Source organism: Ranitomeya variabilis, chromosome 2 (assembly GCF_051348905.1).
Source record: "Ranitomeya variabilis isolate aRanVar5 chromosome 2, aRanVar5.hap1, whole genome shotgun sequence".
NCBI lineage: Eukaryota > Metazoa > Chordata > Amphibia > Anura > Dendrobatidae > Ranitomeya > Ranitomeya variabilis.
Genome location: NC_135233.1, coordinates 1,065,069,484 through 1,065,141,572, shown reverse-complemented (window position 1 = coordinate 1,065,141,572; position 72,089 = coordinate 1,065,069,484).

The following is a 72,089-nucleotide window of genomic DNA, read 5'->3' as shown; positions in this document are numbered from 1 at the left end:
ATTGGACCCTAAAAGTTGTTGTCCAATTTGTCCTGAGTACGCTGATACCCCCTATGTGGGGGGGAACCACTGTTTGGGCGCATGACAGAGCTCGGAAGGGAAGGAGCGCCATTTGGAATGCAGACTTAAATGGATTGGTCTGCAGGCGTCACGTTGCATTTGCAGAGCCCCTGATGTACCCAAACAGTACAAACCCCCCGCAAGTGACCCCATATTGGAAACTAGACCCCCAAAGGAACTTATCTAGAGGTGTTGTGAGAACTTTGAACCCCCAAGTGTTTCACTACAGTTTATAACGCAGAGCCGTGAAAATATATATATTTTTTTTTCACAAAAATGAAATTTAGCCCCCAGTTTTGTATTTTCACAAGGGTATCAGGATAAATTGGACCCTAAAAGTTGTTGTCCAATTTGTCCTGAGTACGCTGATACCCCCTATGTGGGGGGGAACCACTGTTTGGGCGCATGACAGAGCTCGGAAGGGAAGGAGCGCCATTTGGAATGCAGACTTAAATGGATTGGTCTGCAGGCGTCACGTTGCATTTGCAGAGCCCCTGATGTACCCAAACAGTACAAACCCCCCACAAGTGACCCCATATTGGAAACTAGACCTCCCAAGGAACTTATCTAGATGTGTTGTGAGAACTTTGAACCCCCAAGTGTTTCACTACAGTTTACAACGCAGAGCCGTGAAAATAAAACATATTTTTTTTCCCACAAAAATGATTTTTAGCCCCCCAAATTTTTATTTTCCCAAGGATAACAAGAGAGCTTGGACCCCAGAAGTTGTTGTTCAATTTGTCCCTAGTACGCTGATACCCCATATGTTGGGGTAAACCCCTTTTTGGATGCACGGGAGAGCTCGGAAGGGAAGGAGCACTGTTTTACTTTTTCAACGCAGAATTGGCTGGAATTCAGATTGGACGCCATGTCGCGTTTGGAGAGCCCCTGATGTGCCTGAACAGTGGAAACTCCCCAATTCTACCTGAAACCCTACCCCTAACCTCACCCCTAACCGTTTACTGAACATTTTCTGACAGTCATAAGTGCCACGTATTTCAGTGCCACGTATTTCAGTGCCACGTATTTCAGTGCCACGTATTTCAGTGCCACGTATTTCAGTGCCACGTATTTCAGTGCCACGTATTTCAGTGCCACGTATTTCAGTGCCACGAATTTCAGTGCCACGTATTTCAGTGCCACGTATTTCAGTGCCACGTATTTCAGGCACTGAAAAATACGTGGCACGTAAATACGTGGCACGTAAATACGTGGCACGTAAATACGTGGCACTGAAATACGTGGCACTGAAATACGTGGCACTGAAATACGTGGCACTGAAATACGTGGCACTGAAATGCGTGGCACTGAAATGCGTGGCACTTAAATACGTGGCACTTAAATACGTGGCACTTAAATACGTGGCACTTAAATACGTGGCACTTATATACGTGGCCACTGAAATATCGTGGCACTTATATACGTATATACGCCACGTATTTCAGTGCCACGTATTTCAGGTTAGAGGTAGGGTTAGGGGTAGGGTTAGGGTTTTTTGTTTTTTTCTTGTTTTCTTGTGTTTTTCTATAAAAACGCATGCGTTTTACCGCGTTTACTTGCATTTTTTCACACATGCGGTTTTTTTAAAAAACGCATGCAGATAAAAACGCAAGTGTGAAACCAGACTAAAAGACGCTTTTTATAGCAAAAAAGTTTTTGCGTCTCCACATTTTGAGACCTATAATTTTTCCACATTTTGGTCCACAGAGTCATGTGAGGTCTTGTTTTTTGCGGGACGAGTTGACGTTTTTATTGGTAACATTTTCGGACACGTGACCATTTTTTATCACTTTTTATTCCGATTTTTGTGAGGCAGAATAACCAAAAACCAGCTGTTCATGAATTTCTTTTGGGAGAGGCGTTTATACCGTTCTGCGCTTGGTAAAATTGATAAAGCAGTTTTATTCGTCGGGTCAGTACGATTACAGCGATACCTCATTTATATCATTTTTTTATGTTTTGACGCTTTTATACGATAAAAACTATTTTATAGAAAAAATAATTATTTTGGCATCGCTTTATTCTGAGGACTATAACTTTTTTATTTTTTTGCTGATGATGCTGTATGGCGGCTCGTTTTTTGCGGGACAAGATGACGTTTTCAGCGGTAACATGGTTATTTATATCCGTCTTTTTGATCGCGTGTTATTCCACTTTTTGTTCGGCGGTATGATAATAAAGCGTTGTTTTTTGCCTCGTTTTTTTTTTTTTTCCTTACGGTGTTTACTGAAGGGGTTAACTAGTGGGCCAGTTTTATAGGTTGGGTCGTTACGGACGCGGCGATACTAAATATGTGTACTTTTATTGTTTTTGTTTGTTTTTTTTAGATAAAGAAATGTATTTATGGGAATAATATTTTTTTTTATTATTTATTTAGGAATTTTATTTTTTTTTTTACACATGTGGAAATTTTTTTTTTTACTTTTTTACTTTGTCCCAGGGGGGGACATCACAGATCGCAGATCTGATAGAGTGCTGTGCACACTATCAGATCCGCGATCATACTTTCATCGGAGCAGGCTGCAGCTTTCATCTGCAGCCTGCTCCGACCCGGAAGAGCTCCCTGCAGGACCCGGATACAGCCCCTCGGCCATTTTGGATCCGGGGCCTGCAGGGAGAAGACGTTCGGTACGAGGTGAGTACATCACCTTGTACCGATCGTCTCAGGGAAGCCCGCAGGGAGCCCCCTCCCTGCGCGATGCTTCCCTGTACCGCCGGTACACGGCGATCATGTTTGATCGCGGTGTGCCGGGGGTTAATGTGCCGGGGGCGGTCCGTGACCGCTCCTGGCACATAGTGCCGGATGTCAGCTGCGATATGCAGCCGACACCCGGCCGCGATCGGCCGCGCTCCCCCCGTGAGCGCGGCCGATCGCGTATGACGTACTATACCGTCACCGGGAATTAAGGCCCACCCCACCTCGACGGTATAGTACGTCAGATGGGATTAAGGGGTTAAAGTTTCTACAGGTCCCTGCCAGATCAAGAATATGTTGTCGATGTACCGCGTCCAAAAGAGGACGCGGCCCATCGATGGCACATGATCTGACAGGAACAGGTCCCTCTCCCACAGCCCCAGGAACAGACCAGCATAGGCGGGTGCAAAAGAAGCACCCATGGCTGTTCCTTGGAGCTGTAGGTAGAAGGACCCTTTGAAGAGAAAAAGTTATGGGATAAAGCAAAAGATAGTAATTGTTCCACAAATGATCCCATATGATTGGATGTGGAAGATGATTACAGAAAGAATTTGACAGCTCGTATACCATCTACGTGGCGTATGTTTGTATATAATGATTCCACATCGCACGTCACTAAGAGTATCCGTGCTGACGTATAGGCCGTCTACTTTTTTTAGGAAATCATTTGTATCCTTGATAAAGGATGGTAATGTCTCCACAAGAGGTTGTAATTCAGAGTCCAAAAATCTATTTACATTCTCAAGATAATTTCCACAACCAGAGATTATTGGCCTTCCAGGAGGTGTAGTTTGCTGCCTAAAGGTACCTTCACACCAAACTATATCGCTAGCGATCCGTGATGTTGCAGCGTCCTGGCTAGCGATATCATTGAGTGTGACAGGCAACAGCGATCAGGATCCTGCTGTGATGTCGCTGGTCGTTGAATAAAGTTCAGAACTTTATTTGGTCGTCAGACCGGCGTGTATCGTCGTGTTTGACACCAAAAGCAACGATACCAGCGATGTTTTACACTGGTAACCAGGGTAAACATCGGGTTACTAAGCGCAGGGCCGCGCTTAGTAACCCGATGTTTACCCTGGTTACCAGTGTAAAATGTAAAAAAACAAACACTACATACTCACCTGCGCGTCCCCCGGCGTCCGCTTCCCACACTGACTGAGCGCCGTAAAGTGAAAGTACAGCACAACGGTGACGTCACCGCTCTGCTGTTAGGGCCGGCGCTCACACAGTGCAGGAAGCGGACGCCGGGGGACGCGAAGGTGAGTATGTACTGTTTGGTTTTTTTTACATTTTATGCTGGTAACCAGGGTAAACATCGGGTTACTAAGCGCAGTCCTGCGCTTAGCAACCCGATGTTTACCTTGGTTACCCGGGGACCTCGGCATCGTTGGTCGCTGGAGAGCGGTCTGTGTGACAGCTCCCCAGCGACCACACAGCGACGCAGCGATCAGCATCGTTGTCGCTATCGCTGCAGCATCGCTTAATGTGAAGGTACCTTAAAATTCATAAAAATCAGATATAGGGTGGGAATAGATGGTTCACTGATTTGTAGTGCAGTGAACAAGTCACTACTAATCGTTTCTGTGTCTCTGGCTCCTTGTAGTAGAGACAATAATTCAGTCTGGAATTTGATTAAAGGATTATAAGTTAGTTTTTTATAGCACATACCATCATTTAATTGGCGAAACACCTCTGCTTCATACATAGGTTTGGGCCAAATCACTATATTCCCACCCTTATCTGCTGCCTTGAAAACGACATCCTGTAGTTTTTGCAGTCTCCTAAGGGCCATGTTTTCTTCATTAGATAAATTGTTTGAGCTAGGATACTTGGGTATTTTTTCAAACTCCTGACTCACTGTTTTTACAAAAACATCAATAGTAGGGCAAGAAGAGTGGGGGGGGGGGAATTTTTGGACCGAGGTTTAATTGAGGGTGGGATCTTACCTCCTGGGGGAGTATCGTGTTCAATTCTTAGTTCCTCCAGAATTGCTAGCGCCTCCTGTTCCGTCTCTGTAGGGAATAATTTCAATAGGGATTCATCATGGAAGTGTCGCTTAAATAACAATTTTCTAGCAAGCAAATGCAGATCCTTGACAGCATTAAATCTATCAAATTGTGCGGTTGGACAAAACATAAGGCCCTTATTAAGTAGGTCAATTTCAACCCCTGAAAGTACATGTTGACTCAGATTAATTACCTTAGGGCCGCTCCTGTAATTTCCAGGAGAGAATCTGAATGACCGCTTGAGAGGTGGATAGCGTAGATCCCATTTGCGTTTCGGAGTGGAATCAGTGTGATTTAAAATGGAGACGGAAGAGGTGGCGCCAGATACATCACTTGCTGATAGATTGGAGGAAACAGAAGGGTTTCTAGTAGATGTCTGAGCCTTTACTTCATTACGTTGTTTATGCCATCTGTATATTCTCCCTTGGTTATGATCTTCTTGATCCCTGATGAGTTTTTTAGACTGATTTGTATATCCTTCACCCATTGATTAATTTATCTAACTGGATATCAATGGATTTAAGTTGTTCAGCACTCAGGCATGTCTTAGCCTCAGTATATGCAATGTCCAGAGACTTATCAATTTCCGCTGTAGAATTTAAGTGGAACTTAATTAAAAGCTCCATTAATTTCTTAGAAGTGTCATTACAGGTAATTTCCCAGTCTTTAATAAAAGCCTCATCGTTAATTGGGAATGCTGGAGTAACCTGAACTCTCAAACCCCTTGGGATAAGTTGTTTCTGTATATAATTGTCCAGAAATGCTTGGCTCCACCAAGCCCGAGTCCTTCTATATGTTAGGTTCTTAATTGTTTTAAAAAAGTATCAAATTGTGAACTATTTATTTAAGGTGCGCTAGTGCCGATGTTGCCATACACTTCAAATCTAGGGAAATTTCCTGGAAAGGCCAAATAATTGAAGTCCATTTTCAAGCCTCTGAAGAAAACCTGTGCGTAACACAGTAAAAGTTATAAAGAACGTAATAGCAACTATTTATCAATGATAAAGATAACAATATCCAATACAGAACTAAATATTGTGGATAATACACTTGTTGCTAAAAGAGGAGGAGGAGTGGAGATTGAGCCAAGTGAATGCTGACAGATGGGACACATGATCACAGAAAATAATTACATTTGTTTACCTAGTCATCTTGTGAATTCTAACTCCATATTTGAAAGCACAATCCTCTGATTCTAATGATGCTTGATTCACATGTGGGGATGCGGCACTACTGTGGCACTGGTACATGGCCCTTCAGTGCCAGAACAATGGCAGATCTTAAGGATAGCTGCCCACTGGGCATTAGTGCTAATTTTCTATACACTACAGCGTTCATGCAGCTGAAAAATGCAGCATAAACACAGTACAAAAAACAAGGAGCCTAAGGGGATATGGGGATACAAGAGGGAGGGCAGTGATGGCACAATGGGGGTGTGCTGTGTGGGTCTGGGAGCAGGCTTTTGTGGCAGTGACGTCCTTTATATTTACTGGGATTATGTATTATATCCTCTAAACATTCTATAATCTCTCCTGGTGTGGTCATTCTGCCCCGTGAATGTGCATTGTGCGTTTCACTTTGGAATACATATGGGGGGAAATTGTCCCTTGTATATACATTCCACAGTGGAGCACAAATGGGTGCAGGTATTATAGGCCCCAGTAAGGGGTGGGCTCATGCACAGGGCTCCAAAGCAACTGCAGAGAATTCAAATGATGACCCAGACGACAGCACTAGCTTGCTGCCGGCATATTTGCACAACCTTCACTTAGGTGTTCCAACATGGTGGCCGCTTTGTTAGTTTTTCAGGTGGTGATCGGGGACATCTAGACACATCCAGTTGGCCAAGTCAAATATGTAAGTAGTGTTAAAGAAATAGTTAATCTTCTTCCTTTTTAAATATCAGAAAAATTACAGAAAAACAAAGTATTGTGCAAGATGTACTCGCTGAGGCATGTATAATGGCAGAACACTTACTGATAGTGCTACGCATTTGGCATTTACCATGATTGCGGTCCCATGTGGAAGAGCAGACAGTTTATTGGTTCTTCTGGTAAACCCGTTAAAAATGTAGACTTGGTGGCTCAACTTCAAGTTGCTATAGTCAAGGTGCAAGCTCACACTAAAGAGTGCACTAGAGAAGCTGAAGGTAAGAACAGAGCTGACATTGCTGCAAAAGCTGCTGCTTTGCTTCCTCTCCCAGCAGAGATATACATTGTGCAGGTGTCCGGGGGGAATGGACCCACAACTACCTCAGAGCCTGCAAGATCAGTCCTCTGCACCAAAAAAGGATGGCAAAGGCACTCATGTGCGAAGGAAGATGGACTGAGGAGAGCGGACAGTAAGTACAGCCTTCCTAGGGCACTGTCCCCTATGATGTACGCTCTCTCTCATGGACTGGCGCATCAGTCCAAAGACGCAATGATAAGTTAGGTAAAAGCTAATTGGGTGACCCCAGAATTCCATTGTGCTGCTATTAGATTCGTAGTCTGTGTATGCCTAAATATGGGAAAAGTGCACCACCTGACCATTGTACCTGCTCCAGCTACCTCAAATTAATTTTATACTGACATATTCATAGATGTCAACCTCTAGAAGCTGTATGTATAGACTAGGTGACATTTTTGATAGTATAATTGATTATTTATTTGATGCTCTAAATGTTGAATCAGTCAAAATGAAAAAGCTTATAGTTATTATTAATCATCATTCTATAGTACATAATTATCTCACAGCCTCTCAAGGAATTTGTCAGGTGGTAGGACCTGCCTGTTGTCGCTATATAGATCCTTCCATACTAATGAGAGTTACTCATGATATAGAATAGCTTTTCGCACCCCTTCCCTTTATCATTTCAAGTTAATTCACTGGATGGTTTACCCCTCCCTGACTGGCTCTTATGGTTAAACTCTGTGAATCTGTTCAAAGGAATAGGTGGATGGATATCGGGTGTAATTCATGTCCTATTTCAAGCAGCTTTAGTGATACTAATCATTGCAGTGATGATAAAGTTATTTGTTATTTACAATTAGAACTGAAAATTTTCTTGCATGTTTTCCAGGTAAACGTAAAGAAAAATCAATGCTGACTTTGAGATAAAGTAAACCCAAGTGATGACTACCTCAATAACTGCACTCCAACCTGAATGCATATTCTGCAACAAGAAAACTTCTGAAATACAATCCGCCAAGTCTACTGAAGACCAAAGGTCTGATAAAAGACAAAGAGCCCACAGAGAACTTACAAAGACTCATTGACAATATGGACTCTATGAATTATACGAACAAACAAAAACTATATTATATTTTCTAACGTATATTTTAATATATTAATATAAATGTCTGTATTTCTATGTAATAAAAATGTATCTATATTATCCCTTTATAATAATCCCTCGATAGAAATAGGGTTAGAAGGAACAGAAGGTCTGACCCACAAGTATAATTTGAATGGATGCACAGCATGTCTGTATCCCATGATATACACTGGATAAGCCGTGTATTTCGTGAAGTAGGGTTATCTTGCAGACCTGAGTAACAGGAAGGGATCAGCTAGGGCAAGGTAGATCAGATGATAGAGGGGAATTGTTAAAGAAATGGTTAATCTTCATCCATTTTAAATATCAGAAAAACAAGTATTGTGCAAGATGTTATCATTTGGGTCTCCTTGTGGACGATTTCCCGGACTTTCCACATAGCAGTGGTCAATAATTCCCAGAAATTGCCAAGGACATCTTGTTGTTTTTGTCTAGATTCTGTTTGTCCGAATCCACCCAAAAATCTTGAATGTTCAGCCAGAATCTCATAAAACCGCAGACATGTGCAAAGCCTCCCCGCATTCCTTCACCTAATCTATCTTGTATCCCAGGATGTATATGCCAATTATGTAACTATATTTCCTTTTGATCTTGGGGCTTTAAAACCCCAGCCCTGAAAATAAAGAGCATGAGACTACTTGGACAAACGAGTGTGTCTCTCTGATTATTGCTTCGGTACCTAAAAGACAGAACACCTGAGTAGGTTGGAAATCCCTTCTCTAACAGTAGATATATAATATAATGTATACCAGAGGTGTCAAACTGCATTCCTCGAGGGCCGCCAACAGGTCATGTTTTCAGGATTTCCTTAGCATTCCACAAGGTGCTGGAATCATTCTGTGCAGGTGATTAAATTATCACCTGTGCAATACAAGGAAATCCTGAAAACATGACCTGTTGGCGGCCCTCGAGGAATGCAGTTTGACACCTCTTGTTATAAACTTAGTGCTAAGTGCAGTGGAGATCAGTATCATGGGTCAGAAAAGAGGCCGAGAGACAACAGGTTAAGGCTAGGTTCAGATTGCGTTAGTGCAATAAGTTTAGCGCGAGCGCTAGCGGATTGCGCTAACGCAATGTCTTTTTCGGGGCCGCGTTCAGGGGTCGCGTTAACGTCCCCGCTCTCGCAGATCCCCGATCTGCGAGAGCGGGGAACGGACCTCTGGCGCCCCGCGGACGCTGCAAGCAGCGTCCGAGGCGCGCTACAAAAGACCGGCACATCGCTAGCGCGTGCCGAAAATGACACACTCTAGCAATGCGCTCTAACATTGCCGGCAATGGGAGCGCTAACGGACGCGGTGCACGGCGTTAATTTCGCCGTGCAACGCTGTCCGTTAGCGCTATCCCATTAACGCAATGGGAACCTAGCCTAAGAGTTCAAGAATATTTATGATGGTATGCAGGCAAACGGCTATGACACAGCAGGTTAGTAGCAGACAGAGCTGGATAAGCAGTAAGCATGTGTACAGACCGTGGAAGTCCAAGTATGTCAGGTCCGGAGACCAAGCCAGGCCTCCTAGCAGGGAACAGTCCAGCAGCAGAGACGAGTGCAGAGCAGATCCAGGGAAACAAGTATTACGATGAAGAGACATAGATCCGGAGACAGATGGGGTATCCCAAGGTAACAAAGAAACCAGCAAGATAGCAGTTCTTCCAGCTTGATCACAAGTCCAGGAACAAGATACTCAAGCAATGAGTAATATACAGAGCTCCCTTATATACACCACAGACAGGAACAGGAAAAGTCTGACAGGAAGCAAGATGGCCCCCGTGAGGCCAGTGACTCCATCTTAGGTTAGGGCAAAAGTAACCGAACTGAGGGCAACAGCAGACAGGAACAGATGTACAGTCCAAATCCTTACACCTCTGATGTATACAGTAAGGTAATGTCTCCTATGGGTTTTGGAATCAGAAGCTTGCAAACCAGTGTACTACTGACCTGTGGTATCTCATGCAGGTCAAGAACAGTCTCCTTAATCACGCTGACTGAGAGAGAGAAGAAATCTTATTAAAAGGCATCCTGCCTGAAAAATAAAACTTTAATAACAGACATTGAGTGACTCAGTGGGTTTTCATAGTGATTAAGGGCGTTGGACTGGGGAGCTATGAAAATAGTCATATATGAAGTTAGATGTCTGAGAGTTGGGTAGTCCAGTCACTGTATCCCTGTGTGTGTGTATACTGAGATACTGGCTGACAAGAAGACTGTGGGTGTCATCAAGGATTGTTCTGTTAAAAGCAATTTCCCACTTGAGTATGACAAACACTGCTAGAATTAATAGGAATAAGAATACAGATAATTAAAAAAAAAAACAATTTCCTTTTATATTTTTTTCCAATTGGGTAACCAAGTGTTGTATTGACTTAACCGACTCCTTGGGGCATGGACTACGTGCTTCCCTAATGGGTGATGTGACTATGGAGAGACGCTGCTCTCCGGCCTCCAGGATAACGCGGCATGGCTTACCCAAATCAACGATGTAAAAATACATGTATGTACAGTCTAAGGACATGGGGGATGCAAGAGCTTAGTCTATGGGGAGATGATCTCTAATAATCCATAATAAAAAATAATTCTGTTCCTGTCTTCAGATCTTTCTTGGCGGCAAAGAGAATTGTTGAGGGTCTCTCCATCTCCACATATCTGAACTTTTGACTTGAGATTTCCCATCTTACACGAATGCCACCCAGACATGCTGTCCACATTTGGAAGGATGATAAATCCATTACAAGGCACATTAGTGGTATTAATGCATTTTTCAGAAATCTGTGCATATTTTCTGCTTTTTTTTTATGGTCCATAGGTTTTCCGTGATGATCACAGACCAACTCCCCCTTTTTAAAAAGCATGGATGGTCTCCACGTTATGCCCAACTTTAGTCCTGTCCTCCATTATTAGTCCTTTCAATTATTTTTCATCTCGGGAGTCTGCAATTCCTTTTGCCTAGAATAGAGGTAGGAGTCCTAAAGAACATTAAGTTGTGATTGTAAATACTTTATAACATTTTGATATATCTGGCTTTTAGCTGCTTCAGTTAACGAAAGACCAGGAAATCGGCAACAAATGGAGAAGGAAATGGAGGATGATCTTTCTTGCTGGTAATGTCCTGCCCACATATCTGTCCACATTCCTATTTCTCTTTCATACACTTAATCACACCTCATTCGGTAGGTCAGAGGCCGCAAGCAGCATGAATTATTGAAACAAATCAGGGATATCCTGGAATCACATGCCAAAGAGAAGATGAAATGAAGCTCAAAACTACAGTGTGAGAACAATTTTACATGGAATAATCTGTCGCATTTTCACCCACCTGACGAATCATCCCATGCAGTTGGTGGTATATTGTGGCTGTGAAATTTTATTATTGCCGCTGTGTAGATTAAATTAGGGGGGGGGACCTCTGTTGTTCCCTCCCAGTTTCCAGGACATGAATGGAAATCATGGTGCCTTACAGCAGAGATTTAGAGATACTACCCCCTTCCCAAAGAAAAATAGAAATTAATATACGGCTTGGTGACGTAGATATACATCTCGCAACATTGCTGCCCTTGCAAAGTAATTTTCCTCCTATTGAGCCCCTAGATTCCTCTTTCATTGAACGCATGAAGCCAACAAAACTGACCCACACACTATGATCCTCCATAATTAATTCCTCCATGTGTGACCCCACTGTACCCCCCTCAACTACTATGGCACTGTATGGTGATCCCAATACAGTATGATCCCACCTGTGACACACAGCCCTTCATGCAGTATAATGGCCCCCCATACCACTTTGCACAGTAAAAACGCCCTCAACACAGCCCTCAAATAGCCTTCCATAAAGTATAAAGGAATCTTCAAAGCCCTCCAAACATTATCATGCCTGCTACGTAGCCTTCCATATAGTAGAAATGGCTCAACATAGTCCTCTATATATTGTAATGCACCCCAATAGTCCTCCATATATTGTACTGCACTCAATGGTCCTCCTTAGTTCTCCACACAATATATTGCACAGCCCATATTTTCCTTAGATTGAAATGTACACTGATTTAAAAAATTATACTCCTCCTTGGTCCCCCTGTTTAGGTCTCTTCAGCGTGTCTCAATATAATAAATATTAACTTGTATAGCGCAATTAATTCCTTAGCGCTTTACATACGTCAAGAACACTGTCTCCCTTGGGGCTCACAATCTAAGGTCCCCATTAGTATATCTTTATAGTATATAAACACATAATACATAGACTACATGTGCACTATTACACTGGTGCTTTCACCCCTCCGTATTATACACACTATCTATGCATTGGTATTTCGAGTGTATATTATGTAATCACCTTTCTGTACTATATACCCAAACACACAGTATTTACCTATATAGTATACTGCATTTTGCAACATTTTTTTTAATTGTTTTATTCCCTCTCCACAGATTGAATGCTTCAAAATGTAACCAATGCCAATCTCTGCTATGTTTTTTTTCTTCTTGTGTTTTGTTTCTATATTAAAATGTATTTTGCCTCGGCCTCATCACTTTTTCCACAAGTAAAATGTTGTAAAAGTTTGCCATGATTTTGTTTGCCTCTGTAGTTTAGTGGTGGGGTGTAGTGTTGGTTGAATATATTTGGCATCTGAATATATTCAATTAGTACTAATGATAAATGCATGTTGGGAAGATGCACTGTCCTGAACACAGATGCTGCAATTAAACATCCAGGATACTGTGGGGAAATAAGGGAAACACCCCCACACACACCTGAAGCAGCGACGCGCGTCTGTCTCCGCCGTGCTAGCCGTCAGTCAGTGTCCCGTACCCCACCTCTCATTTACTTCAGCTGTAAACTGTAATGAAAAGTGGCCTGATGCCCAGCTGAAACCAAACATGAGAGCTGGGTAATCTGCTTGCATAATCCTCCTGTCCCGTCCATCATCACTCCTGGCGTCAGATTGTCCTATCACATGTTGTGGCCTCTGCCATATTTGCATACCCATGTGATAGGTGTGCAAATATGGGGCTCACTGGCAGTACTATCCCATTGCGCAGTACTGCCAGTGGTGCCAAATTTGACGTAAGCAAATGCTACACCTCCACTGCTGACACTGATAATCTATAAGTGTGAATGCTCACTTACTCACTCTGCCGCCATCTTTGTATACCATAGGGGGGAGATGGCCCACAAGGGGGGAGGAGGGAGAGGCAAACGGCTCTCGGGGATGTGGGGGGGGGTGAGGTGGCAGCACCACAAAACCCGCCCACACTGTGACATCTCCACCCTCCCGATGTGGTGGCATCAGGCCCTCATCACTGTGTTTTAGATGTACAGCGCTATCTGAATAATGGTGCTATAGGTAAAAAAAATTATTCACCATTAATTCCTTAGCGCTGTACGTATTGTTGTGAATTCTGCTCTTGGGCTCCCTCCGGTGGTTGTAAGTGGTAGCGCTGCTGTCTCTGAATCGCAGCATTTATCAGGTGTGTTCACTTTTTGCAATTTTGACTGTGCTACTTAGTCTTGCTTCACCCTTTAGTCAGTGGCAGTTGTCCATTGCTCCTGGAGGATTCACATCCCTGCCTGGTCTCTTCTGCTTTGCAGTTCATTTCAACAAAGATAAGTTCTGGCCTTGATTTTTGCTGTCCACATGCTGTGGCCTTATTGTTCAGTTCTTTTCCATGTTTTGTCTTGTCCAGCTTGGTCTGTATAAGGATTTGTTTAGCCAAGCTGGTATCTCTGGAGATGCAGATATACCCTCCATATCTTTAGTTAGCTGTGGAGATTTTGTATTTTCTGTGGTGGATATTTTCTATTGTTTTAATACTGATCGCATAGTACTCTGTCCTATCCTTTCTATTTAGCTAGAAGTGGCCTCCTTTGCTAAATTCTCATTTCAGTCTGTGTATGTTTTTTCCCTCTCCTCTCACAGTCAATGTTTGTGGGGGGCTGTCTATCCTTTGGGGATTTTCTCTGAGGCAAGATAGTTTTCCCTTTTCTATCTCTAGGGGTAATTAGTCCTCCGGCTGTGTCGAGATGTCTAGGGAGCGCTAGGTACATTCCACGGCTACTTCTAGTTGCGGTGTTAGGTTCGGGGTCTGCGGTCAGTACAGGTACCACCTTCTCCAGAGTACGTCTCATGCTGCTCTTAGGCCACCAGATCATAACAGTACAACTGGCCAACAATGAGTTAACCGCATCTCAGAAGAAGGGAAGGAAAGTGCTGAGCCATTTTTTTTTCTGTAGTCTGTTGTGTTTTTTTTTTTTCTTCCCTCTTTACCTCTGGGTGGCTCAAGAGTTCGGCGCTGGTATGGATGTTCTGGGATTGGCTTCTCGTGTGGATCAACTTGCTGCTATAATACAGGGTATTTCTGATTATATCTTTCAGACTCCGGTTTTAGAGCCTAGAATTCCAACTCCTGATTTGTTTTTTGGGGATAGGTCCAAATTTCTGAGCTTTAAAAATAACTGTAAACTGTTTTTTGCTCTGAAACCCCGTTCCTCTGGTGATCCCATCCAGCAGGTTAAAATTGTTATATTTCTGCTGCGTGGTGACCCCCAGGATTGGGCATTTGCCCTGAAACCTGGGAATCCGGCGTTGCTTAATGTAGACACCTTTTTTCAGGCGCTTGGGTTGTTGTATGATGAACCTAATTCAGTGGATCATGCTGAGAAGACATTGTTGGCCCTGTCTCAGGGTCAAGAAGCGGCAGAATCATATTGCCAGAAGTTTAGAAAATGGTCTGTACTGACTAAATGGAATGAGGATGCCTTGGCGGCAATCTTCAGAAAGGGTCTTTCTGAATCCGTTAAAGATGTTATGGTGGGGTTCCCCACGCCTGCTGGTCTGAGTGATTCTATGTCTCTGGCCATTCAGATTGATCGGCGCTTGCGCGAGCGCAGAGTTCTGCACACTATGTCATTGTCTTCCGAGCGGAGTCCTGAGCCTATGCAGTGTGATAGGATTGTGTCTAGAGCTGAACGACAAGGATTCAGACGTCAGAATAGGTTGTGTTTTTACTGCGGCGATTCTGCTCATGTTATTTCTGATTGCCCTAAGCGTACCAAGAGAATCGCTAGTTCTGTTACCATCAGTACTGTACAACCTAAATTTCTGTTATCTGTGATCCTGATCTGCTCATTATCATCATTTTCTGTCATGGCATTTGTGGATTCAGGCGCCGCTCTAAACTTAATGGACTTAGAATTTGCCAGACATTGTGGTTTCCCCTTGCAGCCTTTGCAGAGTCCTATTCCTTTGAGGGGCATTGATGCTACACCGTTGGCTAAAAATAAACCTCAGTTTTGGACACAGCTGACCATGTGCATGGCGCCAGCCCATCAGGAAGATTGTCATTTTCTGGTGTTGCATAATTTGCATGATGCTATTGTGCTGGGTTTCCCATGGTTACAGGTGCATAATCCAGTATTAGATTGGAAATCTATGTCTGTGACTAGTTGGGGTTGTCAGGGGGTTCATGGTGACGTTCCTTTGATGTCAATTGCCTCCTCCCCTGTTAAATATGCTTATTTTACACGATTATTTAAATCAGAGCTTAACCAGGTGCGTTATTCTTAAAAGAAAAATGTCATGATATTCTCATGAAAAAGGTAGTGGTTTATTGAATTGTCCACAGAATAACCACATTGCAGTAAGACATAAAAACAGATGAAAATAGTTACGAACAGATTGTCCATGTGTAGAGATCAGCATTGGTTACTCATCTTTCCCAAGTTCTGAATGGAAGCCGTCTCTCTATGTGAAGTTTGAAGGTCATGATGGCAGCTAACAGCTGTTGTTCCTTCCTTCTCGGACATCCATGGAGAATGATAATGAAGACGGGAGGTGACAGTCCCACGTGACAAAAGACCCCCCACACCCTCCTAAGAGACGCTTATATATCTTCTCTACGGATCACATGTTTCCTGTATATGGAGTTGACTTATACATACACAAAAATAGCTCTTTGTACTGTCAGCAAGAAGCGATGTGCACTGTACTGCATCGAGACCAAGGATAAGTCAATTAATTAATATTTAACAATTCCCCCTTTTGAGGGTGACAGACATTCATTGATTGGAACCCTCAAATTAAATATATTAATAAAATCTTCTTTCTTCTTTTCTTCTTCTTTGGCAAAATAATTTAGTGTTCATAATATCAACAATAATAATAATAATATTGTTATACGTACTCAATAATATAATGTTATGTAAATTCATGTTATGGTAAGCCGTGACTAATATTTATATAAAATATATAATTATACTTCCCTATATCTACTTGAAGCATCTCAGGTCTGATGTCATCTGATGTCATCTGGTCTTCATCTTGATGTCTTCTCCTTGGTTCTTTTTAAACAATCTTTATTATAATTCTTTTGAAATAGATGATAGCATGTAGATTTTGTAGAGACCGTGTGTCATGTGTCAAAGTCCATAAATTCAAATGTTGATAAGAAAAGAAAGTTCATAGATGAGATGTAGCTTTAATATCTGTGCAGTGTCACCTTTAAAAAGCTGGACTTACATTGGCTCGCCTTGGATATTTCTGGAGTCCTTCTATATCATCCGCACTGGTCTTGTCACACATGTCAGGGTTGTAGCATCCTGACAATTACCTGATTGTTCACCAGCTTTCATGGAAGTCTTATAGGTGATAGGAAACCACTGGAACATAATAACACAGTTCATCTTAGCGTCATAGGATCATCGTCCTCTCTGTGGTTGGCAGGTAGGATATTGTACTCATACTTGTCAGCAATGGATGCTGTAGTTGTGTGTGGTGACATGAATGGTATTTGACACAGTCTATTATTATTCAGAAATCATAGCATTGTTACCTTGTGGAACTTCTGGATAACATCTTTTTCTTCTTGTAACTTTTAATTGAATATAAAAATATACAAAGTCTTTATTAACGTGACTTTCAGTGTCTTGATTGAAGTCTTCATTCCCTATTCTATACCAAATCTGGTAATTTTCCTAACCTATAATATCATAGCTTACCATAGCAATCAATAATATCCATATAATTATGAAATTATATTAATATGGAACTCATATTTGGAAAAATAAAATAATAATAATAACTAGATGGGTATTTCCTGAAGGAACTACAGATAGTGCTTTGGAATGGTGCCCGGGCTGCCCCTGCAAGACTTTCACACTTGGATGCCCCTCAGGTGGTCCGATTTGGTGGGTTGGGTCAATCTGGGTCTGATTTTGTGGGCGGGGTAAATCTAGGTCCGATTCGGTGGGCGCGGTCACTCTGGGTCCGATTTGGTGGGCGGGGTCACTCGGTCCGATTCGGTGGGCGGGGTCAATCTGGGTCTGATTTTGTGGGCGGGGTAAATCTAGGTCCGATTTGGCGGGCGGCGCCACTCCGGGTCCGATTTGGCGGGCGGCGCCACTCCGGGTCCGATTTGGCGGGCGGCGCCACTCCGGGTCCGATTTGGCGGGCGGCGCCACTCCGGGTCCGATTTGGCGGGCGCCGCCACCCTAGGATCCGATTTGGTGGGCGGGTCACTTTAAGAGTTGATATTATCTGGCAAAACTGTGTCTTGGTAGAGTTCGTAGGCGTTGGCATAGTAACTGAGTCTGACTGCGCATATCAATGAGCTAATCAGCCAGGTGGCAGTTATTTTTAGAAATTGCCTCAGAAATCAGGCCCATTATAAACGTTTGGGAAAATTTCCCTATTGAAATGCATTGAAACACTTTTTTCAAACGCAAATTGCACCAAAACTACAAATCCGATCGACACGAAAAATACTTAGCACACCTCTTGGGGATGCTGGCTTCAAAATGACACCTCACTGGAGTCTGTGAGTGAAGCGGTATGGGCCGCATTAACTGCGGACTGAATAATAATAAGAAGAACTAGATGGGTATTTCCTGAAGGAACTACAGATAGTGCTTTGGAATGGTGCACGGGCTGCCCCTGCAAGACTTTCACACTTGGGTGCCCCTCAGGCGCTGGTTTGGTAGTTGTAGCCCCTCAGGGTTGAGGCCACTCTGGGTCCGATTTGGTGGGCCGGGTCACTCTGGGTCCGATTTGGTGGGCCGGGTCACTCTGGGTCCGATTTGGTGGGCCGGGTCACTCTGGGTCCGATTTGGTGGGCTGGGTCACTCTGGGTCCGATTTGGTGGGCCGGGTCACTCTGGGTCCGATTTGGTGGGCCGGGTCCCTCTGGGTCCGATTTGGTGGACCGGGTCACTCTGGGTCCGATTTGGTGGGCCGGGTCACTCTGGGTCCGATTTGGTGGGCCGGGTCACTCTGGGTCCGATTTGGTGGCCCGGGTCACTCTGGGTCCGATGTGGTGGCCCGGGTCACTCTGGGTCCGATATGGTGGCCCGGGTCACTCTGGGTCCGATTTGGTGGGCTGGGTCACTCTGGGTCCGATTTGGTGGGCCGGGTCACTCTGGGTCCGATTTGGTGGGCCGGGTCACTCTGGGTCCGATTTGGTGTTGGTGGCCCGGGTCACTCTGGGTCCGATTTGGTGGCCCGGGTCACTCTGGGTCCGATTTGGTGGCCCGGGTCACTCTGGGTCCGATTTGGTGGCCCGGGTCACTCTGGGTCCGATTTGGTGGCCCGGGTCACTCTGGGTCCGATTTGGTGGCCCGGGTCACTCTGGGTCCGATTTGGTGGCCCGGGTCACTCTGGGTCCGATTTGGTGGCCCGGGTCACTCTGGGTCTGATTTGGTGGCCCGGGTCACTCTGGGTCCGATTTGGTGGCCCGGGTCACTCTGGGTCCGATTTGGTGGCCCGGGTCACTCTGGGTCCGATTTGGTGGCCCGGGTCACTCTGGGTCCGATTTGGTGGCTCGGGTCACTCTGGGTCCGATTTGGTGGCCCGGGTCACTCTGGGTCCGATTTGGAGTCCCGGGTCACTCTGGGTCCGATTTGGTGGCCCGGGTCACTCTGGGTCCGATTTGGTGGCCTGGGTCACTCTGGGTCCGATTTGGTGTCCCGGGTCACTCTGGGTCCGATTTGGAGTCCCGGGTCACTCTGGGTCCGATTTGGTGGGCCGGGTCACTCTGGGTCCGATTTGGTGGGCGGCGCCACTCTGGGTCCGATTTGGTGAGCGGGGCAATAATTATAATAAGACTACAGATAGTGCTTTGGAATTGTGCTGTGCTATCACTTTAAGAGCTGATATTATCTGTTATCTATTATCTAAACTGTGCTGGTGTGGTCATGTACAGTTCGCAGGCGTTGGCATAGTAACTGGGCCTGACTGCGCATATCAATGAGCTAATTAGCCAGGTGGCAGGTACATTTCAAATTGCCTCAGAAACCCGGCCATTGTAACCTATGGGAAAATTTCTCTATTGAAATGCATTACAATGAGGGGAAAAAACATTTTCAAACGCAAATTGCGCCAAAACTACAAATCCGATCGACACGAAAAATACTTAGCACACCTCTTGGGGACGCTGGCTTCGAAATGACACCTCACTGGAGTCTGTGAGTGAAGCGGTTCAGGCCGCATTACGTGCGGACTGAATAATAATAATAACTAGATGGGTATTTCCTGAAGGAACTACAGATAGTGCTTTGGAATGGTGCCCGGGCTGCCCCTGCAAGACTTTCACACTTGGGTGCCCCTCAGACGCTGGTTTGGTAGTTGAGGATTTGGTGGGCGGGGCCACCACCGGGGCACTCTGGGTCCGATTTGGTGGCCCGGGGCACTCTGGGTCCGATTTGGTGGCCCGGGGCACTCTGGGTCCGATTTGGTGGCCCGGGGCACTCTGGGTCCGATTTGGTGGCCCGGGTCACTGGGTCCGATTTGGTGGCCCGGGTCACTCTGGGTCCGATTTGGTGGCCCGGGTCACTCTGGGTCCGATTTGGTGGCCCGGGTCACTCTGGGTCCGATTTGGTGGCCCGGGTCACTCTGGGTCCGATTTGGTGGCCCGGGTCACTCTGGGTCCGATTTGGTGGCCCGGGTCACTCTGGGTCCGATTTGGTGGGCCGGGTCTCTCTGGGTCCGATTTGGTGGCCCGGGTCACTCTGGGTCCGATTTGGTGGCCCGGGTCACTCTGGGTCCGATTTGGTGGCCCGGGTCTCTCTGGGTCCGATTTGGTGGCCGGGTCACTCTGGGTCCGATTTGGTGGCCCGGGTCACTCTGGGTCCGATTTGGTGGCCCGGGTCACTCTGGGTCCGATTTGGTGGCCCGGGTCACTCTGGGTCCGATTTGGTGGCCCGGGTCACTCTGACTGACAGCAGGATAAGGGAATGGCTGATAACAGAGAATAGACTGACAGCAGGACAAGGGAATGGCTGATAACAGAGAGAATAGACTGACAGCACGACAGGGGAATGGCTGATAACAGAGAGAAATAGACTGACAGCAGGACGGGGAATGGCTGATAACAGGGAGAATTTGGGTCCGATTTGGCGGGCGGCGCCACTCTGGGTCCGATTTGGCGGGCGGTGCCACTCTGGGTCCGATTTGGCGGGCGGCGCCACTCTGGGTCCGATTTGGTGGGCGGCGCCACTCTGGGTCCGATTTGGCGGGCGGCGCCACTCTGGGTCCGATTTGGCGGGCGGCGCCACTCTGGGTCCGATTTGGCGGGCGGCGCCACTCTGGGTCCGATTTGGCGGGCGGCGCCACTCTGGGTCCGATTTGGCGGGCGGTGCCACTCTGGGTCCGATTTGGCGGGCGGCGCCACTCCGGGTCCGATTTGGCGGGCGGCGCCGCTCTGGCGGGCGGTGCCACTCCGGGTCCGATTTGGCGGGCGGCGCCACTCCGGGTCCGATTTGGCGGGCGGTGCCACTCTGGGTCCGATTTGGCAGGCGGAGCCACTCTGGGTCCGATTTGGCGGGCGGCGCCACTCTGGGTCTGATTTTGCGGGCGGCGCCACACTGGGTCCGATTTTGCGGGCGGCGCCACACTGGGTCCGATTTTGCGGGCGGCGCCACTCTGGGTCCGATTTTGCGGGCGGCGCCACTCTGGGTCCGACTTTGCGGGCGGCGCCACTCGGTCCGATTTGGCGGGCGGCGCCACTCTGGGTCCAATTTGGTGAGCGGGGCAATAATTATAATAAGACTACAGATAGTGCTTTGAAATTGTGCTGTGCTATCACTTTAAGAGCTGATATTATCTGGCAAAACTGCTGGTGTGGTCATGTACAGTTCGCAGGCGTTGGCATAGTAACTGGGCCTGACTGCACATATCAATGAGCTAATCAGCCAGGTGGCAAGTGGCAGGTACATTTCAAATTGCCTCAGAAACCCGGCCATTATAACCTATGGGAAAATTTCCCTATTAAAATGCATTACAATGAGGGGAAAAAACATTTTCAAACGCAAATTGCGCCAAAACTACAAATCCGATCGACACGAAAAATACTTAGCACACCTCTTGGGGACGCTGGCTTCGAAATGACACCTCACTGGAGTCTGTGAGTGAAGCGGTTCGGGCCGCATTACATGCGGACTGAATAATAATAATAAGAAGAAGAAGTTATCCACGATGGAATAACAGTATAGTGCTTTGTTCCAAAGCACTATAATAATAAGAACTAGATGGGTATTTCCTGAAGGAACTACGGATAGTGCTTTGGAATGGTGCCCGGGTTTCCCCCTGCAAGACTTTCACACTTGGGTGCCCCTCAGGCGCTGGTTTGGTAGTTGTAGCCACTCTGGGTCCGATTTGGCGGGCGGCGCCACTCCGGGTCCGATTTGGCGGGCGGCGCCACTCCGGGTCCGATATGGTGGGCCGGGTCACTCTGGGTCCGATTTGGTGGGCCGGGTCACTCTGGGTCCGATATGGTGGGCCGGGTCACTCTGGGTCCGATTTGGCGGGCGGCGCCACTCTGGGTCCGATTTGGCGGGCGGCGCCACTCTGGGTCCGATTTGGCGGGCGGCGCCACTCTGGGTCCGATTCGGCGGGCGGCGCCACTCTGGGTCCGATTTGGTGGGCGGAGTCACTTCGGGTCCGATTTGGCGGGCGGGGCCACTCTGGCTCCGATTTGGTGGGCTGCGCACCTCGGGATCCGATTTTGTGGGCGGGTCACTTTAAGAGTTGATATTATCTGGCAAAACTGTGTCTTGGTAGAGTTCGCAGGCGTTGGCATAGTAACTGTGTCTGCCTGTGCATATCAATGAGCTAATCAGCCAGGTGGCAGTTGGCAGTTATTTTTAGAAATTGCCTCAGCAATCAGGCCCATTATAAACTTATGGGAAGATTTCCCTATTGAGATGCATTGAAACACTTTTTTCAAACGCAAATTGCGCCAAAACTACAAATCCGATCGACACGAAAAATACTTAGCACACCTCTTGGGGACGCTGGCTTCGAAATGACACCTCACTGGAGTCTGTGAGTGAAGCGGTTTGGGCCGCATTACGTGCGGACTGAATAATAATAAGAAGTTTACCACGATGGAATAACAGTATAGTGCTTTGTTCCAAAGCACTATAATAAGAAGTTATCCACGATCGGATTACAATATAGTGCTTTGTTCCAAAGCACTATAATAAGAATAATAATAAGATGAAGTTTACCACGATCGGATTACAATATAGTGCTTTGTTCCAAAGCACTATAATAATAACTAAATGGGTATTTCCTGAATGAACTACAGATAGTGCTTTGGAATGGTGCCCGGGCTGCCCCTGCAAGACTTTCACACTTGGGTGCCCCTCAGACGCTGGTTTGGTAGTTGAGGATTTGGTGGGCGGGGCCACTCTGGGTCCGATTTGGTGGCCCGGGTCACTCTGGGTCCGATTTGGTGGCCCTGGTCACTCTGGGTCCGATTTGGTGGCCCGGGTCACTCTGGGTCCGATTTGGTGGCCTGGGTCCGATTTGGTGGCCCGGGTCACTCTGGGTCCGATTTGGTGGCCCGGGGCACTCTGGGTCCGATTTGGTGGCCCGGGGCACTCTGGGTCCGATTTGGTGGCCCGGGGCACTCTGGGTCCGATTTGGTGGCCCGGGGCACTCTGGGTCCGATTTAGTGGCCCGGGTCACTCTGGGTCCGATTTAGTGGCCCGGGTCACTCTGGGTCCGATTTGGCGGGCCGGGTCACTCTGGGTCCGATTTGGTGGGCCGGGTCACTCTGGGTCCGATTTGGTGGGCCGGGTCACTCTGGGTCCGATTTGGCGGGCCGGGTCACTCTGGGTCCGATTTGGTGGGCCGGGTCACTCTGGGTCCGATTTGGTGGGCCGGGTCACTCTGACTGACAGCAGGATAAGGGAATGGCTGATAACATAGAATAGACTGACAGCAGGACAAGGGAATGGCTGATAACAGAGAGAATAGACTGACAGCAGGACAGGGGAATGGCTGATAACAGAGAGAAATAGACTGACAGCAGGACGGGGAATGGCTGATAACAGAGAGAAATAGACTGACAGCAGGACAGGGGAATGGCTGATAACAGAGAGAAATAGACTGACAGCAGGACGGGGAATGGCTGATAACAGAGAGAATAGACTGACAGCAGGATGGGGAATGGCTGATAACAGGGAGAATAGACTGACAGCAGGACAGGGGAATGGCTGATAACAGAGAGAAATAGATGGGTATTTCCTGAAGGAACTACAGTTAGTGCTTTGGAATGGTGCCCTGGCTGCCCCTGCAAGACTTTCACACTTGGGTGCCCCTCAGGCGCTGGTTTGGTAGTTGTAGCCCCTCAGGGTTGAGGCCGCTCTGGGTCCGATTTGGCGGGCGGCGCCGCTCTGGGTCCGATTTGGCGGGCGGCGCCGCTCTGGGTCTGATTTGGCGGGCGGCGCCTCTCTGGGTCCGATTTGGCGGGCGGCGCCGCTCTGGGTCCGATTTGGCGGGCGGCGCCGCTCTGGGTCCGATTTGGCGGGCGGCGCCACTCTGGGTCCGTTTTGGCGGGCGGCGCCACTCTGGGTTCGATTTGGCGGGCGGCGCCACTCTGGGTCTGATTTGGCGGGCGGCGCCACTCTGCGTCCGATTTGGCGGGCGGCGCCACTCTGGGTCCGATTTGGCGGGCGGCGCCACTCTGGGTCCGATTTGGCGGGCGGCGCCATTCTGGGTCCGATTTGGCGGAATCTGCACCTCGGGATCCGATTTGGTGGGCGGGTCACTTTAAGAGTTGATATTATCTGGCAAAACTGTGTCTTGGTACAGTTCGCAGGCGTTGGCATAGTAACTGAGTCTGACTGTGCATATCAATGAGGTAATCAGCCAGGTGGCAGTTATTTTTAGAAATTGCCTCAGAAATCAGGCCCATTATAAACGTTTGAAAAAAGTGTTTCAATGCATTTCAATAGGGAAATTTTCCCAAACGCAAATTGCGCCAAAACTACAAATCCGATCGACGCGAAAAATACTTAGCACACCTCTTGGGGACGCTGGCTTCGAAATGACACCTCACTGGAGTCTGTGAGTGAAGCGGTTCGGGCCGCATTAACTGCAGACTGAATAATAAGAAAAAGTTAACCACGATGGAATAACAGTATAGTGCTTTGTGCCAAAGCACTATAATAAGAAGAAGTTAACCACGATGGAATAACAGTATAGTGCTTTGTGCCAAAGCACTATAATAAGAAGTTATCCACGATGGAATAACAGTATAGTGCTTTGTTCCAAAGCACTATAATGATAATATATTATTAACCATATTCTTCATGTGATAGGACATTTTTATGTCATAGGTGTAATTTCTTTTTGAACCCATAGATGTCAGTGTGTCTTTTATGTAACAAGTGCTGATATTACTAAAACTTTATTAATAAACTATAACCAATAATATGTAAGAATGTGTAGCCATGAACCAAAATAAGAATATATATATGAATGAATGAATGAGTGAAAGAATTGTTGTATTTAACTCAGAATTGAAACACTTCTTATATAATGAAACCATATGATCATTATATTTGATAAAGCAATATTCTTGTATTAGACATTACTTTATTAAATATTGATTTTTATTTTTCTTGAGATAAAAAATAAAAATTGAGAATAAAAATTGAAGAAAAAATGAAAAATAAAAATGATAAACAAATAAAAATAAGAAAAAGTGAAAAATGAAAAATGAGAATAAATAAAAATAAGGCCTTTATATGTTGATGATAAATGCAGAGGTTGTCTCAATAACACATTTTCTTTAATATTTCCATAATCTAGATGTTGTCATAACCTTGGATTACCAAAATATTGAAATTATGCAGCTTTGCATATAATAACCTTCATTAGAGAAAAAATGACTTTTTATAATACTTAATATTATTATTCCCAATAGTACCTTATTAATATTTATTCTTTTTTTATTAAAATGTGTGAAAAAGAGGTATTGATGAAATGTGATGATGTAATCTGGATCAAAAACACATTTCCCCCTTAATATAAAAAAATTATTTTATGAAAAAATTAATTTGTAAAAACCAAAATTAAAAATAATTAATTTTATAACTGTCATATCAGCTTGTGCCATATATTTGTTTGAAAATGTGTACCCATCTATGTAACTAAAAAAACATTGAATATGAAAACATTATAATTTGGGAAAATTATTCTAAATGTAGACTTGATAAACCATATTGATGTGTGATTGCACTTATTCACTATTAACTAAATCAAGAAATAATAATTACTAAAGAAATATATATATATTGAGTAGATAATATTTAAATATATATCTTAATATCCTAATAATTTAACTGAATCTTACTTTCATACACACAAGGTTTTTTTTTTTTCCTCAACATACCATAAGTCATGAGGCCTCTCACATACCATACATTCCACTCTTACATTAAGTGCATTTAGCAGCTGCTCATCTGTCACTCAAACTATGACTCACATATAAAAGTTGACAATATATATTTCACATACAAAGAACATGTATATTAACCCAAAATATTGTGTCCTAATTATCAATCAATGCGCATTGTATACTATTAAATTTAGTATTCTAATATTTATTTGAATATTCCCCAAATATTATCTACAGTAACGCTATGTTCTATCTTATGGATAAGACTCATCTATAAGAAACAAGGGTATCTGTTCCACAGCTATTTCTGGTACAGGACCTGGAACTTCTAAAGTTTCTTCTTATAGCTCTAAGTTGAAACAAGAGTGTGACCTGTCACGCCATGCAGTGAAGGAAAAAAACTACATTATTTCCATGCAAAAAAAACAACAAGTTTTTTAGATAGTGTTACAGAACAATAATTATAATACACAAATCTTAGATTGTTAGTTATGTATTATTTTTTAAGTGTTAAATATACATATCATGCAGTAATTATAACTTCCTGTGTGAATAAAACATAAATTCATGTAAGAAGTTTTTTGTTCAATTCCTGTTTTGAAATGAAAGCTCTAAGGAAAAATAAAAGATAAAGGTTAATTTCACATTTATTTAAAAACAAACTAATTTAAATATGTTATACATATGTATATATTTAATATATGTAATTAATGTAATTCTAAGTATTATTACTGGAATAAATTCTAATTATTTCATTTTACATATATAAATACAGTTATATAATCTCTAGTTATACAAACATGCTACAGTATTTACTGTATACTATAATATATATATATATATATAATATATAACTGTAGAAATATATTGTATAAAATAATTACATATTAATAAATTAATACATTGTATAACTCCTCTACACATCATATAATTGATTACATTTTTATCCAATTCCTAACCCAAAATTTACCTCTCTGTCAATAATCTGTTGGCAAACACTATTTAATAAGATCATCTTTAGACTTATGAGCTGAGATAATGGAGTGTTCAGCTGAGCACCCGCTGGGATACTCACCACCTGTTTCCATTTGTCAATTTCTGCCATCTTTACAGGGAGATCTGACCCTCCAGCTTTTAACCCTTTCAGTGCAGCTTCAGTGGAAGACTCATAGGGTTTGTAGCAAATATGTAATTTTCCTCGTACTTCATAGATTTGATTTTGGGTCAGTTTTGGAGATTTTGATTTTGGCTTCTGATAAGATATAATTCTGCTTGGTTTAAAAAACTTAGTATGAATTGTTTTCCTTTCAAGATTCTCATGTTTTCTAGAAAAATCAAGGGATTGCGCACATTCATATAAAGAATCTTTCTGTGACGCAATAACGCGAGATACAGGATTTAGGAATCTAAATTTGTTTACAAAACAATTTATCATTGATTTTTTTATTCAAATTTGTACTGATCAGTCTGTAAACCCTTTCAAAAATGGACATGAATGTAAAAGTACATTCTTTCCGGCCAATCCTCAATTTTAGAAGAATATCAAGATCTGGATAATTTTCTTTTAATCCACAAAATATCAAAATTTTTAATCTTTCTACATCAGTCATTTCTTCATGGAATTCTTCATCCTGCATTTTTAATGAGAATCTTCTGATAAAAATTACTGGTAGCCACATTTTAAACAATTTATTTTTCTCTTGATTAGTCAGATCATACTTATCGGCAAAACTTTCAAAAATCTCAGAATTTCTGCACACATCGATTTTGTCATCATATGCAGGAATGATTTTAGATAATTTTAACAAAGTCTTCCTAGATTTAATTTGGAGTTGGGCCTCTGAGCCATCTTCTATTTTTAGTGGCCCTTCCACATCATCTTTGTCAGTTGTCAGGTCTCCTACGTGTCCTCCATCTTGTTTTTCATCATGAGACACAAAGTCACCTTGGGTGGTCATAACAGACACATGTGTCACCTCTTCCTCTTCCTCACTCTTTACAATACAATCAAACTTGAGAACATCATTAATTTCCATTTCCTTAGAAATTCTTTCTACACAGTCTTTTTTGGACTTATCTGTAACAAACTCATGAAACACATTAACCATATGTAATATATTTTTCAGTTGCTCTTTTTCTTTTTTCCTAGATACTAGCTTAGAATCTAACTTTAAATTTGCAATCTTGCATTCTGCAAATAAAGAAAGCCAAAATATTTCTACACTAGATCTGTACAAACTTACAAATTCTATCTGACTTGATTTAGCATAAGAATTAATCAAATCCATTTGTCTTACCTTGAGTTCCTCTGAAATATCTCAGCTTGTCTTTACAACACTGGACTGTGAACTTCAGCACGGCTATCTTTAGCACGTCCGGCACTTGTAGTACTCCTACTACTTGTCAATTCAACTGACACCCGTTAGTCTCTGTAATTCATAGGTTCTTCTTGTGAAATCTTTGTGACTTGAAGTTTTGAAGTGAAATTTCTGAATACTTGCACAATATCCAGCGAACTCTTGTATCTTCCCCCCGTGTGCAAAAATGAAGGAAATTCTCGAAAAAATAGCACAAAAAAATCAAAACTGGCTGGCTTCGGCAATGTTAAATATGCTTATTTTGCACATTTTTTTAAAAATCAGAACTTAACCAGGTGCGTTATTCTTAAAAGAAAAATGTCATGATATTCTCATGAAAAAGGTAGTGGTTTATTGAATTGTCCACAGAATAACCACATTGCAGTAAGACATAAAAACAGATGAAAATAGTTACGAACAGATTGTCCATGTGTAGAGATCAGCATTGGTTACTCATCTTTCCCAAGTTCTGAATGGAAGCCGTCTCTGTGTGAAGTTTGAAGGTCATGATGGCAGCTAACAGCTGTTGTTCCTTCCTTCTCGGACATCCATGGAGAATGATAATGAAAACGGGAGGTGACAGTCCCACGTGACAAAAGACCCCCACACCCTCCTAAGAGACGCTTATATATCTTCTCTACGGATCACGTGTTTCCTGTATATGGAGTTGACTTATACATACACAAAAATAGCTCTTTGTACTGTCAGCAAGAAGCGATGTGCACTATACTGCATCGAGACCAAGGATAAGTCAATTAATTAATATTTAACATCCCCCTCTTCTGAAATTCCTGAGTTTTTGTCAGATTTCCAGGATGTATTCAATGAGCCCAAGTCCAGTTCCCTTCCACCGCATAGGGACTGTGATTGTGCTATTGACTTGATTCCAGGCTGTAAGTTCCCTAAGGGCCGACTTTTCAACCTGTCTGTGCCAGAACAAACCGCCATGCGGAGCTATGTTAAGGAGTACTTGGAGAAGGGGCATATTCGGCCATCTTCTTCACCATTGGGAGCAGGTTTTTTTTTTGTTGCCAAAAAAGATGGCTCCTTGAGACCCTGTATTGATTATCGCCTCTTGAATAAGATCACGGTCAAATTCCAATACCCTTTGCCTTTGCTTTCTGATCTGTTTGCTAGGATTAAGGGGGCTAGTTGGTTTACCAAGATTGACCTTCGAGGGGCATATAATCTTGTTCGTATTAAGCAGGGTGACGAATGGAAAACTGCGTTTAATACGCCCGAAGGCCATTTTGAATACCTTGTGATGCCATTCGGACTCTCTAATGCTCCATCTGTGTTTCAGTCCTTCATGCATGATATATTTCAGAATTATCTTGATAAATTCATGATTGTATATTTGGATGATATTTTGATTTTTTCAGATGATTGGGAGTCTCAGGTGAAACAAGTCAGGATGGTATTTCAGATCCTTCGTGATAATGCCTTGTTTGTGAAGGGGTCTAAGTGCCTCTTTGGAGTACAGAAGATTTATTTTTGGGCTTCATTTTTTCTCCCTCATCTATAGAAATGGATCCGGTTAAGGTTCAGGCCATTCATGATTGGATCCAGCCCACATCCGTGAAGAGCCATCAGAAATTTTTGGGCTTTTCTCATTTTTATCGCCGTTTCATTTCCAACTTCTCCAGTGTGGTTAAACCCCTGACCGATTTGACAAAGAAAGGCGCTGATGTGACAAATTGGTCCTCTGCGGCTGTTTCTGCCTTTCAGGAGCTTAAACGCCGATTTACTTCTGCCCCTGTGTTGCGTCAGCCAGATGTTTCTCTTCCTTTTCAGGTTGAGGTTGACGCTTCTGAGATTGGGGCAGGGGCCGTTTTGTCTCAGAGGAATTCTGATGGTTCCTTGATGAAACCGTGTGCCTTCTTTTCTCGAAAGTTTTCGCCTGCGGAACGCAATTATGATGTCGGCAATCGTGAGTTGTTGGCTATGAAGTGGGCATTTGAGGAGTGGCGACATTGGCTTGAGGGGGCCAAGCACCGTATTGTGGTCTTGACCGATCATAAGAATCTGATTTATCTCGAGTCTGCCAAGCGGCTGAATCCTAGACAGGCCACATGGTCCCTGTTTTTCTCCCGTTTTGATTTTGTGGTCTCGTATCTTCTGGGTTCTAAGAATGTTAAGGCTGATGCCCTCTCTAGGAGCTTTTTGCCTGATTCTCCTGGGGTCCTTGAGCCGGTCGGTATTCTGAAGGAAGGGGTGATTCTTTCTGCCATCTCCCCTGATTTACGACGGGTTCTTCAAGAATTTCAGGCTGATAAACCTGACCGCTGTCCAGTGGGGAAATTGTTTGTTCCTGACAGATGGACTAGTAAAGTGATTTCGGAGGTTCATTGTTCTGTGTTAGCTGGTCATCCTGGGATTTTTGGTACCGGAGATTTGGTTGGTAGGTCCTTTTGGTGGCCTTCTTTGTCACGGGATGTGCGTTCTTTTGTGGAGTCCTGTGGGACTTGTGCGCGGGCCAAGCCTTGCTGTTCCCGCGCTAGTGGGTTGCTTTTGCCTTTGCCGGTCCCTGAGAGGCCTTGGACACATATTTCTATGGATTTTATTTCGGATCTTCCGGTTTCCCAGAGGATGTCAGTTATCTGGGTGGTTTGTGACCGGTTTTCTAAGATGCTTCATTTGGTACCTTTGCCTAAGTTGCCTTCCTCTTCTGATTTGGTTTCGTGGTTCGTTTGCATGGCATTCCGGAGGATATTGTGTCCGATAGAGGTTCCCAGTTTGTTTCTAGGTTTTGGCGGGCCTTTTGTGCTAGGCTGGGCATTGATTTGTCTTTTTCTTCCGCATTTCATCCTCAGACAAATGGCCAAACCGAGCGAACTAATCAGACTTTGGAAACTTATTTGAGATGCTTTGTGTCTGCTGATCAGAATGATTGGGTGGCTTTCTTGCCATTGGCAGAGTTTGCCCTTAATAATCGGGCTAGTTCTGCTACCTTGGTTTCACCCTTCTTTTGTAACTCTGGTTTTCATCCTCGTTTTTCTTCAGGGCAGGTTGAGCCTTCTGTTTGTCCTGGGGTGGACTCTGTGGTTGACAGGTTGCAGCAAATTTGGGCTCATGTTGTTGACAATTTGGTGTTGTCTCAGGAGGGAGCTCAGCGTTTTGCTAACCGTCGTCGGTGTGTTGGTTCCCGGCTTCGGGTTGGGGATTTGGTCTGGTTGTCTTCCCGTCATGTCCCTATGAAGGTTTCTTCCCCTAAGTTTAAGCCTCGGTTTATTGGCCCTTATAGGATTTCTGAGATTATCAATCCAGTTTCTTTTCATTTGGCCCTTCCAGCCTCTTTTTCCATCCATAATGTTTTTCATAGATCTTTGTTGCAGAATTATGTGGTGCCCGTTGTTCCCTCTGTTGATTCCTCTGCCCCGGTGTTGATTGATGGGGAGTTGGAGTATGTGGTTGAGAAGATTTTGGATTCTCGTTTTTCGAGGCGGAAGCTTCAGTATCTTGTCAAATGGAAGGGTTATGGCCAGGAGGATAATTCTTGGGTTGTTGCCTCCGATGTTCATGCTGATGATTTGGTTCGTGCCTTTCATTTGGCTCGTCCGGATCGGCCTGGAGGCTCTGGTGAGGGTTCGGTGACCCCTCCTCAAGGGGGGGGTACTGTTGTGAATTCTGCTCTTGGGCTTCCTCCGGTGGTTGTAAGTGGTAGCGCTGCTGTCTCTGAATCACAGCATTTATCAGGTGTTTTCACTTTTTGCAATTTGGACAGGGCTATTTAGTCTTGCTTCACCCTTTAGTCAGTGCCAGTTGTCCATTGTTCCTGGAGGATTCACTTCCCTGCCTGGTCTCTTCTGCTTTGCAGTTCATTTCAACAAAGATAAGTTCTGGCCTTGATTTTGCTGTCCACATGCTGTGGTCTTATTGTTCAGTTATTTTCCATGTTTTGTCTTGTCCAGCTTGGTCTGTATAAGGATTTGTATAGCCAAGCTGGTATCTCTGGAGATGCAGATATACCCTCCATGTCTTTAATTAGCTGTGGAGTTTTTGTATTTTCTGTGGTGGCTATTTTCTAGTGTTTTAATATTGACTGCATAGTACTCTGTCCTGTCCTTTCTATTTAGCTAGAAGTGGCCTGTTTTGCTAAATTCTCATTTCAGCCTGTGTATGTTTTTTCCCTCTCCTCTCACAGTCAATATTTGTGGGGGGCTGTCTATCCTTTGGGGATTTTCTCTGAGGCAAGATAGTTTTCCCTTTTCTATCTCTAGGGGTAATTAGTCCTCCGGCTGTCTCGAGATGTCTAGGGAGCGCTAGGTACATTCCACGGCTACTTCTAGTTGCGGTGTTAGGTTCAGGGTCTGCGGTCAGTACAGGTACCACCTTCTCCAGAGTACGTCTCATGCTGCTCTTAGGCCACCAGATCATAACAACATATATCAGCAACACTGTCCCCATCAGGGCTCACATACACAGACACTGATAGGGATCTTAGATTATATGTGTGTGTGTCTCTGTATTATGTGCGCTATATACACACTATTACACAGATGCAATCGCCTTTCTGTACTATATACCCAAACACACTGTATGCATCATATTCATTCGCTTCTGTATTTCTCTATTATACATGCTACATGCACATATACAAATTATGTACACACTGATGCTCTCACCTCTGGATGGATCAGCAATAGTGATGAGCGAGCATGCTTGGTAATGTTCGGTACCCACCTGAGCATCACAGCATTTCCGGGATTATTTGGCGGGAGCTCGCCCTGCATGTTTGGTCCTCTTTAGAGCGCCAACTAACATGCAGGGATTGTCTGCTACGCACTAGAATGCTGCAGCCATGTTATTACTATGATTGGCTGCCCAGAGTGTCATCAGGTGTATATCAGACCTGGCGCCGCTCTGCTTGTCACACTCTGCTCCAGAATCACCAGTCTAGGGAGAGGTGCTGCTGAGCTAGGAACAGAATAGATAGGGGGTATCGGTTACTGTGGGTATACAATTGTTGAAGCCACAAATCCCGCTAAACCAAGAGTCCTTCTAAAGGTAGGCAGGCAGTGTATGTGGCAGACTGCAGTGCATATAGCAAGAGGGTCCATTGCAGTTGTCTGCTGCTGCTGATAGAACTGGCCCAATAAGATTCATCAAGCTATCTGACTGCAGATTCATGTGCGACACCTCATTTTGACAGTTTAGGGCATGTCTCAACTGCAGGTACTGAAAGAATGACTTCTGGGTTAAAGGAAACTCAGTCCTAAGTGTCTCGAATGTTTTAATAACATCTCCATCAAGCAACTAGTGCATCCCACACTCCGACATGTTTCTAATGTTTCAAATCACTTCATTAATATTCATAATAGGCAAACCACGTATCTTAAAACCTTTGCCATTGAGCAGATACCAAAAGCTATACGTGGTGGTGATCGGGAAAAGAAACTGCGTGATAGAGAGGCTTTTTGGATCTTTAGACTCAATACCAGAGCTCCATTAGGGTTAAATTTAAGGAAGGAAATCATGCTCCATTACTAAAGTTCTCTGTGGTTTGTGCTTTTTTCATCTTTTTTTGTGGTTCTGCATGTTCTTTATATATAGATGTATACATTCTTTACACTTATTTCTGCCAACCTTCTTGTTATGTAATTTTGTTCACTTTTGTTGAGTCTATTATGTTTGTATTTGAATCATGTGTTCATTTTAATTGTACTCACCTGCTGTGAACTGTTTTATTGCAACCATGGGTTCTTGTCAGCATACTGAGGATTAAGGGCACATCCGTTGCACGAAACGCGTCCAGTCAGGTGCTGGTTGCTCTCCGTCACCTATCATGCCGGTCATGTTCTAGCAGCGTTTAAATGTTTGAATAAAATTTTCGCATTTTGTCCTAGAGCTGGATTCACACCGTTTTCTTCTTAATTCTGAATCTACCTGCTTCAAGACTGGCCAACAATGGGCCCTTCCCTACCACGCGTTCAATGATTATCCTCGCTGAAGAGCTCTGTTCTGGCTCTCCCCAACCTACCATGTGCTGGCATTGAGATGCGTTATAGTAAATCCATGGATTGGGGACCACCAGACCACCCTCATCCTTTGCCCTTTGCAGATGTTCCAATTTGATGCGCGCTAGTCCATCCCACCAAATTAAATCCCTAAATAGAGTATTGATCCTATAAAACTTACTCTGAGGCAGCTACACTGGAGCATTATGCAATATGTAGAGGAGCTGAGGCATAAGTATAATTTTGATCAAATTGGCTCTGCCTGTGACCGACAGAAATAGCTTCTTCCAGGCCCCAATCTTCTGCTGGAACTTCCCAAGCAAAGGAGTCAGGTTGAGCCGCACATAGTCCTCTATTTTGTCCGAAACCACAATGCCCAGATACTTAAACTCATGTACTACTCTTAAGGGAACCCCAGGGTCAAGAGTCAGAGGAGCCGCCGCGTCCATGGGCAATAACACAGACTTCTCCCAATTAATAGATAATCCGGAAAGAGCCCCAAATTTAGAAATACTGTTCATAGCGGCCCCCAGAGACTTCTGTGCATCTTCCAAGAACAATAAAACATCGTCAGCGTACAGGGCTATTTTTTCATAGTTTCCATACCGAAACCCCTTTACGTCCCTGTCTCTCCGTATTGCCGCCGCCAAGGGCTCAACAGCAATTGCAAACAGCAGAGGAGACAAGGGGCACCCCTGCCGCGTTCCCCTATATAAAGGGAAATCCCCCGACAAGACTCCATTCACCCGTATCCTGGCTCTTGGAGACGCATACATCAGCTGCACCCAACGTATGAACCTCTCACCAAAACCCATAGCCTTCATGACCGCCCACAAATACAGCCACTCCACACTATCAAACGCCTTAGCGGCGTCTAAAGACACCACAACCCTCCGACCCATATTATCCGCCTTTACCTGCATATTGAGAAACAGTCGTCGAAGATTACACGCTGTAGAACTATTAGGCATAAATCCGGACTGGTCCTGGTGTATTAGTGTTATCACCTTGTTAAGACAGTTAGCCAACATCTTTGCCAATATTTTGATATCTATCGTTAATAATGAGATTGGGCGATACGAAGCTGGATCCCTCGGATCCTTACCCTGTTTTGGCAGTACAACAATTATTGCCTCCCGCATGAACCTCGGCAGCTCCCCCTCCACCAGACCAGCAGTATACACCTCCAATAAGGCTGGAAGCAGTATCTCTTTATACTTTTTATACACCTCCCCCAGGATCCCATCTACCCCCGGGGCTTTATCATTGGGCATAGAGACCAATGCGGCGTCAAGCTCCACCAAATTAAACGGCTCCTCGAGAAGTCCCCAATCGGCCACTGAGAGTCTGGGAAGCTGTACCCCTGTCAAGAAACCATCCACCTCCTCCATCATTGGTTGTACCCGTGATTTATAAAGATCCGAGTAATACTCAGTCATCACCTCCAAAATTGCTTTGCAACCAGTGTGCTCCCTCCCATCCCTTCCCTTCAAAGTGACTTTTTGTGTGGAATCTCTCTGCGCCGTCACTATTCTGGAAAGGAGATGGCCCGCCCTGTCCCCCTCTTCAAAGTATTTGGCAGTTTGAAACATTCTTCTACGTTCCGCTGTCTTCATTGCCATCTGACATACTCTATTCTGCGCCACCTTTAACCTTCCCTGTGCCTCTGGGGATTGATCTTTAATGCCTCCTCCGCCTCCTCCAACTCTTATCAACATCTGATCCTTCCTGCCTGTTTCTGCCTTGATTCGGGATATCCCCTTAATACAGAGCCCTCTGAAATAGGCCTTCATGGCCTCCCATACCATCAATACCGAAGCTGACCCAGCATTAATTTTAAAATATTCCTTAATTTCCCCCCCTATGTGTCTATCTAAATCAATAAAGTGTAGCCAGGACGGATTCAGCCTCCACATGCACCCCCTAGCAGGCAGGGATCCCACACCCTCAAGTATCACACTCATGGGGGAATGATCAGATATTGTTCTAGCCATATACATTACCTCCCCTACAAGGCCCAACATCTGTGAATTGCCCAAGGCCAGATCTATTCTTGACAAAGAAGCGAAAGAGGACGAAAAACAGGAATACTTATACACCCCAGGATGAGAAATCCTCCATAAATCATGCAGAGCAGTTTCCCTCAGGACGACACCAAATGGTGTGCAATTACCACCCGACTTCAACGGCTCTCGTCTCCACCTATCCCAGTGTGCGTCCGGAATGTTGTTAAAGTCCCCTATTATCAAAAATGGTATCCCCGGTGTCTCCTCCAATATTCCCAGAACTCTGTGGATAACCTTTCCACAATATGGTGGTGGAATATAAATTGAAACCAGCCACATCAGACATCCGTACAATTTACAAAGCAAACATACGAATCTACTCGACTGATCTATTACCACTTTGTGATACACAAAAGGTACCCCAGCACAGATGAGGCTGCTGACTCCCCTGGAATATGCTGAAAATGTGGCATGGTACCCCACCTGAACCCATCTCTAAGGCTACTTTCACACTGGTGTTTACTGCAATACGTCACAATGCGTCGTTTTGCCGAAAAAAAGCATCCTGCAAAGGTGCTTGCAGGATGCGTTTTTTTTTGCATTGACTTACATTAGCGATGCATTTGCGACGCATTGCCACACGTTGCAACCGTCGTGCGACGGTTGCGCCGTGTTGTGGCGGACCGTCGGGACCAAAAAAGTTACATGTAACGTTTTTTGCTCCCGACGGTCCGCTTTTTCCGACCGCGCATGCGCGGATGGAACTCCACCCCCACCTCCACGCACTTCCCGCGCACCTCACAATAGGGCAGCGGATGCACTGGAAAAATGCATCCGCTGCCCCCGTTGTGCGGCGGAGACAGCGCAAGCGTCGGTGACCTCGGCCCGACGCACTGCGACGGACCGAGCCCGACGCTAGTGTGAAAGTAGCCTTAGCCAGAAAATGCGTTCTCTCCTTCACCATATGAGTCTCCTGCAGACAGATCACTGACAGCTTGGCATCATTCAAAAATTTAAACACAGCTTGCCGCTTCACACCAGACGCCAAACCCCTGACATTCCAACTCACAATTCTCATTCTTCTCGCCATTTTCCCTCCTCAGTACATATTATCCCACATTCTTTCATCCATTTGCGGCAAAAGCCACAACCACAGTAACCATGGTGATGTACATTATAGAAATATTTCCCCAACCCCACCCCCCTCCCCCCACACAACAGAGAAACATCCCCAACAAATCCCCATCCCATCCTTCCGTCCCCTCCTAACACGGAGGGGAGAGCGCACTTTATCCGGAACAGTCTGTTAACCCCGTCCAACAGTCCCGCCGCTTGTCCCAAACTATTGGGACTCTGACATGACTTGTGGATTGCAGCCTATTTAAATTTCAACTCGAGATCCAACAAGGGCCCATCCCCACCTCGTAAGAACACAAAAAACCCAGGGGGGGAAAAAGGAGCCAATGGATCCCTCAAAAAAAAAAAAAAAAAAAGGCAGTAAAAGAGAAACAAGAATAAGAAAGAACTGTTCTATCATCCCACTGAGTCCTTTAATTTCGCTTGATGCAAATGTTGCTCATGGCTGTCCAGCCATCCGAGTGCCTCTTTATCCTCCGTGAGGAAGTGCACTTTCCCTTCAGCGACCACTCTTAGTTTGGCCGGGTACAGCATCGAGTAAGTGACGCCGATCTCCCTCAGCCTCTTCTTGATATGGACAAATTTGGCTCTCTGCTTCTGCACCTCTCTTGAGAAGTCCGGAAATATGGAAATCCTGGAGCCATTTATCTGCAAATCCGGGTTCTCTCTGGCATGTCTGAGAATGGCGTCTCTGTCAGGATAGTGCAAGACCTTGACTAGCACTTGTCTAGGAGGACGCCCAGGGGGGAGGGGATACATAGGGACGCGGTGTGCTCTTTCAATAGCATACATCCGAGATAACTTGTCGGCTCCAATATGGTTTAATAGCCATTTTTCAAAGAACTCTGTTGGCGCCGCACCTTCCGTATTTTCAGGCACCCCAATCAGCCGCACATTATTGCGCCTGGACCTATTTTCAAGGTTGTCCATTTTCGCTTGTATGGCAGAAATCGCAGCACTCATGTGTTTTGTAGGCTTATCCGCCTTAGCAATACAGTCCTCGGCATCGCTAATGCGTTTTTCCACCTCTCCCATCCTTTCCTTAGTCACGTGCAAGGAATGTTGCATTTTGGACATGTCTGCCTGCATGACCCCCATCTGCGCAGCCATATTGGTGATAGTATTGTGACTGTATAAAACCACCTTAAACACATCCTTCAGAGTGGGCTCCTCAGGAATCTGCATTCCCTCTATGCATAGCACAGAGCTTTTCATGATTCCCCCGCTCTCCTCCTCCTTCTCCTGCACAGAACGGCTCCCACCATCGCTGTCCTCTCCCTCTTCCTCCCCCAGCTCCTCCATATCTCCGTGAAGCACAGGCTTATCTTTCACCTTGCCTGTCACAGCTGGGCTCTGGATCTCCTCTGTCTGTCGGGCGAAGCTCTGCAGCCTGGCTGCTGCATCTGCTCTCCTAGAATCCTCCCCCACAATCACAGGCTCCTCTGACAGCCTTTCCTCCTGGCCGGCGCCATCTTGGGTCTTTCTCTCCTGCTCCCCAGCCGCCTTCCTGGAGCTCATTCTGCCGATCATTGCCCCGCAGGCACTCAGATCCGCAGGCACCACACCGGTCACTGATTCCCCAATAATTTCAGGTACCTGGCCACCAATTTTACAGGCTGCAATCCTGCATATAGCTTATACTGAGCGGGAACTCCTGCCTCAGACGACTGCTCACATCATGCTCATGCCACACCCCAATAATTATTTTTTTTTTGCGTCTTAATCCTGATTATGTTATTTAAAAGCAATCCAGAGCACACTTTTTTTTTCCAGCATTAGCTTGTTGGCACTGCAGAATACAGCCAGATCCTTTCTATAGTATAGCATTAAAATACAGCTACTATAAACAGGGGTTTGGCAGTCACATCTCAACGTGCATAAAATTCTGCCATTTTTGTGGTACAGTAAAAAAAAAGTTTTTTAAAGTTCTTGACACCAGTTGGTTTAAAAAAAATCTTTAGCTACAGGGCACATATTCTACACTCTGTTTTGTCTGCCACACATCGCCTGTCATTGTGCTCAAAATTGTGCCATTTCAGGGCTCCATTGAGTATTGTTTGCTGTTTCTTAGCCTACTTATTGACACAATTTTGATGGTAAGAAAAATCCAGGCTACATAATTAAAACTGGAGTTCTGTCACAGGTCTCGCATATCTGTGGCCTAAAAATTGGAGCAGTTTTTGTGCTCAATTGAACTGTTTTTGCTGTGTCTTTGTGTAGTTATTGACGCCAGTTTGCTTACAAATTAAGTGTTACCTACAGGCCAAATATTTTAAACTGTGGATTTCCTGCACTCAGATCATATATAAGTTCGCTCCAAAGTCAGTCATTTTTTAGTGAATGTGAAAAATATTATAGTCCATTTAAAATGGGCAAGGCACGGGGAAGTGGACATGATGGTGCATGCAGAGGCCGTGAGCAAGGTTAAATTGCGCCACAACAACCACCCACATCTTCTTGCTCGACCTTCTTGTCACAATCACTTTGGGACTGCAGCAGCATACCACTATTGAACCTAGAGCAGTGTCAAAAGGATGTTGGTTGGATAGCAGATAATACTTCCAGTAACTTTACTGCCACCACCCTGTCTTCCACATGGTCAAGTTCTTAGTAACCATGAGTCTGGACTGCATATTCATCACCCTGATCCTCCTTTGCTCCCACCATGCAGAGTGCCTGAAGACAACTGATCCCACATTTGGACACTCCAAAGAGCTATTCACTTTTCCATTTTGAGATTCGGGCCTCTCTCCTGGCGCACTTTAAGTGGGGCAAGAGTAGATTGCATGCAGCAATGCCCAAATATTTGAGCAGCCACGTTCACACGAAGGCGACTTTGGGAACATATCACAAGAGGTGGATGATGATGATGAGACACAATTGCCAGAAAGTGAGGAGGAGGACCAGGGTGTGGAAGTGGAAAAGGTGGCGGATGATATGGTAACTGCCCCAAGCTGGTAGGATGACATGCAGAGTGAGGACAGCAGCACACAGGGGGAGTGAGGCCTAGCACCTCAACAGGCAGGAAGAGGCAGTGTGGTGGCCGCAGACAGAAGGGCAACGGTTCCCCATAACTCCAACATGATGGAAGTTGCCAATACAAGCGTTAGGTCTTCTCGAGTTTGGTTGTATTTTTTTTTAAGACTCTGCCGATAACCCCAAAAAGGCCATTAGCACCATCTGCCATGCCTGCAACAGCAGGGGTAGCAAAACTACCATCCTGACAACCACCAGCAAGATCAGGCACATGGCAGCAAAGCACCCGACTTTGTGGGCCAAGCCCCAGGGTCCAGGAACACTGTATGCGTATGACACCACTGCTTTTTCTGCTCTTGTGCATGGAAGCCAATTCCCTATCTATGATGCCTGTGCAGATGCCTCCTGCATTGCACCTGTCGTTGCTCATACTCAACTAGCACCATCATCAAGTATGTCCACGTCTTTCTCCCAGCGCAGCATACAGTTGTCCATACCCCAGTCCTTGGAATGCAAGAGCAAATATGCTGCCAATGCCGCAAAGGCCACATTACTAATTTCACATATTTCTCATCTGCTTGTGCTCGAAATGTTGCCTTTTAGGCTCGTGGAGATGCAAGATTTCTGCAATCTGATGGCAGCAGCTGTTCCAAGGTACTTGATACCCAGCCACCACTATTTCTCCCTGTGCGCCATCCCCGCATAACACAAGCATGTGTCCCACAACATTAGCCGTTCCCTCAACAATGCTGTTACGGGGAAAGTCCACCTAATCATGGACACGTGAACAAGTGCTTGTGGGCAGGGACGGTACATGTTGCTGATGGCACATTGGGTTAACATAGTGAAAGCTGGGACCCAGTCAGACCTTGGGATGGAACATGTCCTCCTGACTCCAAGGACTGCAGGCCCTATGTCAATCAAGGTTTCTCCACAGTCTGCAGCTCCTGCACCTCCTCTTCAGCTTCCATCTCTGAAATGACCACATCGGTCACAAGCTGGAAGCACTGCAGCACTGCCTCAGCCAAGCTGTAACAATCTATGCTGAAGCTAATATGCTAAAGTGACAAACTCTACAATGCTGAAGAGTTGTGGACAGCTCTGAAAGAGCAGGCAGATCTGTAGCTGATACCGCTGAACCTAAAGCCAGGCATGGTTGTGTGTGACAATGGCCAGAACCTGTTGGCGGCTCTGAGGCGAGGTGATCTCACACATGTACCATGCCTGGTCTATGTGCTTAACCTCATCATTCAATGCTTTCTCCAAATCTACCCGGAGCTAGGGTTGAGCGAAATTGATCGTTCATTTTCATAAGTCGCCGACTTTTAGCAAAGTCGGCGTCTCATGAAACCCGACCCGATCCCTGTGTGGGGTCGGCCATGCGGTACGCGACTTTCGCGCCAAAGTCGCATTTCAATGACGCTGAAAGCGCCATTTCTCAGCCAATGAAGGTGGACACAGCGTGATGACATAGATCTCAGTCCCCACCATCTTAGAGAAGGGCATTGCAGTGATTGGCTTGCTTTCTGTGGCGTCACAGGGGCTATAAAGGGGCGTTCCCGCCGACCGCCATCTTACTGCTGCTGATCTGAGCGTAGGGAGAGGTTGCTGCCACTTCGTCAGAAGCAGGGAGAGCGTTAGGCAGGGTACATTCACCCCCAAACCGCTTGTGCTGTAGCGATTTCCACTGTCCAACACCATCTTTTGTTTGCAGGACAGTGGAAGCTACATTTTTTTTTCCTCAGCGCTGTAGCTCATTGGGCTGCCCTAGAAGGCTCCCTGATAGCTGCGTTGCTGTGTGTGTGTACGCCGCTGTGCAAACCAACTGCTTTTTTCAAAGCACAAATCCTGTTGTTCCTTCTTTTCTGCACAGCTATCTTGTGTGTTTGTCCACACTTTTGTGTGCAGCAGTCCTTTTTATAGCTGCCTGCCATACTTTTCTGAGATTACTGCAGGGAGATAAAGATTGGCAAGTCTGCCTCTGTGCCAGTCCTGTGTGTGGCATCTGTCTCTCATTGTGTGCCACCGAAAACCACTGTGCAATACTTGGCCATTTTTTTTGGGGGGGGTAAATTCTCCCTGTAAAAAAAAAAATTATTAGTGGGAGATAAAGATTGGCAAGTCTGCCTCTGTGCCAGTCCTGTGTGTGGCATCTGTCTCTCATTGTGTGCCACCGAAAACCACTGTGCAATACTTGGCCATTTTTTTGGGGGGGGTAAATTCTCCCTGTAAAAAAAAAAATTATTAGTGGGAGATAAAGATTGGCAAGTCTGTCTCTGTGCCAGTCCTGTGTGTGGCATCTGTCTCTCATTGTGTGCCACCGAAAACCACTATGTAATACTTGTCCATTTTTTTGGGGGTAAATTCTCCCTGTAGAAAAAAAAATTATTAGTGGGAGATAAAGATTGGCAAGTCTGCCTCTGTGTCAGTCCTGTGTGTGGCATCTGTCTCTCATTGTGTGCCACCGAAAACCACTGTGTAATACTTGGCCATTTTTTTTTTTGGGGGGGTAAATTCTCCCTGTAAAAAAAAAAAATATTAGTGGGAGATAAAGATTGGCAAGTCTGCCTCTGTGCCAGTCCTGTGTGTGGCATCTGTCTCTCATTGTGTGCCACCGAAAACCACTGTGTAATACTGGGCCATTCTTTTTTTTGGGGGGGGGTAAATTTTCCCTGTAAAAAAAAAAAATTATTAGTGGGAGATAAAGATTGGCAAGTCTGCCTCTGTGCCAGTCCTGTGTGTGGCATCTGTCTCTCATTGTGTGCCACAGAAAACCTAGTGTGTAATATTGTTGTTTTTTTTTTTTGTTTTTTTTTAATTCTCCCAGAAAAAAAAAATAGTGGGAGATTAAGATTGGCATTTCTGCTTGAGTGCTGGTCCTGTGTGTGCCATATTTCTCAAATTATTGGGGCACAGAAAACCTAGTGTGTAACATTGGGCCTGATTTTCCTATTCACCTATAAAGGTATATATAAATTCAACAGAAGTTTGAGTTCACCTTATAAGTTGTTTTACAGTAACAAATACCGTTACTTTGGTTACGTTTTGCAACAATGAGGAAGTCTAGTGGAAGAGGTCGTGGCCGTGGGCGGTCATTGTCAGCTGGTAATGATGGTAGTGGTGGTGGAGCATCAGGTGGTCATGGTAAAAGCAGTACAGCACCTAAGTCTCGAGTTGTTGAGCCAGGTTCGTCGTCTGGCTGCACAAGGCCTCGAACGCTCTCTTTTCTGGGAGTAGGAAAACCACTTTTGAAGCCGGAGCAGGAGGAACAAGTATTGGCTTTCATTGCTGACTCTGCCTCTAGCTCTTTCGCCTCCTCCTCGGAAAGTGCCAAATGTCAAAGCAGTGCATCGACAGTGGATGCTCCCGGTCAGGAACAAGTCACTTCCTTGTGTCCTTCATCCAGAACAACAGTGAAGGATGCGTCAGTCAACACAACAGGTTACTCCATGGAGCTCTTTACACATACCGTTCCTGGGATAGACAGTGAAACAGTTAACAGGCCATGCCCATTAGAAGTTCAATCGGACATGGAGTGCACAGATGCACAGCCACAGCCAGATTACTATGCTGTTCCTTTGACTCAGACCAGAACATTGCCCTCGCAGTGTACTGAGGCAGAATCAAACCCAGCGGAGACTATGGTGCCCCGTCACGAACGCTATACCACCGGCTTACACGGTGACACAGACGAAGTTGCACACGACATAGAAGAGGAGGTCATAGATGACCCAGTTGTTGACCCCGATTGGCAGCCATTGGGGGAACAGGGTGCAGGCGGCAGTAGTTCTGAAGCGGAGGAGGAGGAGCCACAGCAGGCATCAACATCACAACAGGTTCCATCTGCCGAGCCCGTATCTGGCCAAAAACGCGTGGCAAAACCAAAACCAGTTGGAGGACAGTGTGGCCATCCGGTTAAAGAAGCTCAGTCTGCAATGCCTGAAAAGGTATCCGATAGTAGAAAGAGTGCAGTCTGGCATTTTTTTAAACAACATCCAAATGATCAGCGCAAAGTCATCTGTCAAAAATGTTCAACTACCTTAAGCAGAGGTCAGAATCTTAAAAGTCTAAATACAAGTTGCATGCATAGACACTTATCCACCATGCATTTGCAAGCCTGGACTAACTACCAAAAGTCCCTAAAGGTTGCAGCACCCTCGGCCAATGAAGCTAGTCAGCAACGCTACATCCCTTCCCTCAATGTAAACCCACCATTTCCCGCACCACCTGCAGTATCTGTGCAGCTTTCGTCGCCAGGCCAAAGCAGTCAGGGAATCACCAGGTTTGCAGTAGGAAACACTGCATGTAGGGCACCGGCAAGAATACCATCTCCAACCCTCTCTCACTCACCCATGTCCACCGGCACCACCGCTAGTTCCACGATCTCCAGCTCTCCAGTCCAGCTCACCCTACATGAGACTCTTGTTAGGAAAAGGAAGTACTCATCCTCGCATCCGCGTACACAGGGTTTGAACGCCCACATTGCTAGACTAATCTCATTAGAGATGATGCCCTACCGTTTAGTTGAAAAGCCATCCCAGCCCTCCAACAGCATGTTAAAGACCGCATTGTCCATGCACTCAGGCAGTCTGTGACTACAAAGGTGCACCTGACAACAGATGCATGGACCAGTAGGCATGGCCAGGGATGTTACGTGTCCATCACGGCACACTGGGTGAATGTGGTGGATACAGGGTCCACAGGGGACAGCAATATTGGGACAGTTCTGCCTAGCCCACGGTCAAGGAAAGAGTTGGCTGTAGGCGTTCGCCCCCCCTCCTCCTCTTCCTCCTCCTCCTGCAGAAGCGAGAGCTCGTCCACAGACCGCAGTCGCACATCTACTCCATCCGCAGCTGCCACTGTTGCACACCAGGTGTGCCATTATGGGACAGCTAGTGGCAAGCGTCAGCAGGCTGTATTGGCAATGAAGTGTTTGGGTGACAACAGACACACTGCGGAAGTTCTGTCTGAGTTCTTGCAGAAAGAAACTCAGTCATGGTTGGGCACTGTACATCTTGAGGCAGGCAAGGTAGTGAGTGATAACAGAAGGAATTTCATGGCTGCCATAGCCCTTTCCCAACTGAAACACATTCCTTGCCTGGCTCACACCTTAAACCTGGTGGTGCAGTGCTTCCTGAAAAGTTATCCGGGGTTACCCGACCTGCTCCTCAAAGTGCGCAGACTTTGCTCGCATATCCGCCGTTCGCCCGTACACTCCAGCCATATGCAGAACTATCAGCGTTCTTTGAACCTTCCTCAGCATCGCCTAATCATCGACGTTGCAACAAGGTGGAACTCAACACTGCACATGCTTCAGAGACTGTGCGAACAGAGGCGTGCTGTTATGTATTTGTGGGAGGATACACGGGCAGGCAGGCAGTTGGATGGCAGACATGGAGTTGTCAGGTGTGCAGTGGTCGAAGCTACAAGACCTGTGTCAAGTCCTTCAGTGTTATGAGGAATGCACACGGCTGGTTAGTGCAGACAACGCCATAATAAGCATGAGCATCCCCCTAATGCGTCTGCTGATGCAAAGTTTGACGCACATAAAGGAGCAGGCGTCTGCAGCCGAGGAAGAGGAAAGCCTTGATGACAGTCAGCCATTGTCTGGTCAGGGCCGTGTAGAGGACGCGGTAGCGGGCGAAGAGGAGGAGGAGGACGAGGAGGATGATGGGGATGAGTACTTTTTTAATGAGGAAGCTTCTCCTGGGCCAACAGAAATTAGTGGCGTTGCAAGGCTGGGTTCTGTTTTTTTAAGGGAGACAAGTGACGTACATTTGCCTGTAACTGCCCCTCAAACCAGCACAACCGCAGATTTGACAACTGGAACTTTGGCCCACATGGCGGATTATGCCTTACGTATCCTCAAAAGGGACCCACGCATTATTAAAATGATGAGCGATGACGATTACTGGTTGGCCTGCATCCTTGACCCTCACTATAAAGGCAAATTGCAAAATATTATGCCACATGAGAACCTCGAACAAATATTAGCAACCAAACAAGCTACTCTTGTAGACCGTTTGATTCAGGCATTCCCAGCACACAGCGCCGGTGATGGTTCTCACACAAGCTGCAGGGGGCTACAGGGCAGAGGTGTTAGAGGTGCACAGATCAGAAGTGGCGTTGGACAGAGAGGTTTTCTGACCAGGTTGTGGAGTGATTTCGCAATGACCGCAGACAGGACAGGTACTGCAGCATCTATTCAAAGTGACAGGAGACAACATTTGTCCAGTATGGTTACTAACTATTTTTCATCCCTTATCGATGTTCTCCCTCAACCGTCATTCCCATTTGATTACTGGGCATCCAAATTAGACACCTGGCCTGAATTGGCAGAATATGCATTGCAGGAGCTTGCTTGCCCAGCAGCTAGTGTGCTATCAGAAAGAGTATTCAGTGCTGCTGGTTCAATATTAACCGAAAAAAGGACTCGTCTGGCTACCCAAAATGTGGATGATCTCACCTTCATTAAAATGAACCACTCCTGGATTTCAAATTATTTTGCCCCACCTTTCCTGGCTGACACCTAGCTTTCCTATAAAAAGGTCTTGCTTGTGGACTGGTCTTACTGAGTGTTCCAATCTCTGAATTTGCAGCAGCTGTTTGTCCAGCATACGACATGTTTACACCTCCCTCAATGGGAAGACTCCCCCCACGGGGCCGTGGTCTCGCCACTTGGCGCAAGCACCCGCTAGAGTGCCGTTTGTCTGAAGAGGTGGGTGTGCCCGCTTTTGGTCGATGGCACTGCCACTGCCACTGGGTCCCTCATAGTACAATAAAGTGTCTCTGGCGGTGGTGGCACGCACCCAACGTCAGACACACCGTTGTAACATGAGGGGCCCTGGGACGGTACCGCCGGCCACAAGAGAGTTCCCCCCCCCAGCTCACACTGTGCTCTACCACGTGCAAAATTATCTTGCACAGCTCCACCAATGTTTAGTCTATGCGCTGACATCATTCAATGCCTGGCACTGACAATACCAATTTGTTGACATCTATGATGCTAGTTAAAGTAGTCTGGGTCAGTGTCCTATATTGACTGTTATGACCCCAATGGCGAGGGTCTCAGAGATATCAGCAAGTCTGCAAAGTACAATAATCCAGCTCATAGGGCAGTGGCAACTGGGTTGACCATATATCTACTCCTAACGCCAACCCTAGAAGTAGCCGGGGAACATGCCTACGTTGGTCGCTAGATGTCTCGCGCCAGCCGGAGAGCTAACTACCCCTAGAAGAGGAAAACAAAGACCTCTCTTGCCTCCAGAGAAAAGACCCCAAAAGTAGGATACAAGCCCCCCACAAATAATAACGGTGAGGTAAGAGGAAATGACAAACACAGAGATGAACTAGGTATAGCACAGAGAGGCCCACTTACTAATAGCAGAATATAGTAAGATAACTTATATGGTCAACAAAAACCCTATCAAAAAATCCACGCTGGAGATTCAAGAACCCCCAAACCGTCTAACGGCCCGGGGGGAGAACACCAGCCGCCCTAGAGCTTCCAGCAAGGTCAGGATACAGATTATATACAAGCTGGACAGAAAATACAAACAAAAACGAATTGCAAAAAGCAAAAAAGCAGACTTAACTTAATCAAGCAGGAACCAGGATCAGTAGACAAGAGCACTACAGATTAGCTCTGATATCAACGTTGCCAGGCATAGAACTGAAGGTCCAGGGAGCTTATATAGCAACACCCCTGACCTAACGACCCAGGTGAGCATAAAAGGAATGACTGACATATCCAGAGTCAAATCACTAGTAGCCACTAGAGGGAGCCAAAAAGTAAATTCACAACAGTACCCCCCCCTTAGTGAGGGGTCACCGAACCCTCACCAAGACCACCAGGGCGATCAGGATGAGCGGCGTAAAAGGCACGAACTAAATCAGCCGCATGCACATCAGAGGCGACCACCCAGGAATTATCCTCCTGACCATAGCCCTTCCACTTGACCAGGTACTGAAGCCTCCGCCTGGAGAGACGAGAGTCCAAGATCTTCTCCACCACGTACTCCAACTCGCCCTCAACCAACACCGGAGCAGGAGGCTCAGCAGAAGGAACCACAGGCACAACGTACCGCCGCAACAAGGACCTATGAAATACGTTGTGAATGGCAAACGACACCGGAAGATCCAGGCGAAAAGATACAGGATTAAGGATCTCCAATATCTTGTAAGGACCAATAAATCGAGGCTTAAATTTGGGAGAGGAGACCTTCATAGGAACAAATCGAGAAGACAGCCATACCAAATCCCCAACGCGAAGTCGGGGACCCACACCGCGGCGGCGGTTGGCAAAACGCTGAGCCTTCTCCTGTGACAACTTCAAGTTGTCAACCACATGATTCCAGATCCGCTGCAACCTATCCACCACAGAATCCACCCCAGGACAGTCAGAAGGCTCCACATGTCCCGAGGAAAAACGAGGGTGGAAACCAGAGTTGCAGAAAAATGGCGAAACCAAGGTGGCAGAACTAGCCCGATTATTAAGGGCAAATTCAGCCAACGGCAAGAAGGTCACCCAATCATCCTGATCAGAAGAGACAAAACACCTCAAATACGCCTCCAGAGTCTGATTAGTTCGTTCCGTTTGACCGTTAGTCTGTGGATGAAAAGCGGACGAAAACGACAAATCTATGCCCATCCTACCACAAAAGGATCGCCAGAACCTGGAAACAAACTGGGATCCTCTGTCCGACACAATATTCTCAGGAATGCCGTGCAAACGAACCACGTTCTGGAAGAACACAGGAACCAGATCAGAAGAGGAAGGCAGTTTGGGCAAAGGAACCAGATGGACCATCTTGGAGAAACGATCACATATCACCCAGATGACAGACATGCCCTGAGACACCGGAAGATCCGAAATGAAATCCATAGAGATGTGTGTCCAAGGTCTCTTCGGGACAGGCAAGGGCAAGAGCAACCCGCTGGCACGAGAACAGCAAGGCTTAGCTCGAGCACAAGTACCACAGGACTGCACAAATGACCGCACATCTCTTGACAAGGAAGGCCACCAAAAGGACCTGGCCACCAGATCTCTAGTGCCAAAAATTCCCGGGTGCCCTGCCAACACAGAGGAATGAACCTCGGAAATGACTCTGCTGGTCCATTTAGCAGGCACAAACAATCTGTCAGGTGGACAAGAGTCAGGCCTACCAGCCTGAAATCTCTGCAACACACGTCGCAGATCTGGAGAAATAGCTGACAGGATAACTCCTTCCTTAAGAATACCCACAGGTTCAGCGACTCCAGGAGCATCAGGCACAAAGCTCCTAGACAGAGCATCGGCCTTCACATTCTTAGAACCTGGTAAATATGAAACCACAAAGTCAAAACGGGAGAAAAACAATGACCAGCGGGCCCGTCTAGGATTCAGGCGTTTAGCAGACTCGAGGTACATCAGATTTTTGTGATCAGTCAAGACCACCACACGATGCTTAGCACCCTCGAGCAAATGACGCCACTCCTCAAATGCCCACTTCATGGCCAACAACTCCCGATTGCCCACATCATAATTTCGCTCTGCCGGCGAAAACTTCCTAGAGAAAAAGGCACAAGGTCTCATAGTAGCACAACCAGGGCTTCTCTGCGACAAAACGGCCCCTGCCCCAATCTCCGAAGCATCCACTTCAACCTGAAAGGGAAGCGAGACATCAGGCTGGCACAAAACAGGCGCTGAAGAAAACCGGCGCTTCAACTCCTGGAAAGCCTCCACGGCAGCAGGAGCCCAGTTAGCCACATCAGAGCCTTTCTTGGTCATATCCGTCAATGGTTTAACAACGCTAGAAAAATTAGCGATAAAACGACGGTAAAAGTTAGCAAAACCCAAGAACTTCTGAAGACTCTTAACTGACGAGGGTTGAGTCCAATCATGAATAGCTCGAACCTTGACTGGGTCCATCTCCACAGCAGAAGGGGAAAAGATGAACCCTAAAAAGGGAACCTTCTGTACACCAAAGAGACACTTTGAGCCTTTAACAAACAAAGAATTTTCACGCAAAATCTTGAAAACCATCCTGACCTGCTCCACATGCGAGTCCCAATCATCAGAAAAAACCAGAATATCATCCAGATAAACGATCAAAAATTTATCTAGATACTTCCGGAAAATGTCATGCATAAAGGACTGAAAAACTGAAGGTGCATTAGAGAGCCCAAATGGCATCACCAAGTACTCAAAATGACCTTCGGGCGTATTGAATGCGGTTTTCCATTCATCTCCTTGCTTAATGCGCACAAGGTTGTACGCACCGCGAAGGTCTATCTTGGTGAACCACTTGGCACCTTTAATCCGGGCAAACAAGTCTGACAACAACGGCAAAGGATACTGGAATTTGACAGTGATCTTATTTAAAAGCCGATAGTCAATACAAGGCCTCAAAGATCCGTCTTTTTTAGCCACAAAAAAGAATCCCGCACCAAGAGGGGAAGAAGAAGGACGGATATGCCCCTTCTCCAGAGACTCCTTGATATATGAACGCATCGCGATATGTTCAGGTACCGACAGATTAAACAGTCTTCCCTTAGGAAACTTACTGCCTGGAATCAAATCTATTGCACAGTCACATTCCCTATGAGGAGGCAATGCACTTGACCTAGACTCGCTGAAGACATCCTGATAATCAGACAAATACGCCGGAACTTCCGAAGGCGTAGAAGTAGCAATAGACACGGGCAGGGAATCTCCATGAATTACATGACAGCCCCAACTTGACACTGACATTGCCTTCCAGTCTAAGACTGGATTATGGGTCTGTAACCATGGCAACCCCAAAACAACCAAATCATGCATTTTATGCAGAACAAGAAAACGTATCACCTCCTGATGTTCAGGAGTCATGCACATGGTAACCTGTGTCCAAAACTGCGGTTTATTTTCTGCCAATGGCGTAGCGTCAATACCCCTAAGAGGGATATGATTTTCTAATGGCTCAAGAACAAAACCGCAGCGCTTGGCAAATGACAGATCCATAAGACTCAGGGCAGCACCTGAATCTACAAACGCCATGACAGGATACGATGACAGTGAACAAATCAAAGTTACAGATAGAATGAACTTAGGTTGCAAATTACCAATAGCGACAGGACTAACAACCTTAGTAAGGCGCTTAGAGCATGCTGAGATAACATGTGCAGAATCACCACAGTAGTAACACAAGCCATTCTGGCGTCTATGAATTTTCCGCTCATTTCTAGTCAGGATTCTATCACATTGCATTAAATCAGGTGCCTGTTCAGATAACACCATGAGGGAATTTGCGGTTTTGCGCTCCCGCAACCGCCGGTCAATTTGAATTGCCAGGGCCATGGAATCATTCAGACCTGTGGGAATGGGAAAACCCACCATCACATTCTTAATGGCTTCAGAAAGGCCATTTCTAAAATTTGCAGCCAATGCACACTCGTTCCACTGGGTCAGCACGGACCATTTCCGAAATTTCTGGCAATACACCTCAGCCTCGTCCTGGCCCTGAGACATAGCCAGCAAGGCTTTTTCTGCCTGAATCTCAAGATTGGGTTCCTCATAAAGCAACCCGAGCGCCAGAAAAAACGCATCAATATCAGCCAATGCCGGATCTCCTGGCGCCAGCGAGAAAGCCCAATCCTGAGGGTCGCCCCGTAAAAAAGAAATAACAATTTTCACTTGCTGAGCGGAGTCTCCAGAGGAACAGGGTCTCAGGGAAAAAAACAATTTACAATTATTCCTGAAATTTCTAAACTTAAATCGATCTCCGGAAAACAGTTCAGGAATCGGTATCTTAGGTTCAAACATAGGATTTCTGGTAACATAATCTTGTATGCCCTGCACACGAGCAGCAAGCTGGTCCACACTTGTAATCAAGGTCTGGACATTCATGTCTGCAGCAATCACAAGCCACTCAAAGGTAAAGGGGAAAAGAAAAAAAAATGAGAGAGAGAAAAAAAACCTCCGAGCTTTCTTTCTTATAATCCCACTTCTGCAATGCATTTAACATTTAATACTGGCCTGGCAAACTGTTATGACCCCAATGGCGAGGGTCTCAGAGATATCAGCAAGTATGCAAAGTACAAAAATCCAGCTCATAGGGCAGTGGCAACTGGGTTGACCATATATCTACTCCTAACGCCAACCCTAGAAGTAGCCGGGGAACATGCCTACGTTGGTCGCTAGATGTCTCGCGCCAGCCGGAGAGCTAACTACCCCTAGAAGAGGAAAACAAAGACCTCTCTTGCCTCCAGAGAAAAGACCCCAAAAGTAGGATACAAGCCCCCCACAAATAATAACGGTGAGGTAAGAGGAAATGACAAACACAGAGATGAACTAGGTATAGCACAGAGAGGCCCACTTACTAATAGCAGAATATAGTAAGATAACTTATATGGTCAACAAAAACCCTATCAAAAAATCCACGCTGGAGATTCAAGAACCCCCGAACCGTCTAACGGCCCGGGGGGAGAACACCAGCCGCCCTAGAGCTTCCAGCAAGGTCAGGATACAGATTATATACAAGCTGGACAGAAAATGCAAACAAAAACGAATTGCAAAAAGCAAAAAAGCAGACTTAACTTAATCAAGCAGGAACCAGGATCAGTAGACAAGAGCACTACAGATTAGCTCTGATATCAACGTTGCCAGGCATAGAACTGAAGGTCCAGGGAGCTTATATAGCAACACCCCTGACCTAACGACCCAGGTGAGCATAAAAGGAATGACTGACATATCCAGAGTCAAATCACTAGTAGCCACTAGAGGGAGCCAAAAAGTAAATTCACAACAATTGACACCAGTAAATACTTACTGCCAAATTACTTTGTCAGAAACTCAGCAGATGAGCCCACCCCTGTACCTAAGTATGCCACATTTTTTTTTGTTGTTGTTTTGCGAGACATTAACATCTATTTATTTTTTGTGAGTACTGTGTCAGACACTCCTTGCAATCCTCCTCCGCTGACCACAATGCTGCCTGTGTATCCATGTAACCGATTTAAAACTGCCATGAGCCTATTTTTTGTTATTTTAGGCCTTTGTTAGGCTGTCTGCGGTCCCTCCTTGCAAAACTCCTCCACTGACCACAATGCTGCCTGTGTATCCATGTAACCAATTTAAAACTGCCTTGAGCCTATGTTTTGTTATTTTAGGCGTTCGTTAGCCTGTCTGTGTTCCCTCCTTGCAATACTCCTCCACTGACCACAATGCTGCCTGTGTATCCATGTAACCAATTTAAAACTGCCTTGAGCCTATGTTTTGTTATTTTAGGCCTTCGTTAGCCTGTCTGCGGTCCCAACTTGCAATACTCCTCCACTGACCACAATGCTGCCTGTGTATCCATGTAACCAATTTAAAACTGCCTTGAGCTTATGTTTTGTTATTTTAGGCCTTCGTTAGCCTGTCTGCGGTCCCAACTTGCAATACTCCTCCACTGACCACAATGCTGCCTGTGTATCCATGTAACCAATTTAAAACTGCCTTGAGCCTATGTTTTGTTATTTTAGGCCTTTGTTAGCCTGTCTGCGGTCCCTCCTTGCAATACTCCTCCACTGACCACAATGCTGCCTGTGTATCCATGTAACCAATTTAAAACTGCCTTGAGCCTATGTTTTGTTATTTTAGGCCTCCGTTAGCCTGTCTGCGGTCCCTCCTTGCAATACTCCTCCACTGACCACAATGCTGCCTGTGTATCCATGTAACCAATTTAAAACTGCCTTGAGCCTATGTTTTGTTATTTTAGGCCTTCGTTAGCCTGTCTGCGGTCCCAACTTGCAATACTCCTCCACTGACCACAATGCTGCCTGTGTATCCATGTAACCAATTTAAAACTGCGTTGAGCCTATGTTTTGTTATTTTAGGCCTTCGTTAGCCTGTCTGCGGTCCCTCCTTGCAATACTCCTCCACTGACCACAATGCTGCCTGTGTATCCATGTAACCAATTTAAAACTGCCTTGAGCCTATGTTTTGTTATTTTAGGCGTTCGTTAGCCTGTCTGCGGTCCCTCCTTGCAATACTCCTCCACTGACCACAATGCTGCCTGTGTATCCATGTAACCAATTTAAAACTGCCTTGAGCCTATGTTTTGTTATTTTAGGCCTTCATTAGCCTGTCTGCGGTCCCAACTTGCAATACTCCTCCACCGACCACAATACTGCCTGTGTATACATGTAACCAATTTAAAACTGCCTTGAGCCTATGTTTTGTTATTTTAGGCCTTCGTTAGCCTGTCTGCGGTCCCAACTTGCAATACTCCTCCACTGACCACAATGCTGCCTGTGTATCCATGTAACCAATTTAAAAGTGCCATGAGCCTATTTTTTGTTATTTTAGGCCTTCGTTAGCCTGTCTGCGGTCCCTCCTTGCAATACTCCCCCACTGACCACAATGCTGCCTGTGTATCCATGTAACCAATTTAAAACTGCCTTGAGCCTATGTTTTGTTATTTTAGGCCTTCGTTAGCCTGTCTGCGGTCCCAACTTGCAATATTCCTCCACTGACCACAATGCTGCCTGTGTATCCATGTAACCAATTTAAAACTGCCTTGAGCCTATGTTTTGTTATTTTAGGCCTTCGTTAGCCTGTCTGCGGTCCCTCCTTGCAATACTCCTCCACTGACCACAATGCTGCCTGTGTATCCATGTAACCAATTTAAAACTGCCTTGAGCCTATGTTTTGTTATTTTAGGCGTTCGTTAGCCTGTCTGCTGTTCCGCCTTGCAATACTCCTCCACTGACCACAATGCTGCCTGTGTATCCATGTAACCAATTTAAAACTGCCTTGAGCCTATGTTTTGTTATTTTAGGCGTTCGTTAGCCTGTCTGCGGTCCCTCCTTGCAATACTCCTCCACTGACCACAATGCTGCCTGTGTATCCATGTAACCAATTTAAAACTGCCTTGAGCCTATGTTTTGTTATTTTAGGCGTTCGTTAGCCTGTCTGCGGTCCCTCCTTGCAATACTCCTCCACTGACCACAATTCTGCCTGTGTATCCATGTAACCAATTTAAAACTGCCTTGAGCCTATGTTTTGTTATTTTAGGCCTTCGTTAGCCCATCTGCGGTCCCAACTTGCAATACTCCTCCACTGACCACAATGCTGCCTGTGTATCCATGTAACCAATTTAAAACTGCCTTGAGCCTATGTTTTGTTATTTTAGGCCTTCGTTAGCCTGTTTGCGGTCCCAACTTGCAATACTCCTCCACTGACCTATCCATGTAACCGTTTTAAAACTGCCATGAGCCTATTTTTTGTTATTTTAGGCCTTCATTAGCCTGTCTGCGGTCTCTACTTGCAATACTCCTCCGCTGACCACACCAATGCTGCCCGTGTACCCCTGGAACCCATTTAAAAGTTCATAGAGCCTATTTATATATTTTATTTAATATTAATAAAGCCATGATGGACTATGCTGTACCACGCTACAAGCTAACCAGTCGACACTTCTTTTGCGAGAAAAGCCATCCCAACCCTCCACCAGCATGTAAAAGACCGCATTGTCCATGCACTCTGGCAATCTGTGAGTACAAAGGTGCACCTGACAACAGACGCATGGACCTGTAGGCATGGCCACGGAAGGTTATGTGCCCATTACGGCGCAATGGGTTAATGTGGTGGATGCATGGTCCACAGGGGACAGCCTACTAAGTCTGTCTGCAGTCCCTAATTCAAATTGTCCTCAACTGAATAAATCTGAGCTTCAACCTTGTGGCACTCATTAAGTGCTGTTTTTTAAAAAGCTAGGTGGTTACGGCCTACTAACGGTGTCTGCCGCTCCCTGGTGTCGTCCTCAACTGAATAAATCTGAGCTTCAACCTTCTGGCTCTCATCAAGTGCTGTTTTTTAAAAAGCTAGGTGGTTACGGCCTACTAACGGTGTCTGCCGCTCCCTGGTGTCGTCCTCAACTGAATAAATCTGAGCTTCAACCTTCTGGCTCTCATTAAGTGCTGTTTTTTAAAAAGCTAGGTGGTTACGGCCTACTAACGGTGTCTGCCGCTCCCTGGTGTCGTCCTCAACTGAATAAATCTGAGCTTCAACCTTCTGGCTCTCATTAAGTGCTGTTTTTTAAAAAGCTAGGTGGTTACGGCCTACTAACGGTGTCTGCCGCTCCCTGGTGTCGTCCTCAACTGAATAAATCTGAGCTTCAACCTTCTGGCTCTCATTAAGTGCTGTTTTTTAAAAAGCTAGGTGGTTACAGCCTACTAACGGTGTCTGCCGCTCCCTGGTGTCGTCCTCAACTGAATAAATCTGAGCTTCAACCTTCTGGCTCTCATTAAGTGCTGTTTTTTAAAAAGCTTGGTGGTTACGACCTACTAACGGTGTCTGCCTCTCCCTGGTGTCATCCTCAACTGAATAAATCTGAGCTTCAACCTTCTGGCTCTCATTAAGTGCTGTTTTTTAAAAAGCTTGGTGGTTACGGCCTACTAACGGTGTCTGCCGCTCCCTGGTGTTGTCCTCCACTGTATAAAGCTGAGCTTCAGTCTTTAGGCTTTTGGCCTATAGTAGCAGATATTACACTGCATTTGGCCTACTAGTGTGGTTGGGCCCTTAAAACAGTGTCTGCTGCTCCTGGGTTTGCTCCTCCACTGAACAAAGCAATGCCGCCTGTTTAGTCCTGTTACCAGTTTTGAACTGCATTTAGCCTACTTTATTCTTTGGCCCTATATCTGTGTTTCCTCCTCATCCTGCCCATTGCCCAGCCACTGCTAGATGAGTCTGCTGGTACATTGACCTAGACCACTACATTCCCCTTGCACTCTACACAGCCAGAATCTGACCCTGCTGAAAGTAAGGTTCCCCTTCCCGCATGTTATACCACCTTACACAGGGACAAAGAGGAAGGTGCAGATGAAAGTGCAGGTTCCTTCATCAGGTGGGGGGGCATACTCATTGGCGACGTCACTGGCACAGGGCCCCTCAGAGTACGCAAAAGTGTCGCTGCTGGTGGGAGGTGCCCCCGCCGTGCAAACACACCGCTGTACTTTGAGGGGCCCTGTGCCAGTGCCAATGCCAACGAGTGGGCCCCCCTGCTTGCTTAGGATCACAGCAATTGCAAACTTGACATACTTACCTCTCACTGCTCCACCGCCGTGACGTAGTCCACGTTTCCTGGGCCCACTTAAACCTTGAACCAGCCCTACCCCCCACAACTTTTGCCAAATGACCCCTAATTTCCAATGCCCAACTATTATTATAAAGTTAATTAAGGTTGACAAGCTTCAGAAACAAGAATGGATGTTTTTGGCATTAAAATGGGCACTGTAGGTGTTTTCCTGGCCTCCACTCACTGCCGACTATGCTTCCCCATTGACTTGCATTGGGTTTCGTGTTTCGGTCGATCCCCGACTTTTAGCGATAATCGGCCGACTGCACTCGACTCGACTCTGGACAAAGTCGGGTTTCGCAAAACCCGACTCGATCTTAAAAAAATGAAAGTCGCTCAACCCTACCCGGAGCTGCTGGATCTGCTTGTCAAAGTATGCCGCCTGTGTGCCCATTTTAGAAAGTCAGCTACAGCTACCGCTGCCCTTGGAACTCTACACTGCAGATGTTGTAAAGGATTTGTGAGCAGAAGAGGTCAGTTGTTGACTACCAGCATCAACAAGGCCGTTGGTATTCAGTTCAGAGTCCACACATAAGACCTTATGAGTGGACATAGATGTCAGACATATGTACCATCCTCCAAAACTTTGAGGACTCCGCCAAGATGGTAAACGGCGATGATGCCATAATTAGCTTCACCACCCCACTTCACTGTGTTCTGAAATGCTCTCTGCTCACAATCAAAGAGGATGAATTGCAGGCGGAGCATGATGAGATGGAGCAAGGAACCATACAGTGTGATTACACACAGCCCTGCCTCATCTCATCCCAACGTGGATTGGGTGACAATTAGTGTTGAGCATTCCGATACCGCAAGTATCGGGTATCGGACGATACTTGCGGGTATCGGAATTCCGATACCGAGATCCGATACTTTTGTGGTATCGGGTATCGGTATCGAAACAACATTAATGTGTAAAATACAACATTAATGTGTAAAATAAAGAATTAAAATAAAATATATTGCTATACTCACCTCTCCGACGCAGCCTGGACCTCACCGAGGGAACCGGCAGCGTTGTTTGCTTAAAATGCGCGTGTTTCCTGCCTCCTGCGACGTCACGGCTTCTGATTGGTCGCGTGCCGCCCATGTGGCCGCGACGCGACCAATCACAGCAAGCCGTGACGTAATTTTCAGGTCCTGGATGCCTAGATCTAGGCATTCAGGATTTTAAAATTACATTCCGGCTTGTGATTGGTCGCGTCGCGGTCACATGGGCGACGCGACCAATCACAAACCGTGACGTCGCGGGAGGCAGGACACGCGCGCATTTTAAAATTACGTCACGGCTTGTGATTGGTTGCGTGCCGCCCATATGGCCGCGACGCGACCAATCACAGCAAGCCGTGACGTAATTTCAGGTCCTGAATGCAGAAATAGGCATTCAGGACCTGAAATTACGTCACGGCTTGCTGTGATTGGTCGCGTCGCGGCCACATGGGCGGCACGCAACCAATCACAAGCCGTGACGTAATTGTAAAATTTGCGCGTGTCCTGCCTCCCGTGACGTCACGGCTTGTGATTGGTCGCGTCGCCCATGTGACCGCGACGCGACCAATCACAAGCCGGTACGTAATTTTTAAATCCTGAATGCCTAGAATTAGGCATCCAGGACCTGAAAATTACGTCACGGCTTGCTGTGATTGGTCGCGTCGCGGCCACATGGGCGGCACGTGACCAATCAGAAGCCGTGACGTTGCGGGAGGCAGGAAACGCGCGCATTTTAAGCAAAGAACGCTGCCGGTTCCCTCCGTGAGGTCCAGGCTGCGTCGGAGAGGTGAGTATAGCAATATTTTTTATTTTAATTCTTTCTTTTACACATTAATATGGATCCCAGGGCCTGAAGGAGAGTTTCCTCTCCTTCAGACCCTGGGAACCATCAGGAATACCGTCCGATACTTGAGTCCCATTGACTTGTATTGGTATCGGGTATCGGTATCGGATTAGATCCGATACTTTGCCGGTATCGGCCGATACTTTCCGATACCGATACTTTCAAGTATCGGATGGTATCGCTCAACACTAGTGACAATGAGGAAGATGAGGAGGAAGAACAGGAGCTAGTTTCATGTGCTGTAGACGGTACTACAAGTACCACTGTCATACCGCCTGATTAGCATAGATGGACTGAGGACAGGAAGGAGGAGGAGAGGATGGTCAGTCATCGTCTTGGTGAGCACACAGAAGTCTTACCTGTTAGCAGTCTGGCACGCATGGCTGAGTTTATGCTACACTGCCATTCCAATGACCCTTGCATACTTAAAATTTTGGGTCACAGTTATCACTTGTTGGTGACACTTCTAGACCCACACTACAAGAAGAACTTTCTATCTCTTATTCCAGAGACAGACATGTGTACTAAAATGGTGCAGTACAAGAGGGCCCTTGCTGCGTAATTATTAAAAAATTCCCAGCTGAAAACTTTGGCGGCAGATGTCACAGTTCATTGGACAAGAAAGGAGTACAAGAAGTATATAATGAACAGCGCTCCATCCAGGTGCGCTCTCCTCCGGCGCCTTGTCAGGAGGTGTCCGGTGGTTGATGCTTGCGCTCAGTGGCATGGGGGCGGGCGGCAACTGCGGTCATGTGACGTTGGCTCGGCGTCCTCTTCCTGCGCCTGATGACGATGTGTGGTGAGCCCCTGGTGACCCGGTAATGGAACACAGGTATGGGGTCCTTCATTTGTGTTAGAATCCCTACGATTGGTACTGATTAGGGGGTTGGGTACATCGGACACATTGATTGGCTGCTGTTTTTTTTTGGCGCTATGAACCTGGATTGGACGGCGCGATACACCATAGGATTGCTGAGGGGTGGTCTGTCCCCATGGTGATGGTGTAAATAAATAATGACAGCTGACCGATCGTGAGTAAATATGTGGAGATCAACTTACAATCCTGATGTGGCATGGCAAGTTTTATATACTATGCGGGTATCTTTTTCTACTGCTTATGTGTATATATCACTGTGGTTTGTTGTTTTTATGATATTTGTTAATTGTATTGAATAGGCGGTACTGAGTGGTGATTGGTGCACTGTGTGGCATCCACACTACTTAAGACAGCCCTCTGTGCTTTTTTGTATGCTTGATAAAGACCATGTTGTAGTCGAAACGTCGCTATTGGTGCAACAAGAAAAGGAGCTGCTCAAGAAATGCACACCACGCAAGATGAAACCAGAAAATGTACTAATAGCAAAGGGGATTTTTATTGACACACAACAACTTCAAAACACATAAAACATAATTAAAAACAATACAAAATACAATTGGCACATAAATATATAACATGTGCAAAGTAGCAAAAAATACACGTCTGCAGAAATCGGTATGTCTATAACAGAAGCAACCTTCTGGCTCATGGAGCTAATAAACAACTGGACAAGTGCACCACCCTTATATGAGCCAAAAGCTGTCCACCAAAACTGGGAAAACCAATACAGTGTGGGTGCTCACCAAGAGGGCAGAGCCACACAAAAAATGGCTTATGGAATCCCAGAGGATCCTATGTCCCTAATAAGACAGATAGAACATACCCAGAAAGGGGAGGGCAGGCACACCGGATCCAGGCGCAGACGAAATATGTGCCAAAGAGAATGAACGCCCAACGCGTGTCGCCCTTCTCAAGAGGGCTTCGTCAGGGGAAGGTACCGTGTGTCAGAGACCCCCCTGTATAAATAGTGAGTGCAGGGCTGACCTGATGAAACGCAGGTGGGTGGAGACGCCGCCGACACCGGAAGTGTCAGGCTTGAGAGGGAAGTATACGTCATGCGGCCAGGACAGGGAGTGGACCCGCCCCCCTAAGGCCGGAGCAAGAGAAGAAGCATGTGCGCAGTCGCGCAAACCAAATATTAGTTTCTGAAGCTGCCGCAGCCATAGCCGGCCAATATGCACCATGTGCGCAAGCGCACATGAACGGCTGAGAGGAGCGCAGCCCCGTGTATTGCCGGGGAGGTGACCGGTCAACAGGACATGGCGGACAAGGGGTTAAGGGGGGAACACAGAGCACACGGTCAGGGCGAGAAATGGCCCAAACAGAAATAGAGGAATACTATCTGTTAAATATATAACAGAATAGACAATGCAGCTTGATAGCTGCATATCCAGAACGGGGTGTGTGCTGCTGGGATGCAATATGTGCAGACGGGCAGATGTATATAGAAGATCTCTATATTCATATAAACATACATGCACAATCCAGACACCTCAATCACCACATAACCCCCGGGGGCACACCACAACACATGTCATACATTATCACGGCCATTTGAAAAAGGAAAAGATATTAATGTAATATATATAATAATAATAAATAATAATATACCTATATAAATAATTTTTATTAGATATTACAACAACATATAACAAAGCATGGCCTATGTGAACTCCCCAAATTACATTACAACCCCCGGATATGGCGTCCTAACTGAATGAGCGTCAGATGGCCAAACCCTCCCAAGAGCACGAGTTGGTATAAGGCATAAAACCTTCAATTCTTTTTTTGGACTAGCAGAAACCACAGATAAATATGCTTGATAAAAAAGGGGACCCGATGAAGGTTCTCCATAGGACCAAACATAATCCATATCGAGGGTCCAGGACTTGCAGACAGAGGATGGGCCTTTCAAGATGAAATACGGACATGGCCGAAACTCCATCCAAAATCCGGAGCATGTTTTCCATAGAAGTATGGGCTGCGAGCCAGAAGGAGTTCAACACCTTGATCTAGAGTACATCCAAAAATGAAACATGGAAAAAGTAAGGAAGGGCAGACCACACAATGGCAAAGGGAAAGGGGGAAGGGGGGGGGGAGAGACAAAAGGGAGGGGAAAAAGGAAGGGAAGGTGGATTAACCCAAAAAAACGGTAAACAATAAATCCTCATTAAGCCCCCCCGGGGTCACTGATCCTAGACGGAAAATCCATCGAGCCTCAGCCCGAAGAAGCTGAGGTACAATGGGGCCACCCCTATTGGTGCGATGGATTCTTTCCAACCCAACCACATGCGTATTAATGGTGCGTCCCCCATGGTGGGACAAAAAATGGGCAGCGACTGGGGTAAGCATCCTGCCCTTAGCCTGATCAACCGGGGCCATATGGATAGTAGAGAAATGCTTCTGTACTCTACGGCGTAATTCTTGTGTAGTTTGACCTACATATACCATATGGCAAGGACAGATTAAAGCATAAATCACATATGAGGTCCTACAGTTGATGTAAGAGCGTAGTTTAAACCGGCCGCCATCACAAGGATTAATGAAAACGTCCCTCGTCAAGGCCATATGGGCACAGACATTGCAGTCGCCGCAGGCAAAAGAGCCCAGGAGCCTAATGCCCTGACCTAAACGAGTAGTCTGTCTAGCATAGTGGCTCCTGGTAAGGATGTCCCTAAAGTTCGGGGCCCTTCTAGCAACTAGCAAGGGACGATCACCCACAATAGATGAAGTACTAAGATCCGTAGTAAGTATCCCCCAGTGTTTACGCAGGATACCACTTAGACCGACCCAATTGTTGTTAAATGTCGTAATGAACCTGGGTTTATTGTCACTTACCCTGGTTCTTGGGGCCAATAGTGAATCCTGTGTGTGGGCTCTAGCCCGCTGGTAAGCCTTCGAAATGCTCCTATGTGGGTAATGCCGGTCCTTAAAACGATGGGTAAGTTCCCTAGCCTCTGTCTGAAAGTCCGAATCGTTGGTACAGTTCCTTCTGGCCCGAAGGAATTGGCCTATTGGAACACCCGTCCGGGTGTGGAGCGGATGGAAGCTCCTAAAGTCCAATAAGCTGTTTGTGGCCGTAGGTTTTCGATACAATTTAGTCGTAACTGATCCATTGTTCAACGAGATCTCCAAGTCCAAGAATGTAACTGTGGATAATGACATGGTATACGTTAAGAAAATATGATGGGCATTGTTATTTAGAAGCTCAATAAACTGACAGCACTCCTCTTGAGAACCCGTCCAAACAAAGAATAGGTCATCAATGTACCTAGACCAATGCGCAACCTTTTCTGTAAAATACTTGGATGGAAACACCTTGGTGGCTTCCCACCACCCTAAAAACAGATTTGCCAGAGCGGGCGCGCATCTCGCACCCATGGCCACCCCTGAGACTTGTAAATAATAGGCCCTATCAAACAAGAAATAATTGTGCCTAAGTATGAAATCTAACAAGTCCACTATCAGGGAGTCATGCATGCGGTCAGAGTGATTGAGTTGGTCCAAGAAAAACAAAACCGCCTGGATGCCGTCCTCGTGACCGATGTTGGAGTACAAAGACTCCACATCACAAGTCACGAGCCAGGCCCCGGTGGGTACCGTCAGATCCCGGCAAACCTGAATAAAGTGGGCTGTGTCCTTGATGAAGGAAGGAAGTGTCCTGACCAAGGGCTGAAGAAAGAAGTCAACATAAATGCAGACCTTTTCACATAAACTACCAATGCAGGCCACGATGGGCCTACCTGGGGGTTTGAGCAGACATTTGTGTACCTTAGGTAGTAAATAAAAGGTTGCTGTGACCGGACACTCAACCCACAAAAATTTATGTTCGTGGTGGTCGATGATACCCAAATCCTTAGCCCTGTCAAGAAGACATCTGAGCCTTGAGGAAAAAGTCACAGTGGGATCAGAAGGTAATTTCCTGTAAAACCTACAGTCGCCCAATTGACGCTGTGCCTCCTCTAGGTATAAAGCATGTGGCCAGAGGACCACATTGCCCCCTTTGTCCGCCTCTTTGATCAAAAATGTGGGATTCTGGCGGAGGTTAGTAAGGGCCCTTTGTTCCTCCCTATTTAGATTATTAGGGACCAATGCCCGAGGGACAAGATTCATGATATCCCTCTTGACCAATTCGAAAAAGACTCGAATGGCGGGTACCAGCGAAAGGGGTGGTGAAACCCTGGATGGATTTCTAAGTGGAAAACGGTTCCTACCTGGGCCGGCCTCATTCTCATGAAGTAGTTGGATCAGGTCCTGTAGTATTTGTTGATCTGTATAATCCGGATTATTAGCCAAGCAGGGCCGACTATGCAGCACTTGGAGCAAGAGCTTCCTACAGAAGAGAAACAAGTCCTTTACAAGTGTAAATTTATCAGCGCATTGCACAGGTGAAAAGGTTAGACCCCTCTGTAGGACAGACAATTCAATAGGAGATAAGACATGATCGGAGAGATTGATGACCTGTAAGATATTACCTGAAGTGTGGACCCCCATCGAATCCGCTTCCACCGAGGGTGAAGCTAGTATTTGCGATAATTCCGATACTGTTTCTGAGTCAGTTGACGCCGACCCCCGAACCGAGTAGTCCGTGTGGGCACCAGGGCGGCGCCTACGCCCTCTTCGGACCCGGCGTCTGGCTCGCTTTCTGCCGATGATAAAAAATCACTGCCCGAAGTGTAATTGGAAGTACTTGGTCCATCCCTTGCCACATCTCTGGTTTTCTGTGCAGGTATAGTAGATCTCTGGTTACCCTGATGTTTCCATCTAAAAACTCTAGATGACTCAAAGTCCATGCGGTCTCTGGAGAATTTAGATTTCTTCTTATTCATAATGTCTCGATCATACTTATCGAGATTTTCCTTCAATCGCTGTCTAAAAGGTTGGACCTCCTTGATGTCGTCAAATTTAAACAACTTCGAGTCCAAATCCCTAATTTTGGTTTTGGTTGCTAATAGCAGTTCTCTGTCATGCTCCAGCAACATATTAATAATGATACCAGAACATTTAAGTAATCCCTGTTCCCAGGTGTTCTTGAATGCAGGGGAGGGCTCCCAAGCTGGATAAATGGATACTCTGAGGCCACGAGGTACAATGTTGGACTTGATGTACTCCTCCAGACTACGGATATTCCACCATAACCGTATGCCGGTGCGATGGGCCGTAGTCAGCTCCATTGTGAGTTTACCAAAATCCGAATCGACAGCAATGTCCTTTGTAGATGAGAAAATATCCGCCGACTGAGCCTGCCATGCCGCTTCACGCGCCTCCCAATCCATTATGCAGAGGGATACCTAAGGAAAATGCTAGAAACAAGAAAAACCAACCATGAGTCAAAAAGTCGTGGGAAATCAGATGAGGGAATGTGAAGTCACCCACAAAAGGGTATAAAACCCACCTACGTTAAACGCCACCAGGCAGCCATGTGCAATCAAGAACAATATGTAAAGTAATATCCCATGAGGGATCTAATTTAATAAACATAATCCATAATAGGATGTGTGCTGCTCAAGAAAACCCTATAAGAAAAGTAGGGAAAAACTGAATTCCATGAAATGCAAAAAATAGAGCGCACTACCAATACAGCCTGTAATGAAGTTAAAAGCGGGGTGCAAAAAAGCAGCCAAACAGGACAGGTGCAACAAGAAAAGGAGCTGCTCAAGAAATGCACACCACGCAAGATGAAACCAGAAAATGTACTAATAGCAAAGGGGATTTTTATTGACACACAACAACTTCAAAACACATAAAACATAATTAAAAACAATACAAAATACAATTGGCACATAAATATATAACATGTGCAAAGTAGCAAAAAATACACGTCTGCAGAAATCGGTATGTCTATAACAGAAGCAACCTTCTGGCTCATGGAGCTAATAAACAACTGGACAAGTGCACCACCCTTATATGAGCCAAAAGCTGTCCACCAAAACTGGGAAAACCAATACAGTGTGGGTGCTCACCAAGAGGGCAGAGCCACACAAAAAATGGCTTATGGAATCCCAGAGGATCCTATGTCCCTAATAAGACAGATAGAACATACCCAGAAAGGGGAGGGCAGGCACACCGGATCCAGGCGCAGACGAAATATGTGCCAAAGAGAATGAACGCCCAACGCGTGTCGCCCTTCTCAAGAGGGCTTCGTCAGGGGAAGGTACCGTGTGTCAGAGACCCCCCTGTATAAATAGTGAGTGCAGGGCTGACCTGATGAAACGCAGGTGGGTGGAGACGCCGCCGACACCGGAAGTGTCAGGCTTGAGAGGGAAGTATACGTCATGCGGCCAGGACAGGGAGTGGACCTGCCCCCCTAAGGCCGGAGCAAGAGAAGAAGCATGTGCGCAGTCGCGCAAACCAAATATAAGTTTCTGAAGCTGCCGCAGCCATAGCCGGCCAATATGCACCATGTGCGCAAGCGCACATGAACGGCTGAGAGGAGCGCAGCCCCGTGTATTGCCGGGGAGGTGACCGGTCAACAGGACATGGCGGACAAGGGGTTAAGGGGGGAACACAGAGCACACGGTCAGGGCGAGAAATGGCCCAAACAGAAATAGAGGAATACTATCTGTTAAATATATAACAGAATAGACAATGCAGCTTGATAGCTGCATATCCAGAACGGGGTGTGTGCTGCTGGGATGCAATATGTGCAGACAGGCAGATGTATATAGAAGATCTCTATATTCATATAAACATACATGCACAATCCAGACACCTCAATCACCACATAACCCCCGGGGGCACACCACAACACATGTCATACATTATCACGGCCATTTGAAAAAGGAAAAGATATTAATGTAATATATATAATAATAATAAATAATAATATACCTATATAAATAATTTTTATTAGATATTACAACAACATATAACAAAGCATGGCCTATGTGAACTCCCCAAATTACATTACAACCCCCGGAAACGTCGCTATTGAACCATGGCTTAAATAAAGTTCATTTTGAAGACCTTTTACACCTGGATGGAGCGCTGTTCATTATATACTTCTTGGTCTGATGATATCCAGGACGGTTCCCTGGAGTGGAACGAGTGCTCTGGAAACAGTGAGTGCTGTCAGCCTGCTTTGCTTTGTGAAGAAAGGAGTACAGGCGAGAGAGACACAACTCCTATCCAGGAGAGGCAGGGGAACAAAGGCAAAGTTCTAGGAGACTTTTCTCAGACCCACCCATCACAGTGGCCCTGAGGAGCGGGGTACTCTCACAAGGAGTGCAAAGTTTTGGAAGATGCTGAGGGAGTACCTTGTTGACCGTACCAATGTACTCTATGATTCCTCTGTGCCTAATAATTATTGGATATCCAAGCTGGACACGTGGCATGAACTGGCTCTCTATGCCTTGGAGGTCCTGGCCTGCCCTGCCACTAGTGTTTTGTCAGAGCGGGTATTTAGTGCCGCTGGTGGAATTCTAACAGATAAGCGCATCTGCCTGTCAACCGAAAATGCTGACAGCCTGACTCTTATAAAAATGATCAAGGGCTGGATTGGGCCAGACTTCTCTACACCACTGAATAATAGCAGCAAAACATAAACTTAAATCCAGTGTCTTTTTTTGGGAACTCTATTGCCGTGAACCTCTTCACACCCACACATGGCTATACGCTTCCCGATTTAGCCTATTTGATGTTGCCATCCTCCTTCTCCTTATCCTCATCATCCACCACCAGTAGATCACCATGGTGACCGTGGTCAGTGATGCAACAGCAACGTTTTGTTTTAACCCCTTCCCGACATGCGCCGTACTAGTACTGCGCTGCCGGCACTGCGTTACTGACAGCCGCAGTACTAGTACGGCGCCCCGATCACCGCGGTCTCACGCTGAGCGCCGCGGTGATCGGGTGCGGGTGTCAGCTGTATATGACAGCTGACACCCCGCAGCAATGCCCACGATCGGCGCTATCGCCGATCGCGGGCATTTAACCCCTCTGATGCCGCTGTCAATAGTGACAGCGGCATAGAGGGGGATCGCGCAGGGACGGGGGCTCCCTGCGCTCTCCCACCGGAGCAGCGCGATGAGATCGCGCTGCTCCGGTGACCTGGAAGGAGTCCCCGGATCCAAGATGGCCGGGGGACTCCTTCCGGGTCATAAGATGACCCTGCTTGCCGGCGTCTGCTGAGAATCCTCATAGCAGGCGCCGGCAAGCCCCTGCAATGTGCCTGGCACATCGGTGATCAGACCGAGTGCTATGCACACGGTCTGATCACCGATCTGTGATGTCCCCTCCTGGGACAAAGTAAAAAAGTAAAAAAAAAATTTTTCCACATGTGTAAAAAAAAAAAAAAAAAAAATTCCTAAATAAAGAAAAAAAAAATAAATATATTCCCATAAATACATTTCTTTATCTAAATAAAAAAAACACCACACAATAAAAGTACACATATTTAGTATCGCCGCGTCCGTAACAACCCCACCTATAAAACTATATCACTAGTTAACCCCTTCAGTGAACACCGTAAAAAAAAAAAAAAAAAAACGAGGCAAAAAACAACGCTTTATTCTCATACCGCCAAACAAAAAGTGGAATAACACGCGATCAAAAAGACGGATATAAATAACCATGGTACCGCTGAAAACGTCATCTTGTCCCGCAAAAAAAAAGCCGCCATACAGCATCATCAGCAGAAAAATAAAAAAGTTATAGCTCTCAGAATAAAGCGATGCAAAAACAATTATTTTTTATATAAAATAGTTTTTATTGTGTAAAAGCGCCAAAACATAAAAAAATTACATAAATGAGGTATCGCTGTAATCGTACTGACCCGAAGAATAAAACTGCTTTATCCTTTTTACCAAACGCGGAACGGTATAAACGCACCCCCTAAAAGAATTTCAGGAATTGCTGGTTTTTGTTCATTCCGCCTCCCAAAAATCAGAATAAAAAGCGATCAAAAAATGTCATGTACCCAAAAATGGTACCAGCAAAAACGTCAACTCGTCCTGCAAAAAACAAGATCTCACATGACTCTGTGGACCAAAATATGGAAAAATTATAGCTCTCAAAATGTGGTGATGCAAAAACTATTGTTTGCAATAAAAAGCGTCTTTTAGTGTGTGATGGCTGCCAACCATAAAAATCCGCCCAAAAACGCTATAAAAGTAAATCAAATCCCCCTTCATCACCCCCTTAGTTAGGAAAAATAATAAAATTTTAAAAAATATATTTATTTCCATTTTCCCGTTAGGCTACTTTCACACTAGCGTCGGTACGGGGCCGTCGCGCTGCGTCGGCCCGACATACCGACGCATACTGTGCAAGCGCCGCACAACGGGGGCAGCGGATGCTGTTTTTCCACGCATCCGCTGCCCCATTGTGAGGTGCGGGGAGGTGGGGGCGGAGTTCCAGCCGCGCATGCGCGGTCGGAAATGGTGGACCGTCAGCACAAAAAAAGTTACATGTAACGTTTTTTGCTGCCGGCGGTCCGCCACAACACGACGCAACCGTCGCACGACGCTTGCGACGTGTGTCAATACGTCGCTAATGTTAGTCTATGGGGAAAAAACGCATCCTGCAGATGACTTTGCAGGATGCGTTTTTTCGCCAAAACGACGCATTGCGACGTATGCAAAAAAACGCTAGTGTGAAAGTAGCGCTAGGGTTAGGACTAGGGTTAGGGTTGGGGTTAGGGTTTCAGTTAGAATTGGGGAGTTTTCACTGTTTAGGCACATCAGGGGCACTCCAAACGCGACATGGCGTCCGATCTCAACGCGTTTGTTTGCGTTAAAAACGCATGCGTTTTTATAGAAAAAAAACAGAACACACACTGAAAAGTCACCCACCACCATCAAGGTGATAAAGGGATCCAAACCCTAACCCTACCCCTAAACTCATCCCTAACCGTTTAATGAACATTTTCTGACAGTCATAGTGCCACGTATTTCAGTGCCACGTATTTCAGTGCCACGTATTTCAGTGCCACGTATTTCAGTGCCACGTATTTCAGTGCCACGATATTTCAGTGCCACGTATTTAAGTGCCACGGTATTTCAGTGAAATACGTGGCACTGAAATATCGTGGCATTTACGTGAAATACGTGGCACTTAAATACGTGGCACTTAAATACGTGGCACTTATATACGTGGCCACTGAAATATCGTGGCACTTATATACGTATATACGTATATACACGTATTTCAGTGCCACGTATTTCAGTGCCACGTATTTCAGGTTAGGGGTAGGGGTAGGGTTAGGGGTAGGGTTAGGGTTTTTTGGTTTTTTCTTGTTTTCTTGTGTTTTTCTATAAAAACGCATGCGTCTAAAAAAACGCATGCGTTTTACCGCGATTACATGCGTTTTTTCACACATGCGTTTTTAAAAAAAACGCAAGTGTGAAACCAGCCTTACCCTTGGGAAAATAAAAACATGGGGGCTAAAATATAATTTTCGTGGAAAAAAATATATTTTTTATTTTCGCGGCTCTGCGTTATAAACTGTAGTGAAGCACTTGGGGGTTCAAAGTTCTCACAACACATCTAGATAAGTTCCGTGGGGGGTCTAGTTTCCAATATGGGGTCACTTGTGGGGGGTTTCTACTGTTTAGGTACATCAGGGGCTCTGCAAATGCAACATGACACTGCAGACCAATCCATCTAAGTCTGCATTTCAAACGGCGCTCCTTCCCTTCCGAGCTCTGCCGTGCGCCCAAACAGTGGTTTATCCCCATATATGAAGTATCAGCGTACTCAGGACAAATTGGACAACAACTTTTGTTGTCCAATTTCTCCTGTTACCCTTGGGAAAATAAAAATGTGGGGGCTAAAATATAATTTTCGTGGAAAAAAAAATATTTTTTATTTTCATGGCTCTGCGTGATAAACTGTAGTGAAACACTTGTTGGTTCAAAGTTCTCACAACACATCTAGACAAGTTCCGTGGGGGGTCTAGTTTCCAATATGGGGTCACTTGTGGGGGGTTTCTACTGTTTAGGTACATCAGGGGCTCTGCAAATGCAACATGACACCTGCAGACCAATCCATCTAAGTCTGCATTTCAAACGGCGCTCCTTCCCTTCCGAGCTCTGCCGTGCGCCCAAACAGTGGTTCCCCCCAATGTATGGGGTATCAGCGTACTCAGGACAAATTGGACAATAACTTTTGTGGTCCAATTTCTCCTGTTACCCTTGGGGGAAAAAAAATTGCGGGCTAAAACATCATTTTGTGGAAAGAAAAAATTATTTTTTGATTTTCACAGCGCTACATTCTAAACTTTAGTGAAACAACTGGGGGTTAAAAGTGCTCACCACACATCTAAATAAGTTCCTTAGGGGGTCTTCTTTCCAAAATGGTGTCACTTGTGGGGGTTTCCACTGTTTAGGCACGTCAGGGGCTCTCCAAACACGACATGGGTTCCGATCTCAATTCCAGCCAATTTTGCATTGAAAAGTCAAATGGCGCTCCTTCCCTTCCGAGCTCTGCCATGCGCCCAAACAGTGGTTTATCCCCATATATGAAGTATCAGCTTACTCAGGACAAATTGCACAACAACTTTTGGGGTCCAATTTATCCTGCTACCCTTGGGAAAATAAAAAATTTGGGGCAAAAATATCATTTTTTGTGAAAATTAATATTAATTTTTTTTACGGCTCCACATTATAAACTTCTGTGAAGCACTTGGAGGTTCAAAGTGCTCACCACACATCTAGATTAGTTCCTTAGAGGGTCTACTTTCCAAAATGGTGTCACTTGTGGGGGTTTCCACTGTTTAGGCACGTCAGGGGCTCTCCAAACACGACATGGGTTCCGATCTCAATTCCAGCCAATTTTGCATTGAAAAGTCAAATGGCGCTCCTTCCCTTCCGAGCTCTGCCATGCGCCCAAACAGTGGTTTATCCCCATATATGAAGTATCAGCTTACTCAGGACAAATTGCACAACAACTTTTGGGGTCCAATTTATCCTGCTACCCTTGGGAAAATAAAAAATTTGGGGCAAAAATATCATTTTTTGTGAAAATTAATATTAATTTTTTTTACGGCTCCACATTATAAACTTCTGTGAAGCACTTGGAGGTTCAAAGTGCTCACCACACATCTAGATTAGTTCCTTAGAGGGTCTACTTTCCAAAATGGTGTCACTTGTGGGGGTTTCCACTGTTTAGGCACGTCAGGGG